Source organism: Galleria mellonella, unplaced genomic scaffold (assembly GCF_026898425.1).
Source record: "Galleria mellonella isolate WM207_F2 unplaced genomic scaffold, CSIRO_AGI_GalMel_v1 utg176, whole genome shotgun sequence".
Lineage (NCBI taxonomy): Eukaryota > Metazoa > Arthropoda > Insecta > Lepidoptera > Pyralidae > Galleria > Galleria mellonella.
This window is the reverse complement of record NW_026442019.1, coordinates 380,555-452,643: the sequence shown is the minus strand read 5'-3', so window position 1 is coordinate 452,643 and position 72,089 is coordinate 380,555. Positions and strand designations below refer to the sequence as shown.

General features: G+C 34.8%; 1 protein-coding gene across 1 annotated transcript; it reads right to left on the bottom strand.

The window, feature by feature from the left end:
* Positions 1-34,656: 34,656 nt before the first annotated feature.
* Positions 34,657-51,510, bottom strand: LOC113517134 (uncharacterized). The gene is made up of 10 exons (XM_052893510.1): positions 50,136-51,510; positions 49,597-49,693; positions 49,331-49,435; positions 48,491-48,652; positions 47,348-47,391; positions 44,139-44,948; positions 40,272-40,368; positions 38,978-39,082; positions 37,322-37,477; positions 34,657-35,539 (listed from the first exon to the last, which is right to left on the bottom strand). The coding sequence occupies exons 1-10, from the start codon at positions 50,930-50,932 to the stop codon at positions 35,462-35,464; spliced, it is 2,451 nt and encodes an 816-aa protein (XP_052749470.1). The 5' UTR covers positions 50,933-51,510; the 3' UTR covers positions 34,657-35,461.
* Between the last annotated feature and the right edge of the window lie 20,579 nt (positions 51,511-72,089).

Here is a 72,089-nt window from a genome sequence, read left to right as displayed (position 1 = left end):
CTGTCAGTGGTGCCCCACCAGCGTATATTGATAGCGCAGGCGGCATCCATACATACACCATACTGATTAATACGAACAGAAACATTGATATAAAAACCATTTCATTATAGTAAAATACTTTTTTGTTTATCTTTTGTTTCGTCAGTAATGTATTGTTTTGTTTCTCCACAATACATTTTTTTTACACAACTTAGAATGGCAAACGAGCTGACGGCTCACTTGATGGAAAGTGGTAACCGTCGCTTATAGACATGAGCAGTACCATGGACATAACAGAGTATACTGTTTCGCCCATGACACCCCCTATACGTTGCCACAGTAAATTCACCCTTCAAACCGAAACACAGCCATGTAAACACAACTGCTTTACGGTTGAAACACGAATGGGACAAAGGTACCCAAGCAATCGACTTTTGTACAAAGTCTCCCTCGGGTACATTAAAAGTTCCCGCACATTTATCAATAATAAAAACCAGCGACCAGCAAGGAGCTGAACAGAAGAGTTTGGTCCTTCGAGCCGGAATTGAATCAGTGACCTATCCGTTATAAAGTTATGTCAAAAGAAATCTTAAACTCGCACGCAACACATTTGGCTTCACAATAACTCTAGATGTTGTGTAAAACCGTAAGAGTGGTGTTTAAACCCTCATTTTATTATTGTTAAATTTGTCAAAGCGTCCGAGAGTAAAGCTCGGTGTTGTTTGTTTCACAAACATAAAACACACGCCGTCCCGGCCCAAGGGGACCGTAAAAAAATTACAGGGGCCTAAACAAACATTGGATTAATTACATATAAATATGGAAATTCGTTAGAACGCCCATGGGAGACAATAACATCTTGTTATTAATAATAAAGTTAACTACACATTATATTTTAATACAGTAACAATCGGTTTAGATCGTATAGGTCCTGGCATGGAATAGGCCAACCCTTCCTTTTCCTTGTGTGTCTTAAGAGGGAACTTATGGTGGAGGGAAAGGAAGCGGCGTCCTTTAAAAATTAGAAAAAGCCAAATTGCGATTACCAACCATGCATTGCGATTGCCAAGCATGGCAACTACTGGCAAAACTCCTCTTATGGGGAAGGTTTATGTCCAGCAGTGGACAGTTAACGGCTGAAATAATATAATAAAGTATTTATTGTTCTTTAATAAGTAAAAATATACAAGTATAAATAATGAATTAATGTTATTGGAGTAACAGTTATTATTTAGGTTTGTTTTATCTAAGTGTATTGAAATAAATATGTGAATTAATATTTATGTAAAAAATAGATTATAGCAATAATATGGTATGTCAAAAATGATTCTGTCCATTTGTGTAATCACATTTTTCAAAATACAACTCCACCAAATAAAATGTCCCATTGTCGTGAGGGTGAAAAAATATCATCCAAATATTAAGATAGAAGTCTTACCCTTGTATTGATTTTAGATTATATCTACACATGAACCAAAGATCCAGTGCAGCTTCCAAAAATACCTCAAAGCTTCTAACCACTATACACATAAAGTTCAAATTCGTTTCGCCTTCAACGTATTCAGCGATGACTTAAACCAGATGGAAGTATTTTCTTCATCCTAAAGGGATATTTTGAAGACAGTTTATGATCGTTTTAACGTAGATATCTTTCGTTCGGGACCCAAAATGATAGCTGGTCGTCCATTGAGCCGAATTTAGGTATTGGATAATATTTTTTAATATAAAAATGTTACGTGATTTTCACTCTTTATAGCTTGTACTGTTTTGACAGCGGTGACCTTTTTAAAATTATGACGTCTAAATAAAATTAACTTCTTTTTTTTAACGACGGATTTTTAAATAACTATTTCAGTTTTTTTTTTATACAACTTAGAATGCCAAACAAGCTGACGGTCCACCTGATGGAAAGTGGTAACCGTCGCCTAAATACATGAGCAGTACCATGGACATAACAGAGTATACTGTTTCGCCCATGATACCTCCCATGCGTTGCCATTCCTGAGGACTCAGGTGTTATTCCTCTGTACCCTGTAAATTCACGCCATATCCCACCCTTCAAACCGAAACACAGCCATGCAAACAACTGCTTCACGGTAGAAACACGAATGGGACAGAGGTACCCAATCAATCGACTTTTGTACAGTCTCCCTCTGGATATATGTATATCGTATAATTACCTTTTACAACGGGCTGTGATCAGAGGAATCGTTTAATATTCTACAAATCGTAAATCTGGCCCCATATGGAGTATTGCTGTCAGTTATGGGCGGGAGCACTTAGGTATCAGCTTGAACACAGTGCAACAACGAGCTATGAGAATTGTCGATGATCGCAGGCTTACAAGCGGTATCGATCCTTTAAGTCTTAGGAGAGATTTTGCCTCACGCTGCATATGGTAGAATATGTACCACAATTATACCTTGTACAACGGACTGTGCTCAGAGGAATTGTTCAATATGTTGCCTACGGGCACTTTCGACAGAGGTCGATGGCGAGCCGTACGTTGGTAGAGTTCACCTCTATACCTTAAAGCCCGGATAATCGAGTAAGGCGCGGTTTTAAAGATATTTTATAAAGGTTACGATGTCGTATTGATTCGAAAATACATGTTGACTGTAAGAGATCCCTCTATGGGATAAGTCCACCATTGTATATTACATCTTTTAATGTGTCCAATGCAAATTATGTACAATAACGATTTTACAATACAATACATGTTTGCATCCTTTTAGATTACAAGGCAAATATTTGTACTGGGAATGGACAATGTACCATATATTAAAGTAGTTTTTACCCGCGGCTTCGTTTGTACGACAGGGATATGTTTACTGACCGGAATAAAAAGTAGCCTACATTTTATAACCCATATAGTATGTGTATTTTTTTTACAACACATGGGGCAAACGAGCATGTGGCTCACCTGATGGTAAGTGACTACCGCAGCCCATGATCACCCACAATACCAACGTCATTGCAGGTGTGCTGCCGGCCTTTTAAAAAGGAATATGCTCTATACTAAGTTTCTATAGATAGATAAATATATATAGTTTATTTGCATTACTTACAGCATACAAATAATATCAGATATTGGTACATAACTAAAAAAAGAAATAAAAGAATAAACAAAAGCAAATTACAAAAAAGAGGTTACATCATTTTTTGTAAGTATATCATAGTAACTGCCGTGTGTACCCCGATATAGAATAGGCCACCCCTTCCTTTCCTATGGGTGTCATAAGAGGCGACTAAGGGAGCGACTCAAAAGAGCAAAACACTGTTTTTTTTTTGATGGGTGAAAATGGTTTGGCAACCCCGCCTGCGCTAACGGGATACGCTGGCGGAGCACCAGTGAAGGGTGATAGATGAGAATGAAAACAGGCCAGTTAGCCCATCATGATGAATTCATCAGGAATTAACCATGATAGTTTCCAGGGAGAACCGCGAGGAGATCGACATGGTTGGGTATATTGCTAGCAATGGGACTTTCAATCTCCATTACTAACAATCCCTTTCCCCCCACACTGATACTTTGTTGTGGTCAAAAACTAAAAGCTAACTGCGAGAATTCTTGACAAAAAAATAAATAAATAGTAATTAATTAAGCCGTTAAGACGTTATAAAGTAACAAATAAACAAACTCATTTTCACATTTATAATATTAGTAAGTATAGTTACAATATTTATATATTAGCCCAATAACGGACATATAAGGAACCCAATATCTAATATCGAAATGAAGAGCTTGACCGAAAGGAATATTAATAATATTCGAACTCTACAGGCGATATCGAAATAGGTAATGACCTTTTTTCTGCCAGCAATGTCCAGAGGAATCCAATATGTTTGTAAAATATGCTGGTTCTTGTTGTATATAGGTATTATTTATTATTTATATTAGTTGTAAAATAAAATTGCCGTCTGTTGACTTGAAGTATATTATGTATTTTTTTCTTTTTTCAATTGTTTAATCAATTTACTTTTTTATAAAAAACTATAATATATATATATAAAAAGGTTAATTTTGAACTTTGTTAAATTCTCTTATACCTTTTCCTAGGTGGAATATGTTCAAAATTAACCTTTTTATATATTGACAATTGTAGTTTTTTAAAAAAGAGAATAATATATATAAAAAGGTTAATTTTGAACACAATATATAGATATTAGATCGATAGCAGTATTATCCAAACCCAACTTGTACTTCATAGTAAATATAAGGCAATAATAAAGAAAAAACAGCCCCAAAATTAGCCGCGCAATTCCTGAATAGAATGAACTATCCCTTCCTTTCTCGTAGGAGTCGTAAGAGGTGACTGAGAGAACTTAATGATCGAGGGTAGCAGTCCCTCGCAACCAAACATCACCAAAGACTAACTTCAGTTGCCAGGTTGACAACTGAAGTTAGTCTTTGGTGAGCTAAGCGTGGCGACTAGTGGGAAAACCTCCAAAAAGGCAGGCCTATGTTCAGCAGTGGACATTTATTACATTACCAGAAGAAAACTTTGTACAAAAGTCGATTGCTTGGGTACCACTGTCCCATTCGTGTTTCAACCGTAAAGCAGTTGTGTTTGCATGGCTGTGGTTTCGGTTTGAAGGGTCGGATATGCCGTGAATTTACTGGGTACAGAGGAATAACACCTGAGTCCTCAGGAATGGCAACGCATGGGGATTATCATTGGCGAAACAGTATACTTTGCTATGTCCATGGGACCGCTCATGTCTATAGGCGACGGTTACCACTTTCCATCAGGTGGGCCATCAACTTGTTTGCCATTCTAAGTTGTATAAAAAAAATATCTGATGATGATTATGAATAAAAACAAATAATAAATTTTAAAATCCAATAATATCTAGGAACAATTTTCTATGTAGTAAGCATATCTATCTATCCGTTAAAGTAATTGCTCGATTACAAGTTTATATTAAGAACTACGTTAATTAAATGTAGGAGCCGTCCGCCATTATTTCAGTTCGTGGAAGCCATCGATCGTGTAACTACCGAACACTGACAATAGGAAACAAAGCCATCATACTATTACCTCGTCGTTCCATTTTATATTTTTAGCAAGAAGTCAAATTGGCTATTTTCAAGTGAATCAATTTGTAAAGTTTATTGGAAATCTTTTTTTTTTTTGATGGGTGAAAATGGTATGGTAAACCCGCCTGCGCTAACGGGATACGCTGGCGGAGCACCAGTGAAGAGTGATCGATGAGAATGAAAACAGGCCAGTTAGCCCATCATGATGAATTCATCTGGAATTAACTATGATAGTTTCCAGGGGGAACCGTGAGGAGGTTGACCTGGTTGGGTATATTGCTAGCAATGGGATTCTCAGTCTCCATTACTAATAATCCCTTTCCCCCCTGGAAATCATTATTAGGTGCATATAGAAATTACATAGAATAGAGGCATCATATAATGTCCCTGTCAGGGGGAGAAGGGATTGGTAATAATGAAGATTAGTATCCCAATTGCTAGCAATACACCCTGTCAGTTCGACCTCCTCGTGGTTCTCCCTGGAAACTATCGTGTCAAATTCCAAGTGATTTTGTCATGATGGGTTAACTGACCTGCCTTTTCATCCTCACTTATCATCCCTCACTAGTGCCCCGCCGGCGTATACCATTAGCACAAACAAGGTTACCATTCAATTATCATCCATTTAAAAATGAAAAATGTCTGTGTCAAGAAATAACGACGCATGAGTTATCCACTCTTGGCGTTTTTCAATTAAATCCAAAAAGAACATCCTCGATACGGTTGTATTTTGTTTTTATGCTTGCTTTATTCAACTCCATCAGTTGTGAACCGATTTAGGAAATTACTTTTTTATCTGAATGGGAAAGATGGGTCCCGTAGAAATTTTATCAAAATCGGTTCAGTAATATAGTTTTTAAATGTAAACAACTGATTTTGTCACAACAGTAGGCGGTTTTTTTTTTATGGAACGCTATTTCCATAACTATTACAAGCTTTTACGAGATTTGATTCGTAACATTTCATTGTTTAGGTCAAATCTTGAAAGCTGGATTAGATCCAGTTCCTTCTAATCAGTATGGTTGACATCTGTCACACGCCTTTAATTTTAATGACAATATAATATATTTCTACTATAATATACTCAATATTTTCAAAATGGCCGCTGCTACAAGATGAAGAACGATGGTTACCATTAGACCTCTTAATATGCATTTTAAATGAGAGTTTTTTTATTGTTAGTCATCGTTTTTTGGTATACGTCCTGACGAAATGCCCCTTCACAGGTGCATGGACATCCTCAACTATCAGTTTAAGGATGGTGTTTTTTATTTTCAAAGCAGACTTTGGGAGAAGCTATGTTCAGCAGTGGACAGCAGTTAATCGCTGATACCACAAATATAACTGCATTCTTTTTTTATACAACTTAGAATGGCAAACAAGCTGACGGCCCACCTGATGGAAAGTGGTAACCATCGCCTATAGACATGAGCAGTACCATGGACAAAACAGAGTATACTGTTTCGCCCATGATCCTCCCCCCCCCCCCTGCGTTGCCATTTCTGAGGACTCAAGTACAAAGTCTCCCTCTGGTTAAATATATTAAATCCGGTTCGTTATTTATTTTTAATAATCAAACTACACTATGTAATTCACGGGTAAAAGCTATTTAGATAGATATTTGATTCGAGCAGTGAAAAACGGACGAAAAGGGTTCGCATTATGTGAATATTATGTTAACATAATGAAACGGTCTGGGCTTTTTTCTTTGGCTTTTATTATGTTAAGCAAATAACTTGAGAGTCGAATTTATATCAAAGGAAAGGAAATAATCTGTTACCAAAAGAAATTTGTATTATGGCTGGCTTTTGAAAGTGGTTAATTTTTTTTTTCTTTTTAGAAAATTTGGTTATTTTACTAAATAGACAAACAATGGTTGGGATAGGTATAAAAATAAATATGCTCACGGCTACAATCTCTTATGGGGTACTCAGAGGCATTTATCGATTGCTTTTTCGATTATAACTAACAGTCGGTATATAACATATATTTCATGTTAAAATCTCGCTTAAGTGCGGTTTAGAAAATCATACTGATTAGTTAAGCTGTTAAGGCGTTATAAGGTTACAAACAAACAAATCACTTTCATATTTAAAATATTATTAAGAATGTTCCTTGCTGATAACGGTATCTTTCTAGAGGTGAAAGAGTTTTAGAATCGATTATATATTTTGAGTTTATCCAGTTTAGTTTCACCACCATATCATATCAGCCCTTACTGTCCACTGCTGTACGTAAGCCTCCTATATACATCGTATGTTTGTTACTCTTTCACGCAAAAACTACTGAATCGATTTCAAATTGACATATACATATGTAGGACATACTCGTATACTAACATTGTACATAAGATACTTTGCATGTTGATTCACGCGCGTGAAGCCGCGAGATGTAACTAGTAGAGAACAAGGAAATTTTGGTATGACGGAACAATAAATTGGTGTACCAATATTGAACTACGTCCAAATATAGTCCATTTGCATCCATTATGTAAACCAACCCCCATTAAAATTCCACCATGCGACCTCAATTTATGGAAACGAAAATATCTTCTCAAGTCCTATACAATATCTGTATATAATATTTGAATATTGGAATGAGTGGAAATAATTATAACAAACTCAATGAAAAATCATTACTTTTCATGTTTATATTAAGGTAAAAACAAAGTCGTCGTCCGCGTCTGTTTGTTTCTCCACTTACATCTTCTATACCATGCAATAAATTTAAATACAGGTCTGACTGCCATTTAGAGAATCTTTTTTACGGGTATTTTGTATATGCAATAAATCATAGAGAAAATTTTATGTAAATAATAAACTGGATTAAACTTGGAACTACGAACTATAAATCTAGAAAGATTGTATGCAAAGTGTTATGAACTAGTTCTGGGATAAAGTTCTTTTAACCAAAATAACTGTAATGTATTCAATACATTTCTTATGAACTGGATTAATCTTGGAACTATGAATTGCTAATCTAAAAAGTTTGTATATGAAGTGACATGAACTAGTTCTGGGATAAAGTTCTTTTAACCAAAATAACTGTCCTGTATTCAATACATTTCTTATGAACTGGATTAATCTTGGAACTATGAATTGCTAATCTAAAAAGTTTGTATATGAAGTGACATGAACTAGTTCTGGGATAAAGTTCTTTTAACCAAAATAACTGTCCTGTATTCAATACATTTCTTATGAACTGGATTAATCTTGGAACTATGAATTGCTAATCTAAAAAGTTTGTATATGAAGTGACATGAACTAGTTCCGGGATAAAGTTCATTTAACCAAAATAACTGTACTATGTTCGATACATTTATTATGAACTAGATGGAACTTGGAATTATGACCTGCAAATCTAGAAGGGTTGTATATGAAGTGATATGAACTAGTTCTGGGATATAGTTCATTTAACCAAAAAACTGTCCTGTATTCAATACATTTCCTATGAACTGGATTAAACTTGGAACTATGAACTGCAAATCTAGGAAGGTTGTATATGAAGTTATACGAACTAGTTCTGGGATATAGTTTTTATAACCAAAAAAATCTGTTCGTTTAACTGTTAGTTAGTTAAATATAAATATATAGACACATTTATTTGATGTTATTAAACCAGTAGATAATATACACGTAATAGAATAGATATTTACTTATTTCATTGATGGATACTAAACAGTCGTAAAAGTATTAGAGGCGGTCTTATTGCTAAGCAGTTACGTCCAGACAACCTTCAAGAATACTTGGTTATTATTTATTGTTTTGAATATATGAATTCGTAAGAAATATATGTATAACTATTATATATGTCAGTCTATTATATACTATTAATTATCAATAGAATAAAACTGATATATAATATAATGTAATATAATATATAACTATCAATGAGAACATATGTACCTTTTTTCGTAACATATGTAGATTACAGGACGGAGTATATAACAAAGCCAACGTAAGTCAAGAAGGTGAAAACCTACCTTGATATGTTTTGTTTTGTTTTATACAACTTAGAATGGCAAACAAGCTGACGGCCCACCTGATGGAAAGTGGTAACCGTCGCCTATAGACATGAGCAGTACCATGGACATAACAGACATACTGTTATACTGTTTCGCCCATGATACCTCCCATGCGTTGCCATTCCTGAGGACTCAGATGTTATTCCTCTGTATCCAGTAAATTCACGCTATACCCCACCCTTCAAACCGAAACACAGTCATGCAAACACAACTGCTTCACTGTTGAAACACAAATGGGACAGAGGTACCCAAGCAATCGACTTTTGTACAAAGATATGATATTATTTATTTTTTGCCATATCCTCCGTTAACTATGTCCATTACTGAACAAAGGCCTCCCCCATAAGGGGGAGTTTTTCTCACTAATTGCCACGCTTGGCAGGCAATTTTGCAACTACAGCTAGACTTTGGTAATGTTTTAAGAGTAATGTTACTACCCATTCCTCGTTCGCTAAGTTTTCCTAGTACCGTCCTACGACACCTACGGGAAAGGAACGGGTGGCCCATTTTATGCCAGGATTGGCACGACGATAATTATCATAGGCGCTGTTAAAGCTGTATTAATTAATAAATAATTTCTCTTAATAAATAAATAAATTAATATTTTATTTATTATTATAATAATATTTTTTTTTTGTTCAGGTATAAAACATAACAATATTAATGACAAATTTATACATTAAAATATAATACTGTAGTAACAACTATATTGGTCCCCACTCAGCTTAAGTTGCAGCGCTATTTTCAGTGGGACCACCACTGTATAGGTAGCACTTGAAAAACAGAATTAAATCTATAATATACTATTAACTGGACCTTATAGAAAATATCAGTATTATATATGAATATAATAATATATTATTTATTTTGAGATAACTTAGCATAGGTTTCAGTTACCGTATGGTCCGTAACAGAATGGGCCAGCCCTTCCTTCCCCGTGGTTATTGTAAGAGGCAACTAAGGGAACTTAATGGTCGAGAGATGGAGAGTAGCATCCCTCTTAAAACATCACCAAAGCCTAACTGTTTCCCAACTAGCCTGCCAAGCGCGACAACTACTGGCAAACTTCTCCTTCTAGGGAAAGCCTATGTTCAGCAAACGGCAGTAGACGGCGATATAATAAAGTATAGAATAAGTTTTAACGTTACCTAAGTAAACAAATTAATTTAACAAAAAATGCTTTTAAATTTAAAAATATATATTATATATTTTATGCCTAAACTTTAAAAGTCTTACAAAAGTAATATTTCTTTACCCCCAGACTTATTCAATGAAAAATCTAAAATTAGAAATGTGAATTTTACTTTTAAACACGAACATAAATGCGAATGAATTAATTAAAATTTTGATTAACAAACATGGTGAAATACTTGTTATAAAATAAGTTTCTGTGTGTATTCACGTCATGCTCTGTTATATTTTATATTAACACAGTTAATTAAAATAACTAAGGGTAAAATAATTTTTTGCCGACATCGGTTTCTTATTATGAAACAGCGTCTATTCGAGAATTGTCTTGTTTAATTAAGATTGCGTTCCACAAAAAAGCACCCCAATTTCAATTGAGACAAAACTTGTTCTTTTGATTTCAAAACTAAACAAATAAATAGATTTTTATGAAATTCTATAAGACCAATCTGTAAATAGGTATATCCTTTCAGATAAAAAAATAAATTTAAAAGTCGATTTACAAATGACAGAGTTATGTAGTAAAATTCAACCGTGAAGCAGTTGTGTTTGCATGGCTATGTTTCGGTTTGAAGGGTGGGATATGGCGTGAATTTACTGGGTACAGAGGAATAACACCTGAGTCCTCAGGAATGGCAACGCATGGGGGGTATCATGGGCGAAACAATATACTTTGTTATGTCCATGGTACTGCTCATGTCTATAGGCGACGGTTACCACTTTCCATCAGGTGGGCCGTCAGCTTGTTTGCCATTCTAAGTTGTATAAAAAAAAACATAAAAAAATAAAATTGAATAGAAAATGTCCTTCTATTTGAAGTCGGTTGCAAAGAAGATAGATATCTTTTTTTAACGGGTGAAAATGGAATGGTAATCCCGTCTGCGCTATCGGTATACATCGGCGGGGCACCAGTGAAAGATGATAGGTGAGGATGAAGCAGGTCAGTTAGCCCATTGTGACGAATTTAACAAGAATTGTTCACGATGGTTTCCAGGGGGAACCACGTGAAACCTAATAGGGCATATTGCTAGCAATGGGCTGTTAAACTTCATTGCTAACAATTCCATTCCCCAGAAGAAAAATATCTATCATTATAAATCTGTATGATTTATAGATACATTAAGTTTATAAGTACATTTTCAGTAATAAATCCGTGCAGTAGTTCAGGCCTAATCGAGTAAAACACATGTAAACATCTTTACAAACTCCCTTTTTTACTTTAAGTATTATATTATCTTATTAATATAATAAATTTTTGCCGTGTAGATAAAACTTTTTTACTGTACTGGGTTGACTGGAAGAGATCTCTGTCAGAGATAAGTCCACCCATGCTCATAACATTTATAAATACATTATTTTATATGTAACTTACAAGTGCAATAAAGAATATATATAAAATCCTAGCAAAATGGGCTACCCTTTCCTTTCCCGTAGGTGTCGTAAGAGGCGAATAAGGGACCTTATGGTGAAGGGATGGAGAGCAGCGTCCATCTTAAAACATTCCCAAAGCCTAACTGCGGTTGACAATCTGCCTGCCAAGCGTGGCAACTACTGGCAAACCCCACCTAGGAGGAGGCTTATGTTCATGAGTGAACAGTTAAAAGCTGTTATAATGATGATGAAAGACGACAGTTACCACTTTCCATCAGGTAGGCTGTCAGCTTGTTTGCCATAAAACAAATGTATGAAAGTCTCATCCATCGTAACCTTCAAGAAAAGAGCATATACCTTTTTAAAAGATCGACAACACGCCTGCAACTACTTTAGTGTTGCAGGCTCATGGGCAACGGTAGTCACTTACCATCAGATGAGCCATATGCTCGTTTATAAAAAAAACATTTATGTCATAAAAAAGTAAGATCCATCCGCCTAACAGCATTTTAATATAATTTATTCATTAGTAATATATTTTCCATTTTAGAATTGAGAAATGATACTGTGAGAATTTGAATTCATATCCATTCCAATGTCTGAATTAATCACAACGTAAAGCTACATCCTAGTGTATTAATTTCAAGGCTTCACAAATATTTTATACAAAAACATTGGATTGGTTAATTAAATTACTTGTTTCCATGTAATTAGCATGTGAATAACCGTCTTCGAAAACCGTATACCGTATTTTAACATTTATTTATACGAACGTACGCCTATTGCGTGTTATTTTTTTTTTGATGGGTGAAAATGGTATGGTAACCCCGCCTGCGCTAACGGGATACGCTGGTGGAGCACCAGTGAAGGGTCATCGATGAGGATGAAGTAGGTCAGTTAGCCCATCGTGACGAATTCAATAAGAATTGTTCACGATGGTTTCCAGGGGGACCCACGTGGAGGTCGACCTAATAGGGCATATTGCTAGCAATGGGGCTGTCAAACTCCATTGCTAACAACCCCTTTCCCCCCATTTGCATGTTATTGTCCCGGCATAGAATAGGGTACCTCTTCCTGTCCCGTGGGTGTTGTAAGAGCCGACTAAGAGAGGATGTGGTAGCAACGTCTGGCAGTAACGTCCCCCTTAAAACATTTCTAAAGCCTGCTTGCGGTTGGCAATCCGCCCGCCAAGCGTGGCAACTACGGGCCAAACCCCCCAAGGGGGAGGCTTATATTAAGCAGGGGACAGTTAAAAGCTGATATGATGGTGATGTCTTTTGCCGTATGAGCCTGGCATAGTATAAGCCGCCTTTGGATAAAGGAACAGCCTTTATCGTGGGTGTCATAAGAGATGACTATGAGAACTTAATGGTTGAGGGATGAGCAGCAGCGTCCCTCTTTAAACATCACTAAAGCCTGATTACAATTGCTATCCCACCTGCCAAGCATGGCAACTGCTGGACACCCTTCTTCTTATGAGGGAAGCGGTATTCAGCAGTGGACAGTTAACCGCTGGTATAATAAAGATATCTTTTCTATATAAGACTCTAACTCGGGATCCTAAAGCAATGGTTTTTTTTATACCACTGAGGTGGCAAACAAGCATACGGCCCACCTGATGGTAAGCGGTTATCGTAGCCTATGAACGCCTGCAATACCAGAGGTATTACGCGCGCGTTGCTGACCTCCTTTTTACTCCCCTTTTGAAGAACCCCATGCTGTGGTCTCTTGGGAAAACCGTGTGCTTACCTTTACGGTTTTTATTAACAACTAACTTTTACCTGTGACTTCGTCCGCATGACTAGTATGTTTACAGATCAGGAGAAAAAGTAGCCTATAACCTACTCCATCTCAAATAATATAGTAAGAAATATGCTCTATTCTTGAAGGTTACAATACACCAAATTTAATACTGAATGGGGATGCCATAAGGTAACGACTAATAAAGAATTATCATTTCCCATCAAAGGAACCATATTTATAGTGTCTACAAGGATAGTAGAAGACAGTTGGCTTGTTGTTATGAAGCTTATTATCCACAAGTACAAACCTATAGCACTAACATAACTACCCTTAGGAAACTAATTTTCGCTCTGAACCGATCTCTTAATACCGGCCGAAGGTAATTCCACGTTGAAGAAGGCAGGACATGGATGTGTTTATACCATAATGGAACAAACAATCAATCACGAAAATAAAAATTGTTATTTATGTCGCTCGTCAGTTTTTTTTTTTTTTATACAACTTAGAATGACAAACAAGCTGACGGCCCACCTGACGGAACGTGGTAACCGTCGTCTATAGACATGAGCAGTACCATGGACATAATAGAGTATACTGTTTCGCTCATGATACCCCCCATGCGTTGCCATTACTGAGGACTCAGGTGTTATTCCTCTGTACTCAGTAAATTCACGCCTTATCCCACCCTTCAAACCGAAACACAGCTATGCAAACACAATTGCTTCACGGTTGAAAGCCCATAGCCACCTTTTGTCATCGCACCATTCACCATCGGGAATTAACAGAGAATTCATCCTCGCACGCTTGAACTTTAATGGTCGCGTACAGTGCGGTTTCAAAGTATTCTGCAGAGGGAAAAGGATTGTTAGCAATGGAGTTTGACAGCCCCATTGCTAGTAATATACCTTATTAGGTCGACCTCCACATGGTTCCCCCTGGAAACCATTGTGAACAATTCTTGTTGAATTCGTCACGATGGGCTAACTGACCTACTTCATCCTCACCTATCATTCTTCACTGGTGCCCCGCCGGCGCCGATAGCGCGGGTGGGGTTACCATTCCATTATCATCCATTTCAAAAAAAAGTATTCTTCTGCGAACGTTCAGGCTGTAGAATGAGCTTACTGGCGAGATTTTCTCTAGAGACTACAGTATAAGATTCTTCAAAAAGAGTGTATTAGTATTTTAGTAGATCGACAATGCGTACCAAATACCCCTAGTGTTACAAGCGTTCATATCTTACAATGATTGTTTACCATCAGACAATCTGTCTGCTTGTTTGCCACATTCCCAGTATATAAAAAAGAGATAAAAAGATAATATGTAAGAAAGTGTGGTCGAACAGAGCCGAACGCAATCGAACGAAACACAATGGAGTCGCACGGCGCCGAGTGGCACCGAACGTCGGCGAATGAAACCGAACACAGTCAGACAAAGCTAAACTCAGACAAACAAAACCAATACAATAGAACAGAGCGTAACGGAGCTCACCAGAATCTTACGAAACCAAACAGGGCGGAACAAAGTCGAACGGAACAGTACGGAGCCCAGGGGGAAAGGGATTGTTAGCAATGGTGTTTGACAGCCCCATTGCTAGCAATATATATCATTAAGCTCTATTAGGTCGACCTTCACGCGGTTCCCCCTGGAAACCATCTTGAACAATTATTGTTGAATATGTCACGATGGGCTAACTGACATGCTTCATCCTCACCTATCATCCTTCACGGGTGCCCCGCTAGTGTATACCGGTAGCGCGGGTGAGGTTACCATTCCATTATTGCCCATTAAAAAAAAAGTACGGAACCCAACAAAGTCACAGTGTATTTAAGCTTAACGGAGCGAAACGGAACTGAACGCAGTCGAACAGAGCCGAACGGAACTGAAAGGATCTGAACCGAACAGAACAAAATACAATGAAATGTATTTACTATTTTATAAATTATGCAATAAAGAGTTAAAAAAAAATACAGAATACTGTTACCATGCCTATGCCAGGAATTAAAATATAAAAATTTATTTAAATGTGCATTCAAAAAACGTGATATGAAATATCCTTACAAGTATATGGACATATATGTTTCATAAATTGTCTAAATATATGCCGTGTAGTCCCGGCATAAAATAGGCTATCCCTTGTTTTCCCGTAGATGTCGTAAGAGACGACTAAGGGAATTTAATAACCAAGGAATGGGCAGCAGCGCCCTTCTTAAAACATCACCAAAAGTCTAACTGCGATTGCCAACCCGTCTGCCAATCTTGGCAACTACTGGCAAAACCTCCTTTATGGCAGAGATTCTCTCCTTATGTTCAACAGTGGACAGTCAACGACTGATATGGTGATGAAGAAATATATGTATAAAAATAATAGCACAAACTTTTTTTTTAAAAACTCCCTCAGCAAGATTTTCTTGGCTCATTAGGGCTTAAAGCGATCCGTAATATAACTTTTGCAGCCGTTAATAGACCCGGCCGACAGGTCACGCGTGACCTCCATCTTAGTGACGAGTCCGTTACGTTCCCGAGGATGACGAGGCGAACCCGTTCCATGACGGGAAGCAACCGTCCCGTTTGCATTTACATAAATCATTCTGTTTACGCACCAAGAGATTTCCACGTAAATATATGATGGGTACATGGGGTAATTTATGTATCTGTGTGGGGTAAAAGTGACTAGTTCGTTCTAATAAAACGTAATGTAAATGTAAATGAATCGACCATAACACAATCTGATAATTTTTTTACAAAACTTAAAATGGCAAACAAGCTAGCAGTCCACCTGTTGGTCAGTAATAACCGTCGCCTATAAACATACATAACATAACAGAGTATACTGTATCACCCATAATACCCTTTATGCATTGCCTTTTCTGACAATCAACATGTTATGCCTCTGTATCCTGTAAAATCATTGCTATATCCCTTCAAACCGAAACACAGCCATACAAATGCAACCGCTTTACGGCAGAAACACAAATAAGACAGAGGTACCCAAGCAGGTGACTTTTGTACAAAGTCTCCTTCTAGTAGAAAATAAATAGGTAACGCCCCTTAATAGTAAAAATATGCCATTTAGTCTTAAGTCAAGGTAACTGGCAGTAGAATTTTAATGGGCCATCCAAATATGCTAGCAGAGCACCAGTGAGTATGAAAGCAGGTCAGTTGGCCCATCGTGACGAACTCAACAAGAACTAACAAGGACTTTCAGGGGAAACCACGTGAAAAGCTACCTGATTGTATATATCATATATAAAAAATTATATATAGTAGTATATATAAAAAAAGAATATTCTTTTATTACGTCAGAAAAAAATGCATCTTGACCACACGGCTATGGAACTGTATAAAGACTTCAGACTCCTACTAGCAATATCATCTAATGATGTACCTCAGAACTCAAGACGAAAGTTCTGTAGGACTTAAATCTGTCTTTTGAAATCTATTATGACAAAAACGGTGAATGTTATGACAAAAAAAGATATCCAATCAGGGAGTGAATTTTATTGCTAAAAATGTGGTACAATAAGGTCATATGGTAATATTACAATGGTTTCACACGTGGAGACCTCCACGAGTTTCATTATATTCAGGCGCAGGCTACGAGCTTTGAGACCTCATTACCATCCCCTTTCCCTCCTGATAATAGAATTTTACCAGAGGGAGACTTTATACAAAAGTCGATTGCTTGAGTACCTCTGTCCCATTCGTGTTTCAACCGCGAAGCAGTTGTGTTTGCATGGCTGTGTTTCGGTTTGAAGGGTGGGATATGGCGTGAATTTACTGGGTACAGAATAATAACACCTGAGTCCTCAGGAGTAGCAACGCATGGGGAGTATCATGGGCGAAACAGTATACTCAGTTATGTCCATGGTACTGCTCATGTCTATAGGCGACGGTTACCACTTTCCATCAGGTGGGTCATCAGCTTGTTTGCCATTCTAAGTTGTATAAAAAAAAAAGAATTAGATGAAATATACCCATATATAAACGATGAGTAGTAGAAATAGCTGTAGATACATTCAGACGTTTTCGCATAAGCTCTTTCCAGTAATTTCGGATTGGCCACATTTTGAGAATCAATTTCGAATTCAACTGTGCTCCAGTGAGGTACAGTGACTTCCTGTGCAAGAATTTAATTAAAATTCCGTACGTACCGCTTAACGAGTTGGAGTGAATATACTAGATAGAAATTTGAGTATGCATGCCTAATTTAAATAATACTAACTTTTAGAACATTATTTCATACACGTGGATTTCAGAAGCAGGAAAACCATTGAAATGGTCTACTTTTTGATAGATAAATAGACAGATACTCTTTATTGCTTCCTTCGTAAACTTACAATAGTAAACTTATTATAAATACATACAAATACGAGAAAATATTATACTGAGAATTCAATGGGTGGTCTTTTTTTTATACAACTTAGAATGGCAAACAAGCTGACGGTTCACCTGATGGAAAGTGGTAACCGTCGCCTATAGACATGAGCAATACCATGAACATAACAGAGTATACTGTTTCGCCCATGATACCCCCCATGCGTTGCCATTCCTGAAGGCTCAGGTGTTATTCCTCCGTACCCAGTAAATTCACGCCATATCCCACCCTTCAAACTGAAACACAGCCATGCAAACAACTGCTTCACGGTAGAAACACGAATAGGACAGAGGTACCCAAGCAATCGACTTTTGTACAAAGTCTCCCTCTGGTAAGAGTGATCTCTTCCAGGCAACCTTTGGATGGAGAGGAGTAATTATAAACAATTTGACCGGAGGCACGAAACTCTATTCGTTGTTTAAATATGTTACATGTAAAGAAATGCACATGTACAATAATGTGAATAAATAGCGTAAAAAAAATTAATTTTTAAGTTAGACCTTCAGGGATACAACAATGTAAACCGTATCCAATTTAATGGAGCAGTTTTCCGGGATGTTTAACCCTAAACTTAATACGCCCTTTATGAAGAATCCCACGCTGTAGTCTTTAGAGGAAGCTATGGCAGGAAGATCGTTTTACAACCTGAGTACTCGCAAGAGGAATCTTCTCTGAAAGCGCACTGTGTGTGACTATTCTGGTTCTAAAATGTGATTACCATGAACGTGAACACAGCCATGCAAACAACTGCTTCACGGTAGAAACACGAATGGGACAGGGCCCAAGCATAAGACTTTTGTACAAAGTCTCCCTCTAGTTTGTCCTATCCTATCATATACTACTCTATCTTACTCTACTTCATTTTATTCCATCTTGATCCTATTCATCTTGGTTTCATAGCTTCACTAGTAACTATATAAACAATTTATATATTTGTTCCTTCTCAGGTAAGTGCCATAAGAACTTTACCTACAATATTTCGCGTAATATCCTTTACAAAGACCATATTATCCTTATAGCCATTTATCTCCAAGTCTCAATCTTATCTCTCGAAATCACTTTAGTTAACAAAGCTCTAAAGTTTACCAACTCCTAGGAGTCTACCCTCAATTATATTGACGTATAATAATAGTAGTTCCGAATAAGCCATCACTCCGCCGTAATTCCGCGGCGGGCTTACGTGGCGGACAAGTTTGTTTGGGGATCGTAACTCGTTAGGGGAACGATAGGCAGCCGGAAATATGACATACAGACAGAAGGAGTACGCTATACTATCAAAGATATATTTTAGACAAATATCGATTACTACTATTATAGGGAGAAAGATTCTTGAGTGGTGGAACAGTACAGGTTTTTTTATGGGATGATAATTAAATGGTAAGCCCGTCTACGCTAACGGTATACGCTAGTGGGGGATGATAGGTGAGGATGAAGCAGGTCAGTTAGCCCATCGTGACGAATTCTACAAAAATTGTTCACGATGGTTTCCAGAGGGAACCACGTGGAGTTCGACTTAATAGGGCATATTGCTAGCAATGGGACTGTCAAACTCCATTGCTAACAATCCCTTTCGCCCCAACAGCACGGAAAAACACAATGTAGGATAACCTTCCACTAGATGGAGTGGTGATGTCAAATGCATTTTAGTGTCAGCAGATGCAGGTGGCTTAGGACCACTCCTTTTCATAGTTTATGGTGAGGTCTATGTTCAGCAGTGGACAGATGATAGATGATATAATGATGATGACGATGATGACAGACTATTACAACTTGTATGAAAATAAAACCCTCTAGTGTTAATTTTTTTAATTTATTACATAAAAGTAAATACATACATAGGTGTATGGTAAGTATATATTTTTGTATATGTGTATTTATAGATTAAATATAATGTAATTAAATATGTATTTATTTAAGTTTGTTTAATTTCTTTGTTTGAAATTTTTTACAATATTGTACCCGCTGACATTGGTGCTCCTTTAGTCTAATTTAAAATTAGTCCATTACCTTAAGGTTTTCTTGAAAAGATTGCTCTCAGCAATAAGACCGCCTTACTGTACTTATACAATTGTATCGTTGTGTTTGTAAATTGTCTTGTTTATTTCCTATATTGTATAATGCAAATAAAGTATACTCATTTATTCATTCATTCATCCTTTCCGTCTTGGGTGTTGCTGGAAGAGAACTGTTTTACAGTTAAGCTCGCCTTTGTACATTTGATTGCCTCTGTCATATTTTTTATGTATAATTGGTGTGTACAATAAAGTATTAAATAAAAATAAAATAAAAGTCGCAACTGTATTTCACTGGTTAGTTATAAATTTGCAACTTTTTTTAACCACTTGTTAGCATCTGATTGTACTAAAATTTGACAGAAAATACAATGTTATGCCACCATTAAGCTAGTCTGATGATAAAGAGAAAGACGGCCATGGAAACTTGTAAAGGATGCATGATAAATCAGCCATGTTTTAGCTCGTTCAATTTGTCCTGACTCTTGACAAATACAATAATTCTGTAAGTTGAATAGACTCTATGTTTTTGAAGTCTAAATGTTTATAGCATTTTAAATAATTTATAATAATAAGCTTATTTTAAATAAGTAAAATTACAACAAAACTAGTTTTTTTTTATTTCAAATTAAACTACTGAATCGTTTTTGATCAAATATCCATTTGCCCAATCTATAAGTATATCCTTTTAAATAAAAATTAAATAAAAGTTCTCCAAATCGATTTACAAATGAATTTATGAGGTAATAATAAATATAAAAAGTACAAATGAATTAAGAATCCCCACGTTATTGAAGTTAGTTGGAAATGTTTTTTTAAATAGACTTTTTAGTACATAAGTATATTTAAACCAAACTTAATAACTGTATGTCACTTTACATCGGAGCGATTGAGCTGTAGATCCGCCATGACTCTAATTGGATTGATTTTTACACGTAATATTGTTTTTTCAAAACATCTACAACCATTTTTAAGTTCCAGAGTGCATTGTTCCGAGAAAAACATGGTATTTATGCCTGTATATGGTTATTTATGCATATGTATTCTTATTGAGTTACGAGATTTAAATCCCATAATATAACTAGAAGTGATACCAAACCCAAATGATGGGTCAGGCAGTGATGATTATGATGTACAGATAACGCCATATCCCACCCTTCAAACCGGGGGAAAGGGATTGTTAGCAATGGAGTTTGACAGCCCCATTGCTAGCAATATGCCCTATCAAGTTAACCTCCACGCGGTTCCCTCTGGAAACCATCGTGAACAATTCTCGTTGAATTTGTCACGATGGGCTAACTGACCTGTTTCATCCTCATCTACCATCCTTCACTAGTGCCCCGCCGGTGTAAACCGATAGCGTGGGTGGGGTTACTATTTCATTATCACCTTAAAAACCCTTCAAACCGAAACACAGCCATGCAAACACAGCTGCTTCACGGTTGAAACACGAATGGGACAGAGGTACCCAAGCAATCGACTTTTGTTAAAAGTCTCCCTCCTATTTACTTATTTCATGACACAAGGAACAAACGTATTATTTAGCTGACTTGACGGTAAGTGGGAACTACTGTCCATAAACACTTGCAACATTAGAGTAAATATAGATGCTTTTCAGGCTTTTTTTAAAGGAATACAATAATTCTTAAAAAGTGACGAAAATATTCATAATAAAATTATTAATATTTTTAAAACTTATATTTATAATCATCAATCATCATCATCTTCATCATCTTCCTACCCTTATCCCAATCATTTGGGGTCGGCGTAATATGATTTTATCCATATTACAAAAAGACTTGGTTTTTTAGTTTTACGACCGGCCACCTGCCTGACGTCAACCCTCTTTGGGAATGCATTTGTTGGTGGTTTCCGCCACCTACGGTATGGAGGAAAGGATTGAGGAAAAAAGACAGGGAACGTTGGAAAAGCGTAAAGGAAATTGGTGAATGAGGGGATTTATAATACATAACACATAAAAATATATATTATGTATTTTTGTGATCCATGCCGGGACAAGAATAGGCCACCCTTCCTTTCTCGTGGGTATCATAAGAAGCGACAAAGGTAACTTAATGGTCGAGGGTTGGGCAACAACGCCTCTCTTAAAACATTACCAAAGTCTATCTGCGGTCGCCAATCCGCCTGCCAAGCGTGGCAACTACTGGCTAAACCACCCCAAAGGGTCTATGTTCAGCATTGGACAGTTAACCGCTAATGTGATGAATTGTCAAGCATTCATATTGCATATTACATTGAAAATATGTCATTATTATATTTGCATATAAATTATTAAACGCGATTATTCAAATCCTAGTTACCGCAACCAAATTGTATTCGTGTTTCAAATTTCACAGTAACAGACCAGTTAATCTAACTGACGTACAATTAATTACGTGGGTTAATAACAACTGGGGAGAGTTTATACAAAAGCACAGGTGTTGGAAAGTGGGACAGAGTCGCCCACTTTGTTCCACTCGCATTTCTACCGCCATGCAGTTGAGTTTGCATAGTTGTTTTGGTTTAAAAGGAGTGGCAGTGAAATATTAGTGTATACCAGAGGGAGACTTTGTACAAAAGTCGATTGCTTAGGTACCTCTGTCCCGTTCATCTTTCAACCGTGAAACAGCTGTGTTTGCATGGCTGTGTTTCGGTTTGAAGGGTGGGATATGGCGTGAATTTACTGGGTACAGAGGAGTAACACCTGAGTCCTCAGGAATGGCAACGTATGGGGAGTATCATGGGCGAAACAGTATACTCTGTTATGTCCATAGTACTGATCATGTCTATAGGCGACGGTTATCACTTTCCACCAGGTGGACCGTCAGCTTGTTTGTCATTCTAAGTAGCATAAAAAAATATTTTAAACACACGGGGCAATCGAGCATAAGGCTCACCTAATGGTAAGTGACTACCGCTGCCCATGATCACCGACAACACCAAAGACATTGCAGGTATACTGCCGGCCTTTTAAAAAGGAATATGCTGTTTTCTTGAAGGTTATGATATCGTATCGGTTCCAAAATACTACTGTTGGAAGATGATTGCAAAGAGTGGTTGTGCGTGGAAGAAAGTGCCTTGAAACATAGTCTAATTTAAAAACTGATGCATGTTTTATCTTTATATGCCATCTAGGTGTAGTCTTTTTTATTATTTTTCCAATTTATAAATTCAATTCATAATATTCATCATCATCAGCTGTTATTTGAATACACCTTAGTTCTAGAAGTACCACGGAGATCATAGCATATATTTATAAACATATTTTAGTTATTAAACAGTTTTGACTCTTTATTTTAAGTCAAATTCCCAGTTTGAAAGAGACAAAGCAATTAATAGAGAATTGTTAGAGCTAAGTTCGCGTGTGTGTGAGTCGCAGAAATAGTTTAACCTACATTTCATGTATTCTGGTGATACGAGATTAGTGAGAAGAGAGAAAATATTGCAAAGCAACATTGACTGTCTACGTTGGCGTATAGGGAGCCATTTTAACTGGGATCTGTACGAAGATATGTGGTCGTATTTACGCAGACAGAAGATAAAACGAATAGAACTATTAATTAGACGATTTAATTTATTAAAAAGATCTCTTTACCACCATTGTGTCCAGAGGGGACCACGTGGAGGTTGACAGGGTTTTTTTTAATGGATGACAATGGAATGGTGATCCCATTGCGCTAATGGTATACGCTGGCGAAGCACCAGTGGAGGATGATAGGTGAGATGAAAAGACAGGTCAATTAGCCCATCGTGATGAATATACTTGGAATTCAGTACGATGGTTTCCAGGGGGTACCACGTGAAGGTCGACCTGGTTGGGTATATTGCTAGCAATGGAGCCCTTAATCTCCATTATTAACAACCCCCCCCCCCCACGATGAAGGATCAAGGGAAAGTGAAATAAATATTTCACTTCGTTTCATATAAATTTGTTCACCCGTTTTAGTGCTATTAAATTAATTATATTTTAACATTTACACAGCCTTTAACATTTTTAATATCCATATTATTTATATAAGAAACATTTGCTCAGAGGAAATCGTCTAATATGATATCTATTTATTTGGTGAAATAATATTTCTAGATTATTTTACAGCTATATATAAATCCGCCCACTGACGTTCAACGTTAAAAGTTATAGTAATATTGTATCAAAATATCAATTTATTTTGTACATGAATGAAAATGTGGAGGTTGATTACACAATCGTACAGAACGTTCCGAAATAATTATATAAAGTGATTGTAATTTTTTGATAAATGAAAATAAAAAAATGAATGTGTTCATATATATATATATATGGCATTCATATATGGCAGTGAATTTACAGGATACAGAGGAATAATGGAGGAGACCACACATGAAACCTTAGGAATGGCAACGCATGGTGACTATCTTGGGCGAAACAGTATATATATTTCAATATCGCCCATATCGTACGAATATTATTTTTTTTTTAATTTCGAAATATATATCGTCTGTTATCCAACATTAAATAAATTTCTGTGTACTTAACACAGTTTCTGACATTGACTATTTTTAAAAATGTACGTGTGACATTTTGTTATTATACTGATGCATTTAGTATTTTTTAAAAAGAGTATTTGAAATAAAGTTATTGAATTAATTATATAAATAACATTTCAATTTTGTAAATGGTGAATAAACTATTTGTCACATTCAATTTGCAAACTACCCGCAAAACTTGAATGAACAGAATGGCTGTCGGTAATTGATGGTTAACATAAAAAAATTCTAGAACTTCTACTAATCAACTAACCAGTGATATGGACTTCCTTAAAGTAAGACATATTTCAGTAAAATATAATATTGTTGCATATTTTGATGGTAAAATATGAGATTCAATAATAAATAATGTAAATAAATTATTAGTAATAAAAACAAGACATTAGAACAATATCGTTCATATAAAGTACTTCACAGATTACGTTGAAGTGAAATGCGTTGTAGCAGAATGGCCGGTCTCGCCGAGCCATTTAGCACATTATTGTTATAATTATAATCCGTTTTAATAATTTTTGTTTCCAAAATGGCGTGCGAATGTCGCGAATGTTGTGTGACTTTAAAATTAATTTTAATTTAAAAAAAGAAGTATTTAGAAGTATAGTATTTAGAAGTGTATTAACACGTTATAACAACATGGCCTATTTGATCGAGCCATTTAGCACATTTTTTTATACAACTTAGAATGGCAAACAAGCTGACGGCCCACCTGATGGAAAGTGGTAACCGTCGCTCTATAGACATAAGCAGTACCATGGATATAACAGAGTATACTGTTTCGCCCATGATACCCCCCATGCGTTGCCATTCTTGAGGACTTAGATGTTATTTCTCTGTACCCTGTAAATTCACACCATATCCCACCCTTCAAACCAATGACACTGTTTTAGCTATTTTTGTTTCCTAAAATGGCTTATTTACAATGTAAGTTCATATATAATTTTAATAGTTAAAGAGTGCATGTAGAAGCTAAAACGTCAAACTATAAATTAATCAAAAGATAGAAAGTCATAGAGCGGCAAATCTTCGTTAGATTCATTCACAAAATGAGTAAAATTACCTGCTTTATGTATCACAACATTACGTTATTATATTTATAATACATATAAACAGAATGATATTGATTATATATATGTAATATGTAGTAACAATAGTAATTTATACATATTTTAGTGGTAAATGCACCGCCTTCTTAATTTTCTGCTCGCCTCATGGTTGACTGGTAGAGAACACCATTGAGTGTTAAATCCGCGATATTTATACTTACTTATATAATTGTGCATTGAAGTTTAAATAAATAATGTAAGTAAACGAATAATGAAATGGAGAAGCACATAAGTTACATTTAAACAAGTAAATGAACAATATTTTCGTCATGCGGATGAAGTCGCGGTTAAAAGCTAGTAGTAGTATAACATTCAAAACCAATCATTCTATTGAATGTTTTGATTTACTACGAATTTCATTCAAAATATGTTGCGTTAATAATTTTATCAAATCTTAATTAACGTTCCATTAAGTTGAAACTGACTGTGTTTTCTGTTATTATTTGGCTTAAAACAAAAGCTTTAATGTGATGCTTGCCTTTCATATCCATGGTACTGTTTGCTATCGGCAGGAAATTGCTTTAGAACCAGAATGGTCACGCACAGTGCAGTTTCAGAGGAGCTTCCTCCCGCGAACACTCAAGTTGTAGAATAATCTTCCTGCCGAGGCTTTCCTTAAAGATATGGGGTTCTTCAAAAAGGGTGTATTAAAATTTTTTAAGGGTTGACACCGCGTGCGTAACATCCCTGGTGTTACAGATCCATAGGCTAGGATAACTCCATTTACCATCAGACAAGCCAAATGCTTGTTTGCCACCATAATTGTATAAAAAAAAATTACTTTTTACAAGATACCGAATCAAGTATTCAGATAGACACAGATAGAAATTTCTAAAAAATACTGGATTGATTTCTAGCAAATCTCATTAGGACCCCTCATATTATTTTTTCTTAAATATCTCCCCTGCATAGATATTGTCTAGTTACAGACATTAGAAAAACCTCTCATCATAATTATTGATCCATTTCATCTACCTCACACTCTTATAGTTTGAAAATCACTAACATCGTCTTCCTACCCTTATCCCAATCATTTGGGTTCGATGTAATATGTCTTCCTCTCCCTTTCATCTCTATCTGCAGTCATTTCAGCATTCACTCCCATTCTGGTTATATCATCCTTTACACAGTTTATCCATCTCTTTTTAGGTCTTTCCTTACCCTTATAGCCATCTGCATTAACACTTAATACTTTGAAGCCCGCTGTATGATACTTAATTATGAATGCAATAGAGCATTGTTGAGCCAAATACCGTAAAAATGCGATAAAGGTCACAATAAAGTGCTATAGCGATCTATCGGCGAAGCCATAACACATATGGGGCGACACTGACATGAATACTTAAAATATATTAATTCTACCCGCACCATGTAATGCGACGACATGAATTTTTATGGCCCGTGATTACAACGACAAACGTGTGTGGGTATTTTTATTAAATTTCCCTTTTCTACAGAGTTATGGCTAAAATTATATGTGAAAATTACATTTGGAGACAGTGTATTAGACAATTCGGGAATTCATTAATTCGATTTCAGTCAGAAGGATGTACTAAATTAAATAATAAAAATTTATTCATCAATGAAGATTTGTTCGGATTGATATTTGCTGCTGATTTTTACCACTATACAACCAGCCACAAACTAAAGTTCCATCCCAACCATCTGGATGAGTGGCGGTCCTCCACCGTTTTTCAAGTGCGTTTTTCAAGGCACTTTCTTCCATGCACAACCAGTCTGTGGAATTAACTTCCAGCAGCAGTATTTCCGAACTAATACGACTTCATAACCTTTAAGAAAAGAGCATATTCCTTTTTAAAAGGCACATCTGCATTGCTTCTGGTATTGCGGGTGGTCATGGGTGGCAGTAGTCACTTACCATCAGGTGAGCCGCATGCTCGTTTGCCCCCTGTGTTGTAAAAAAAAGAATACGTTTTACTGCGAAGGTAGCAACAAGGAAACGGCTCATCTGATGGTAGACGGTTACTGTAGCCTACGATGCCGGCGCTGCTTTACGCTTGCAACATTAGAGGTGTTATGTGCACATTACCGACTTCGAAGAAACCTTGATATACCTTTTTTGAAGAACCCCATACTGTAGTCTCTAGAAAAAACCTCGGCAGGGAATTCATTCAACGGCCTGATCGTTCCTAGTGGAAAATTTCTTTGAAACCGCTTTGTACGTGATCATTTCAAGATTCAAGCGTGAGAGGATCAATTCCCTGTCGATGGCGAGCGATTAATTATAAACAATGAAAAAAAAAGAAACCTAAAATAGATCCTTGTGGTACACCCATTTTATTATTCTTTTAGACTTGTTGCTAATCATAATCCTCTTATAGATTTGCCGTCATTGTTCAGTTGTAAAAAATGATAATTCCTACTACAAAAGAAAATTTAATTAAAAGAAATCCAGTCCAATTTTCTGTAGATACTTACTTTTAGAAATAGTTAATAAAAATCTTTAGAAACGTAATAGCTAATAACATCAAGTGCTTTAACAAGCCGCGTCATCGAAAAATTTCAAACATTAATTACAGTTAGAAAATACTAGTGAAGCGAAACTTTTACCTTAGCCGATGGAAACTTCCACTTACATGGACGGATAATTAGTATCCTAGTACCGAGAAAATGTTTCGAGAAACTTCCTTCGTACACATGTACTCTTATTTGTAGAGTTAAGATCAATTCAAACGAACAGGATTTTTTTTAATAAATTCTTACCAATATTGACGTGTGGTCTCGACAATTCTATAATTGGCCATCTCTTACTTTCCTGTGCGTGTCGTAAAAGGCGTAAGGGAACATAATGGTCGAAAGATGGACAGCAGCGTCCTGCTTGAAACATCACCAAAAGTCAAACTACAAATGCTAATTTACCTGCCAAGCTTGGCGATTACTGGCAAAGTCTCCCCAGTGGCAAACTGTGTTGTTAGTCAGTCTATGAGAGAGGCCTATGTTCAGCGATGAACAAATAACAGCTGATGATGATGAATATTATGAATGGAATTTATAAATTGCAAAAATAATAAAAAAGACTACACCTAGATGGCATATAAAGATAAAACATGCATCAGTTTTTAAATTAGACTATGTTTCAAGGCACTTTCTTCCACGCACAACCACTCTTTGGAATCAACTTCCAGCAGCACTATTTCCGAACCGATACGACAACATAACCTTCAAGAAAAGAGCATATTCCTTTTTAAAAGGCCGGCAGCACACCTGCAATGCCATTGGTATTGTGGATGGTCATGGGCAGCGGTAACCACTTACCATCAGACGAGCCACATGCTCGTTTGCCCCCTGTGTTGTAAAAAAAAATGTCCAGCAGTGGACAGTTAATGGTTGATATAATAAAAAAAAAACAATATTTTTAGCACGAACGTATACTTACTTGTACTCACATACTTGTATGTGATTTACAACAAACAATTTATAGAATAGATTTACTGGATACAGAGGAATAACACCTGAGTCATCAGGTGTGGCAACGTATGGGGGTATCATTGGCGAAACAGTATACTCTGTTATGTCCATGGTACTGCTCATGTCTATGGACGACGGTTACCACTTTCCATCAGGTGGGCCGTCAGCTTGTTTGCCATTCTAAGTTGTATAAAAAAAAAATATTTAAAATTACATAACGTAAAAATGAATACAATCTATGTATATCTATAAATGTTTCTATAAATGGGTAAAATTATAATGTAATACCGATGACACAGGGGTGTCATCGATATATGCTGACGAAGTACCAGTAAGAGATGATAGACGAATATGAACGCAGGTCAGGCTTACCAAGGCGATTTCAACAAGAATTAACTACGATGGTGAATCCCGTGAATATCGATCTGATAGGGTACATTGCTGGTAATGGGGCAGTTAGACCCCATTACTAACAATCCCTTGTTCCCCCAATAAAAATCAATTGCCGAATAAACGTAAGCGCATTGTTTCATAACGGCTGCACCTATTTGGTTAATATTTTTTTTGTGTTGTGTAAATGTAAATTTATTGTCAGGTTTGCTTTTTTTTAATAATTCTGAGTCCCGAGCTAGCTTCCTAAGCATGTTTCAAGTTACAATTTAGTTATAATTCCATGCCTTACGTTAATTAAATAACAATATATAAAAGCAATAATTATCTAGTATGTAATGTGCATGTGTGCGTGCGTGCATGCGTGCGTGCGTGCGTGCTTGCGTGCGAGCACGCGTGCGTGCGGGTGGGCGGGCGTGCATGTATGCGTGCGTGAGTGCATTCGTGCGTGTGTGTGTATATTTTGCTTCGCAAGAAACAGCAATTTGGTAAAATTACTTCCAATTTTTGTAACTTAAAAATTTGCTGAGATTTAACACCGAAATCAATTTTGGCAAAATAAGTTGTTTTGATTTAAAAAGTAAACTACTAACTAAATCGACTTAGATAAAATTTTTATGACACCAATTTGAGTGTATATCCTTTCAGATAGAAAAGAATTTTGAAATCGGTTTATATATATTGTTGTTATGAGGTAACAAGCATAAAAACTACAACTGAATTAATTACCTCCTTCTATTTCGAAGTCAGTTAAAAATGAATAAAACACACCAAAAAAATGACGTAGTTTCGTAAATACACAATATTTAAATTTAGAACGCGAATTTAGAATAAAAATCAAAATATTGCGTAACATAAAAAACAAACAAATAAATTAAGAATTTCCTTCTTTTATAGCTTAAACATGTAGGTAGGTACAGTCACTACCAGACTTAGGGAGGTTGTGTTGCGTTCGGGTGGCACCTGAGGGCATTGAGATCTAAGGGGGGCGGCGAGATCCAAAAGGAGCATCAACATGCAAAAAAGGCAATAAGATTAATAAATTAAAAATTAATTAATTCAAATTTGGAGTAAACAACATGAACTCAGTTGACCTTTTCATCGCCATCGTTCAGAAGATTTGCCAGACATGTTCCCTTGTAATACTAATTTGTAATTTTCTTATAAAAACTATTGCCAATTGATTATAATTGTAATCTAATTTCTAATTGTTATTTCATAAATGCAGTACAGAATAATCATTGGCAATAAATTTATCAATCCAATCTATTGCCAGTGATATTAAATTCAAGAGTAGACCTATGCTGTTTATTTTAAAATTTAGACTTTGATTGAGTAAACGACGGTTTTTATTTTGTATTCTATTTTTTTTTTAATTGTTTTATTCTTGTTTTGTAATCACATGATTCTTTGAAAAAATTATTTCTTTCTTTTATTTAGTAAAAATTGGTGATTTTATTCCTTGTCAATTAGGATATTTTGCTCAAGGACACTTCAGTGCAAGCTGATGATTATTATTTTTATTGTGAGGGAAGCGCCGTCAAAAACTTGCCCACGCCTGCGCTAACGGTATACGCTGGCAGGAAACTAGTGAAATGTAATTCTTAAGAATGAAAACAAGCCAGTTAAGCCATCATGATGAATTCATCAGGAATTAACCATGACAGTTTTCCAGCGCCAACGGTATACGCTAGCAGGGCACCAGTGAGGGATGATAGGTGAAAATGAAAACGCAGGTCAGTTAGCCCATCGTGATGAAAACGCCTGGTATGCAGTACCAGGGGGAACCGCGTGGAGGTCGACCTGGTTAGGTATATTGCTAGCAATAGTATTCTTAATCTACATTTACTACCATTCCCTTTCCCCCACCCACAGCTGCTAACTACATTAAAGCCGGCCCTGTCTACATTTATGGAATTTTAATTCTTGTAAATACCTTTTACTCGACGTGGATACAAAGTTAAAAAACACACTTCAAAGTATCAAATTCTTTAATTTAAACTACTAGAACAAAGGATGTTAGACGTAATTAGGTCATAGTGATAAAGTTTCTGTACAAAATATCTCTTTAATCCAATTTTATAGGTTACAGACAATCTAATTAATGAGTTTAGAGCCTACAAAATGAGTTTACAAGTATCAAGAATTTTCAGGATTTTTTTCTACTAATTTATCTTATTTTTTTTATATACAACTTAGAATGCTGACGGCCGACCTGGTGGACATGGACATAACGGAGTATACTGTTTCGCCCATGATACTCCCCTTACGTTGCCATTCCTTAGGGATCAGGTATTATTCCTGTAAATTCACTGCCATATCCCACCCTTCAAACCGAAACACAGTCATGCAAACACAACTGCTTCACGGTAGAAACACGAATGGGACAGAGGTGCCCAAGCAAACGACTTTTGTACAAAGTCTCCCTCTGGTAAATAAATATAGCCAGTATTTTGATCAGTTTATTTTTACATCACATTTTGGGTCATTTTCAAAGTCGATTCTTTAATATAAACGCCTGTGGAGGATCAAAGTTAATCTATTCTATAAATTGTTTGTTGTAAATCACATACAAGTATGTGAGTACAAAGTAAAACTTATTTACATATTCAATTTATAGTTATTAAATCTTATTTCCAGCCATAACCAGAATGTGTATACCAAATTTCATAGCAACTAGTTAAGACATTAAGGCAACATAAAATAATAAAAAACATAGTCACTTTTACATTTATAATATCAGTAAAAATACAACATTTCTGTTCTATTATAAAATACTTGTTATAAAACAAGTCTTACTTACAAATAATCAAAGTAACCGACATAGCCCGAAAGACAAGCGAGCTGAAGTGGCAATGGGCCGGTCACGTAATTCGAAGAATCGACAACCGATGGGGATAAAAGGTTCTTGAGTGGCGACCCTTTACAGGCAAACGCAGTGTAGGACGACCCCCCCCCCACTCCTCCCCATTAGATTGAGCGACGACCTCAAATGCATTACAGATAATCAGTGGGCGCAGATGACTCAGGACCGTTCCCTATGGCAGTCTATGGGAAAGACCTATGTCCAACAGTGGACAGATAATGGCTTAAAATGATGATGTTTATGATGACATTACAATAATAATTATTGTACAAAACACCCACATTGTATATAATTTCACGCTTGACTAGTTTTTATAATCTTTAATAAACTTGACGGCCAATTAACTTAAAACTGCTTTTGCTGGATAGACATCAAAGATTTAGTTTCAAATAAAAATTTTACATTCATTTTCAATGATCGCCGATAAACGAGAATTTCTTGTGATAAAGCTGGTAAATTAACTAGTTTTTTTTTGCTAGTAAAACAAGAACATCATTAAATTAAATTTATTAGAGTTTTTTTTTTATTACTTTGTCAAAAAACTATTAACTATTGGTATTGAGATTTTGTTGATTAAAATCCCTACATAACTTTACTGGAATTATAGCCAGCCAGCTTCAGCCAAAGATTTTTCTCTTATCTTGCCCCCTTTCTGTATAATAAATTGCATAATCTAATTTCTATATATGCTCTAACTTATTACAAGTGCAAAACTTCAGTTAAAAATTGGCTCCAAAAACAAAATTATGATAAAACAGAAGATCTTTTAAAACAGATAATCTAAGATACATGAATATAAAACCACTTACATACACGCACACGCACACAATCACACATGCGCACATACACATATACATACATTGACTCACACACCGAACAAACTCATATATAGTCACAAGTTCAGATACAAAACACATACATAACATACACTCTATAACATAAACTCGTGTCACACTTTTTTACTTATATTTTAATGCATTCTTATTTTCCCTAGCATATAATTTGTTTTTGTTTTAATGTTATACATATCGAAAACTATTTATTTTGTATACGCGCTGTATCTGAATTCTTTATGTACTCACCATCACCTTTTTTTTTGTGAAAGTTTTTATTTGTATAATTTGTACTGTTCGAGGTAAAGGTCCTGGTGACTTGTAATACAGGTTTAATACCTAGTACAGGCACGAGCTCCCACAAATAATATTGTTAAAATGTTTTGCAAGTTATAGATATTACGTCCTAAATTGTTTGTGGTGAGAAATATAATAATAATAAATAAATATTAGATTCAAGAGGCCTGAATTATAAATGTGAAAGTGAGTTTATTTGTTAACTCATGGCTCAAGCAATTATCATAAAATTTAGTATTTATTCATGTAGTGTTTTGGATGTTTTTTTTTCTGATTGTGTTTGCTGTTGGCCGTGGATGGCCTTTACAGCTTCACCAATGCAGTATGCAGGAGCGAGTGCAGATGGCACTGCAAGCCCGCGAGAGGGGAGCAACAGAGGTGTCGGCTCTTACTTATGGACTGCGGCGTGTGCCCAAGGGCGCCAGAGTGGCTCGGGCCTCGGCTTAGGCCACTGCACTTCGATCACCATCTAGGGACAGCGAAGAGTCGGAACTCGCTGTCGTAGGGTATTTTGGATGGTGTATATAGGCAACTATTTATCCCGGTCAATCAGTGTATCCCGGTGACGCGTGGGGGGGGGAGATAAGTAATACACTCTATCAGCAGGTCTACTATTGTATCTAATATCTATATTAATAGAGGGAAGGGATTGTTAGTAATGCGGACTACCATTGCTAGCAATATCCCCATGGCAAAAGATCTGTACGTGGTTCCCCTTGGAAATCATCGTGCTGGATTCCAGGTGTATTCAACACAATGGGCTAACTGATCTGCTTTTTCATTCTCAGCTATCATCCCTCACTGGTGCCCCGTCAGCGTATACCGTTAGTGCAGGCGGGGTTACAATTACATTATGTTAATCCAATCTATTGCCAATGACAATTTTGTACTGCGCTCATGAAACAACAGTTAGGAATTAGGTTAGAACTGTAATCGGTTTGCAATAGTTTGCATTGGCAAGTTGCACTAATATGTATTTATTGAAACAATATGGAACCGTTTATGTTACTAGTATTACGATTTAAACCTAAATGATCAAGGTTCAGTTCTAATAACTACACATCTATTTGAATTTGAACCAGAGGGAGACTTTGTACAAATATCGTTTGCTTGAGCACCTCTGTCCCATTTGTGTTTCTACTGTGAAGTAGTTGTGTTTGCATGGCTGTGTTTCGGTTTGAAGGGTGGGATGTAGCAGTCAATTTACAGGGTAGAGAGGAATAACACCTGAGTCCTCACGAATGGGCAACGCATCTGTTATGTTCATGGTACTGCTCATGTCTATAGGCGATAGGTTACCACTTTCCATCAGGTGAACCGTCAGCTTGTTTGCCATTCTAAGTTGCATAATTTTTTTTTTGATAAAAGCAAATAAGACTCCCATAGAAATAATGATTACGTCCAGATATATAATATACCTTTTATAGGAACTGAAAGTGTGCTATATATATATATATATATATATATATATATATATATATATATATCAAAACAACAGAAAGGATTATAAGATATAGTAACTACTGAGTAAACTGTAACTAGAGCTGGTTTTGTTGACTCAACAAATAATTAAAGAGTCTTCTTTTAAAAATATGCTTACTGAGTGCTTTGTAGATCTACAGGGATTTATTCCATTATCCTCGTTAAAATAAATGTACCTTTAAATATATTCTCAAAGAAATAATTATATAGTAATTTGTATATTTTAAATGCAGCAAGTATCCTAGGTACCCTACCAGCTGGCAGTGATCTCAAAGAATCTTTTTATCTTTAAATATTTTTTTAAGTACTTGCTCTTGATGTTTGTAGCACGTAGATATATTTTTTTTAATGGATGCTAATAGAACGGTAACCCCACCCGCGCTATCGGTATACACCGGCGGGGCACCAGTGAGGCATGATAGGTGAGGATGAATCAGGTCAGTTAGCCCATCGTGACGAATTCAACAATAAACCAATCAAGATGGTTTTCAAGGGGAACCGGGAGAAGGTCGACCTGATAGAGTTTATTGCTAGCAATGGGATTGGTAATCCCCATTACTAACAACCCCTTCACCCCCTGCACGTAGATATTAGGTGTGTATATAATAAAAAAGATAAACTATATTTTTTACATATTTGTATATGATATATATAAAAAAAATTATAATAATATATATTAATAATTAATGTACTATATTCAAATGTCAAAATGCATATATTAATTGTAATAAGTGAAAAATAAATACACTATAGTAATTTTAAAAATATAGCTACAATTACATATTTCAATCTGTCAATCTACGTTTGTGCTGAATCCGAAATAACGTTTTGCGATTGACTCAGTAGCGTGTAATAACTGTAGGCTCCTTTCAAGATCTGGAAAAATATAATAATATTGTATAATCAAACCATTGATATATAAAATAATCCTAGATACATTATCAGATCTTAATCTATCAAATTTTACCAGAGCTAGACTTTGTACAAATGTCGTTTGCTTGGACAATTATCTCATTCGTGTTTCTACCGTGAAGCAATTACGTTTGCATGGCTGTGTTTCGATTTGAAGCATGGGATATGGTAGTAAATTTACAGGCTACAGAGGAATAACACCTGAATCCTCATGAATGGCAACTCGTGGGAAGTATCATGGGCGAAACAGTATACTCTATTATATCTATGCTACTGCTCATGTCTATAGGCGACGGTTACTACTTTCCATCAGGTGGCCCGTCAGCTTGATAGCCATTCTAAGGTGCATAAAAAAATCAACTAGAAACTATACGAAAATAGAGCGCATTCCTTAATATCTAGTGGCAATTGTTTTTTGTTCGCAGATTCCTTCTAACTACCCTTTAACTGTCCACTACTGAACATAAACTTCCCCCTTGGGGGTCTTGCCAGTAGTTGCCACGCTTGGCAGGCGAATTGGCAACTACAGTCAGGTTTTAGAGATGTTTTAAAAGGTACATTGCTGCCTATCCCTCTCCCTCCCTTAATCAGCTCTTACGACACTCACGGGAAAGGAAGGGGTAGCCTATTCTATGCCGGGACCACACGGCCATTCATATCATTTCATTATTATCTATAAAACAAACCTGCCAACATGTATGCATTCGCTGGCAATATCATCATTTCAGCCCTTAACTGTCCACTGCTGGACATAAGCCTTCCCCATAAGGGAAGTTTTACATGCAGTTGCCACGCTTAGCAGGCGGGTTAGCAACCGTAGTTAAGCTTTTACAGATGTTTAAAAGGGATGCTGCTGCCCATCCCTCCACCATAAGCTCCCTAAGTCGCCTCTTACGACACCCATGGGAAAGGAAGAAATGGCCCATTTTATGGTGGGGCTAACACGGCAAACGCTGGCAATATAAAATAACCTTAACAACAAATTTAATAATATAATATGGAATTGTGAATCTTGGGACTCTTTACATATCAATGAGCCAAAAATAAATATATTTCCTATTAAATTAGTACTTGAATGGAAATAACATTCAATTTGAAGAGATATCTTTAGCAATAAATAGGATTTACTGATGTTACTTGGTGAGTTTCAATAGAGTATCTTTGGATCACATTCTATTGAATCTAGACTTGGTTTGAAAGTATTCGCAGAAAAGTTAAATTGCATTTAAACATTTTTATCGGTTATTTATTTTTATTAACTGCAAACTGCTACTGTAACTAACGCAGTTTCTATAAACATTAATAAGGAGGAGATTCCCGATTCATCTGTCTAATAACACTACCAATTTTGTAACAATTACAAGATAAGATCACACTGGGAAAATAAAGGGCGGCCTTATCTCTGAAAGCCATCTCTTCCAGGCAACCTCTCTGTCCTCAACCTCTGTCCCATTCGTGTTTCAACCGTGAAGCAGTTGTGTTTGCATGGCTGTGTTTGGGTTTGTAGGGTGGAATGTGGCGTGAATTTACTGGGTACAGAGGAATAACACCTAAGTCCTTAGGAATGACAATGCATGGGGGGTATCATGGATGAAACAGTATCCTCTGTTTTGTCCATGGTACTGCTCATGTCTCTAGGCGACGGTTACCAATTTCCATCAGGTGGGTCGTTAGCTTGTTTGCCATTCTAAAAAGTTGTATAAAAAAAATATACATAAAATAATACAGATAATAAGGAGATCTTACACTTATGAAAGTGGCAACAGTGAGCTGTGTGAATGGTCCAGCAGAAAAGGCAACGATTCTGTTGTATTGGGCAATTAGTATGAATAGATCTTTACGGTATGATACGTCTTTTGTCCACCAAACACTCTCATACGGACCCCATCTCAGATTTTGGCTCTGAAAACAAAATAATAGAGAAAATATTAACTTAATTTGGTAAGGGCGCTCGAGTTAAGTACGGGTCTCGATTGAAGAGTTCTTTTTGTTTCTTGGATCTTGGATAGTGTATCTGTTTGTCATTATATTCAGACGTCAATGCAATTCCAGTGTTGACCTAATTAGTACTGCTCAGTAGATGTCGCCACTGGTGTTTCTTTGTTTTCAAACAGCTATGCATGAAAGCTTTTGATATGCATTATCGGACAATAGCTGTACATACTCTCTGATGCATAATGATAATTATTTTTCTACTGACTTCAAAAGGAAGGAAGTCCTCAAACCAGTTGTATTTTTTTATGTCATTCCGTCTGCCAAGTGTGGCAAATGCTGGCATAACCCCCTTATGGGAGAAGCTTATGTTCAGTATTAGATTAACAGTTGATACGATACGATTCGTTCGAAATGATGCCCACAGACACCTTTTATGATCGTACTGTTCGCCATCGACAGGCAATCCTCACACGCTAGAACTTAAATGGTCGCGTACAATGTGATTTCAAAATTTTCCCTCACAAACGTAAAGGTTGTAGAATAAGCTCTCTGCCAAGGTTTTCCCTAGAGATTACAGTATAAGGTTTTTCAAAAAGTGCCCTTTTTGAAGAATCTTATTTAAAGATATCTTAATACACCTATTAAGATATCTTCAGGGTCAGCAACGCGCATGTGACACTAGTGTTGCAAGCGCCATAGGCCACAGTAACTATTTATCATCAGACGGACCGTATGCTTTATTGCCACCGTCATGATATAAATAAATTTTATGAAAATAAAGGATAATAATGTTATTTAAAGAAATCCAATTGTAAATTTGAATAAAGATAAGCAAGCTAAAGTGGCAATGGGATGGTCACATAGCTCGAAGAACCGACAACCGATGGGAAAGAAAGGTTCTTGAGTGGCGACCGCGTTCCGACAAACGCAGTGACGGGCAAACAGACAATTTAAAATGCATTGCAAATACTCAGTGAACGCAGGTGTCTCAGGACCGTTCTTTATGGCAGTCTATGGGGGAGGCTTATGCCAGCACTGGACGGATAATGGCTGAAATGTAATGATGAAATTGTAAACTTTAGTTACACTTTATAATATTAATTTATACAACATGTATTTATATAATATGTGATTTATCTATCATCACGGCACATATCTATTATCGTACGGCTCGCCATCAACAGGGAGTTCACCCTCATACCTTACAGCCTAAATGGGCGCGTACAACGCTGTTTCAGAGATGCTTTCTCCCACGAACACTCAGGTTATGAAATGAGCTCCCTGCCGAGGTTTTCCCAAGAGACTACAGCATGGGTTTCTTCAAAAGGGGGGTAAAGAGGTTTCAGGGTCGGTAACGCGCGCGTAATACCTCTGGTATTGCAGGCGTTCATAGGCTACGGTAACCGCTTACCATTAGGTCGGCAGTATGCTTGTTTGCCACCTCAGTGATATAAAAAAAAAGCTAACCGCGTATAATACTTCGTTGCTGTGCCAACAGTAAATGAAGAGTTGTGCCACTCCAAACACTAAATATTCTGTTGTTAAGAATCTTTGCATTGCACTCGTTTCTATCTGAAAACAAAAGGCACAAAAGCATAATAGGGTATACTAATTATTTACTAATATACTAGCTGACTCAGCAAACGTTGTTTTACCATATACATTATTTCTAGAACTATACATGAAAATTGATCGTACTACAATTACTATATTGGATTGCCATCTTGCAAATCTATTGCAGCATATAAAAATCGCGATTCTAAAATAGGGGTCGATCGTAAAAGGGTGAAAATTTGGAGTTTTATGTATTTTTCTATGCTAAATCATAATAAAATAAAAGTCAAAAAATTTGAAAAAAAAATTTAGGGGTATCCCTATTATTACCCTTTTTCATTGAGGGGTATGAAAAATAGATGTTGGCCGATTCTCAGACCTACCCAATATGCACACAAAATTTCATAAAAATCGGTAAAGCCGTTTCGGAGGAGTTTGGTAACAAACACCGTGACACAAGAATTTTATATATAAGATGTACCCTACCTACCCTAGTTTTTAATACATGTTGATAAATTAATTATTTAATTTATCAATGGATGATAATGAAATCACAATCCCGCCTGCATTATTAGTAAACACTGACGGGTCATCAGTAAAGAATGATAGGGGAAGATGAAACAGGCCAATTAGCTTATCGTGACTAAATAGTCAACGAATGAATCATGATGGTTTCTAGGGGACCCGCGTGGAGGTCGACCTGATATGGTATATTGCTGGTAATAGGGTTGTTAATCCCCATTACTAATATTTTTCATTTTCCTCCCAAAGGTAGGTAAAGGTAACCATTAGATTTGCTATATTTTACTATTATCTCTAACTATCGACGACGATGACGACAGATCTTCTGACCCTCCTGATGGAAGGGTTAGGTGGAGAATTCCTGGAGGAGGATTGGGCTGACCCCTTTACTCTAGCTTCAACTCTGGAGGCGACTAACCTCGGATCTCTGGATTGGAGCTCTTTCCAAATGAGTGAGGCGTGGGCTTCTAACTGTTGCTGCCCTCCATCATGGTGGGAAGGACCTCTTCTCACTTCATAATATAAATAACCTCTTTTTTGTGGCAGTTGGTTTGGCGATCTTTGCTGATGTTTTACGAGAGACGTTACTGCCCATCCCTCGGTTCCCTTAGTTGCCTTTTATGACACCCACAGGAAAGTGGGGCCCATTCTATACCGGTATATTTGATATATTAGTATTACTTACAGTAATCTGATAGGCTGTGACGCACAGCATAACTGAACAAACGAACATATATAGTAGCATTATTGGCGAGAGACACTCGTCGAACATTCGAGAATATCTGAAAAATATAATAGTTTAATATATGAAATGTTACTATAAAATTATGACGAAGTGCTATAGATTTTTTTTTGATAGGTGAAAATGGTACGACCGCCTGCGATAACGGGATACGCTGGCGGAGCACCAGTGAATGGTGATAGGTGCGAATGAAAACAGGCCAGTTAGTCCATCATGATGAATTCATCAGGAATTAACCATGATAGTTTCCAGGGAGAACCGCGAGGAGGTCGACCTGGTTGGGTATATTGCTAGCAATGGGATTCTCATCATCATTAACATTTCAGCCGTTAACTATTTGATATACGTTGCTAAATACAGGCCTCCCGAACAAGGAGGCCTATGTTTAGCAATGAACAAGAGAAGGTGTTACGCTTGGCAGGCGGGTTGGCAACCGCAGTTAGGCAGTCAGAGATGTTTTAAGAGGGACGCTGTTGCACATCTCTCGCCTTCCCTCAGTCGACTCCTACGACACCCACGGGAAAAAAGGGGTGGCCTATTTTATGCCGGGACCACACGGAAATTTAAGTTTATTTACTCAAAATAAAAAAAAAATAGACAATAATAAGGGATTGATATAGCCACTACTTTGTAGTGATAAAATCGCCTTGTGTAATTTTCTTTGTATTATTCTTTAACTTGTACAAGAAATAATTTCTTTTTTCCGTAATCAAACAAGTTCTATCACTTCACTTATCACACACACACACACACACACACACACACACAACCAGAGGGAGACTTTGTACAAAAGTCGATTGCTTGGGTACCTCTGTCCCATTCGTGTTTCAACCGTATGCATGGCTGTGTTTCGGTTTGAAGGATATGGCGAATTTACTGGGTACAGAGGATTCTCCGATAATGCGACAAAATAAATTCTTAAATCTTATTAATATTACAGCTGAGTCCTCAGGAATGGCAACGCATGGGGGGTATCATGGGCGAAACAGTGTACTCTGTTATGTCCATGGTACTGCTCATGTCTATAGGCGACGGTTACCATTTTCCATCAGGTGGGCCGTCAGCCTGTTTGCCATTCTAAGTTCATCCATATAAAAAAAAAAACTTCATACTACTAATACTAAATACTAAAGTACTCTAAACTTGTCAAAAAGTTAAACATCACGGTAGAGTTATCAAAGATGTGTACTAAATGAAAGCCTACAATTTACTTCGCAACTTAGTTAATATGCAAAATTCTAACTCAACAACCTGTATTCGTTTCAAGTTTTATCATTTCAATTGTATAGTAAGCGCTTCCGTACATTGAGCGATGAAAATATTCTCCGAAATTTCATTGAGCGACAAAATAAATTCTTAAATCTTATTAATATTACCTACCGACTAAACCGTCTTTAAAAAAAAAAAACGTTCATGCTCACTTTTTTACTTTATCCGAGCAGCAAGTGCTTTATATTATTCTCAATTTCGTGTATAATATAGTATATGTCATATATGTGTAAGTATATTTGTTATTTATATATATTTATTCGTTTATATATGTAATTTTAGTATGTATCTATATTAATAATTACTAGTACCGCATTCGAGTATTCTGACACTTCCCTATGGTTGACTGGGAGAGAATGTTTTTAGCATTAAGTCCGCCATGTACACATATTTGTACATAAGAAAATTTATTTTAGGGGTTCTAAGATTTATATAAAATGCTAAATTTTAACATTATTTTAGAAATTTTGCTCTTGCTGAAACTACTTCATCAAATTTACATGTATACTCGTATATTTTTGAAGGTCTAACATAAAATTTGTTGTATCTTTAAAATTGACACACTAACTAGAATTAATTTATTTCATTAAAATCTATGCAGTACAAAATTGCAGGCAAGAAGCTAGTAAAACAAATGTTATTTCTTATTAGTTTTAATTCTCCACTAGATGGCGTAAAATATAAACGGTATTTAACAAAACAAAACTGTCTAAGTGATTATAATATTATTTAGTCAGTGTAAAAATATATATTTGTAATTTTAATGAATTTATTAAACGAAACTTATTATAAGAAGGGCCAAATTAAAAGTGCCCGTAACCGGCGAGCGCGTATGAAAAGATTGATGAATGTGGAAGAAGCGAAAGAGGTTTGTTTGAATCGAAGCATTTGGCGTTCCGTTGTTTCTGCCTACCCTAATGGGAGACAGGCGTGACGGATATGTATGTTATTATAAATTATTGTAATATTATTTTTTTAACAAAAGCACCTACTTATTTTAACATTCTCTCACAGAGACAACTATCTCGTTAACAGTTTCAAGTAAAATAAAAAAATAAACTAAAACGTATCCTCAGGTAGCGTAATGTGTGAAAGTGCTTATGTTTTCAATCAAGTTTGTAACGAGTTCCCATAACGAAGACAGTGCCGAATCAATTCAAGCCTGAAGTGTTCAAAGACATTGTCAATAAAACAAAGTTTTTAAGAGACGTCCAAATGAAAGGTGTTGTCAATTCATTTACTTTTTGTGTGATTTACTACGTTGCCGTGTGGTCCCGGTACAGAATGGGTTACCCCATCCTTTCCTGTTAGTATCGTAAAAGACGACTGACACTGAGGAAACTTAATAGTTGAAGAATAGGCAGCAGCGTCCCTCTTAAAATATCACCAAAGCCAAAGCAAAATAACTACTGGCTAAATCCACCCAATGGTAAATTTCAACAGGAACGACCCCATTCCTTATGACGGTCTATGATGGGGGCCTATGTTCAGCCTGGCCTATGGACAGATAATGGCTGATATAATGATGATGATGATAGATACCACGTGATAATTCAATTGCTAATAACGTATTATACAATTTGCCAATTCGAAACTGATTAATATTTTTTTTCGCAGTCAATAATTTTAATTCAAGAATTGATTCCTTATCAATCATTTCTCATTTAGGGTTTTGCTGAAAGAAATCTCTTTTACAGATAAGCTCTTCCTTGTGCTCTATTATGTATTACTATTTTTCTTATATATCTATAATTCTTATATATAGAGACCAAGAATTAGTCGAAGGAAAGCGGAGATGAAACTCCTATATTGGGCCAATAATATTAGTAAAATAGTCCAAGACTTAGACGCGCATGGCGAAATCGGGTCATTTAGTGGAATCATGCCTATACTCAGCAATGGGTGAAATTGATTATTTTAATATAATGTTTTTTGTGTACAATAAAGAATAATCTGTACTTGTAAAAACAAATGCACTAACTGGACGCACAATCGAAAACAAATTCAGCAAGTTGAAATTTAAAATTTAAAAGGCTAAAACAGGATTTTTGAGACATGTTAATTTAAAGAGGGAAATACAAGAATACACATGTAAAGCCGCAGGTAACAGATAGTTAAGTATATGTGCAAGTAAAACATAGATAAGTTTAGTACTATACTTAAAACTAAGTGATCACATTGAAAATTAGGGAAATAAATTTGCAAAGATTCAGTAGTGGTCGTAAAATAAATGCAAAAAAAAAACACTAGAAACCAAAATAATATTTTTTAGAAACTTTGTCTATCTGGATGTCTATATATTTGTTCTGATATTACAGAACAGAAAATACTACACCAAATTGGATGTGTGTTTCATAGTTAAAGGTCTGACTTAAAATCTGATCTGCATTTTATTTTGACACGCTACCTAGAAGTAGTCTATTTCGTTGAGCTTCCTATACGGAGTAGCGGACAAAAAGCTTATAACATATACAATCCTTATTATATTAATAAAACATTTCTTTTAAGAATAATAATCAATAATATTAGAAATATACTTACTTTACTAATTCCACGTGTCGTTTATGGCATTCTCTTAGTCTTTCATTACAAACTTTATCAGAAACAATACGACCTTCTTCACTGAATATATTAGCACAATCAATTCTCAATAACTCGAGTTCAGCTCGAAAAGACACCATAATCACCATTGCGTTAGTGTCAAAAGAAGTTATCCATCCACCACCGTATATGGCTGCATACGATTGAAAAGCAGATGCTGCTAAATATCCAACAAGCGTATTTTTATCAAATGGTACCCATGAGCTTACAACTTGTAGATACTTTTCTGTACCATCATCAAGGTTACTTCTATATGCAGAAGAGAATAAATACTTGAAAATTGGTGTAACCATGACTATAATGACTGTTGTATACATCAAAGACCAATAAAAGTATGTGATTTTACGACAATATTTTGTATAATTGTCAATCATGTTTTTCTTGGTCATGTCATTTGTTTTTCTTCTGTTCAAATCAGATTTAGTGATGTATTCTATAATGCTTCTCCAACGTTTTTGCCAATACAAGAATGTGGTAACTTTACATACACTCATTGTTGCTAGCATTGTGATTTTTAAATTGTTCAACAAATGGCTCATATCGGACTTCACAAACCAAACGTCTACGTACTCAGTAGCTGTAAATATTGTAACTAAAACGTGCATAGTTAAGTAAAAATATCTCTTAAACATGTTCTCTGGTAATAATAACCCCCAAAACTCTAAAGCGTATACATTTGGACCTAATAAGGGTCGTTTCGGATTTTCTAATTTCATTAGGATAGATCTAAACATTTTAAACGCCGTGATTTAGCTATGGAATAAAGTCGCGAATTGTGATTACAAAGCCGTGCAAAAGTGAATATATTCTTGAAATGTAATGTCTAATTAAATTTGATTTATTCAGTAGTGCCGGATAATATTCGATAGACTATTATCGAAGCAATATCTGCATGATATTTTTTGTGCAACTTAGAATGGCAAACAAGCTGACGGCCCACCTGATGGAAAGTAGTAACCATCGCCTATAGACATGAGCACTACCATGGACATAACGGAGTATACTGTTTCGCCCATGATAACCCCCATGCGTTGCCATTCCCTAGGACTCAAGTGTTATTCCTCTGTACCCTGTTAATTCACGCATTTCAAACCGAAACACAGCCATGCAAACACAACTGCTTGACAGTTAAAACACGAATGGGACAGAGGTAATCAAGCAAACAACTTTTATAAAAAGTCTCCCTCTAGTATATGTAAAAAAATCATATATTTATTTACTAAAACATGAAAATAATTTGATGAAACTTTATTTTAAAAGGAATAAAATGCACCCATAAATGACGAAATATTTTATAGATAAATTAGAGTTAATAGCCGTGTGGTCCCAACACACAACGGGCTATCCCTTCCTTTCCCTTGAGTGTCGTAAGAAGCGAAAAAAGGAAAATAATGATTGAAAGATTGGCAGCAACAAAACATCACCAAAAGTCCAAATACGATTGCCAATCCTAAGCATGGCAGCTGCTGGCAAAACCCCCATAAGCCTATGTTCAGATATGATGAATAAACTTAATAAACATTTTGAGTTCAATGTGAACTCATATGTCTACATAGACCTATATACAACTACAGCTGTGTTTCGGTTTACAGGGTACAAAGGAATAACACCTGAGTCCTCAGGAATGGCAACGCGTGTGGGTATCTTGGCTGAAACAGTATACTTTGTTATGTCTATGGTACTGCTCATGTCTATAAGCGACGGTTACCACTTTCCATCAGGTGGGCCGTCAGCTTGTTTGCCATTCTAAGTTGTATAAATAATAATAATAAAGTATACGTGAAACCTGTGCTCAAATTTAATGTTGTAAAAGTTATTTTATTTTTAACATAAAAACCATATTTTGGCCGAGATATTAAACTTAGTTATATGGTATCGAGGACTTTTCTGTAAACCTATAAGTATAATATTTTTCCTCTTTTATTTTTTATTATATATTTTTTCATTTTATTCCTTTATTCCAAATCAAACAAAAAAGTAGCGCATGCATAGAATTTTTGCCTACTTCAATTATATTTAATGCGATTAATTATTGAATATATATATGTATCAAAATAGGAAGTAGTCTATATACACATGGATAATATACTTTTGCAATAATGAAATATTTTTCAAATAATTTACTTTTGCAATAATGAAATATTTTTCAACTAATTTACTTTTGCAATAATGAAATATTTTTCAAATAATATACTTTTGCAATAATGAAATATTTTTCAAAATTAGATCAGTAGTACCGGAGATTATCCAAACATCCAAACTCACAAATGTTAGCTCTTTTATTTATTTATTTATTTATTTATGTTTAGATATCTTGGATCCTTTTATGTTAGTAAGTGTACTTAAAAACTATGTTAATACTTAATCACTAATAATGATCTAGTCCTCTTGGCGAGCATTCTCACGAGAGGACTATCCAATTTATTAACAAACATGTTCAGGATACTCTTTATAATATTGATACAAATATTGCGTAAAATACAAAAAAATATTACCAGATTACGATTATTTCTTTATGGAAAACATTTAAAAATGAAATAGTTGAGTACTAGTTATCGGATATATAAAAAATATTGTTAGATTTTTATTTAGCATCAATGTTTATTGTCGGCTAACGAAGTCAAGAATAAAACTAGATTTGTACTCATGCAGTGCTATATTGATACATTTATTTTTAAAGACGCTTCAATAAAGTGAATACAATTTTTATTAAATGAATAAAATTTTTCAAATTCATTATAATTATAATGATGAATGTTTTTATTGAAATTGGAATTTGGTTCTTCTGTCCGTCTGTCCTTCAGACATCGTGTGACGCTTTGACGTTTGATCTTGATACGTAACAAACTTTGTAACTGAGATTTGATTCGTTACTCCTGTTATAATAAACTCAAAATTATATTAAATGTTATTGAAAATGAGAGTGGAAAGTGGAAAGAGTGTGGAAAAAAAAATGCATTAATTATACTACACTTAATGCTTAACGTGAATCTAATTTAAAAAGTTTGATGTTAAAAAGTAATAATCATTACAAGATTGTTAATATTTAAACCAAACCGATTGTTTATATCTTATACAATAATGTCACTAGATTTATTTTAATGATACAAATTAAATTTATATTGAAATTTCAGATTTTTTATTTCTGCGAATTCGTAAGTAACGCATAATAACTGTAGGCTCCTTTCAAGATCTGAAAAGAAATAATACTAGTATAGTCAAACTTGTATTTAATAGAAATCTGCATATTGAAAACTTATCATCATTATCATTTTATATTTAATTCATTAATAATTCATTAATAATTCATTAATAATTCATTAATAATTCATTAATAATTCATTAATAATTCATTAATAATTATACTTTCTTAATAATTTCTCACAAAGTACAGTGTCGATCTCATCTACAATTGGTTATAACTTTGATCATTAAGTACAGCCTACCAGAGGGAGACTTTGTACAAAAGTCGACTGCTTGGGTACCTCTGTCCCATTCGCGTTTCTACTGTGAAGCAGTCGTGTTTGCATAGCTGTGTTTCGGTTTGAAGGGTGGGATATGGCGTGAATTTACAGGGTACAGAGGAATAACATCTTAGTTCTCAGGAATGGCAACGCATGGGGGGTATCATGGGCGTAACATGGACATAACTCTGTTATGTCCATGGTACTGTTCATGTCTATAGGCGACGGTTACCACTTTCCATCAAGTGGGCCGTCAGCTAGTTTGCCATTCTAAGATGTATAAAAAAAAAAAACAGCAATATTTGAGACCTTGAACATGCCAGCTTACGCTTTTTTATCCATTGTGCTGTCCATGTTTATAGGCGATATGGTTGCCACCTTAACAGTGCACAGTCAACTATTTTGCCATTGTTAGTTGTTGTTGTTGTTGTTGTTCCATAAAAAAATACTTTTAGTGTTTTGTCTAAGTTTTGTTTTTTAAGGTATTTTTAAAGGTTTAGTTACATTCATTTTCGCCTTCTGCGCAATGGCTGCATTGTCAGAAGTGACATCCACTGAAATCATTCCAATCGTCCTTTCGGCGAACGGTCTTATCCCAACTAGTCTGGAACGAGACCTCAGACGATTGAAATTCTGAAGCAACTCACTTTTGGGAAAGATGCAGAAGGCGGTGCTCTTGGATATTGCTCGCATAGTACATTCGTTTCTCATTCTGAGCTTTGGACTTCTACCGACTATGCTTCTAACGTGGATTAGATTGTCATCTACTCTCCTTAAGAAAAGTGATATAAATTTTTCAAAAATAATTATAATTTAAAAACGTCTTACATTAATAAAAGTAGCCATATTAAGATCCGTGAACGGTCCCGCAGTGAAGACGACTATTTTGTTAAATTGGGCTGTCAATATGAACAGGTCTTTGCGAAATGAACGAGACACATGCTTTTTCCACCAAAAACTCTCATATGGACCTCTCGTTAGATCATAACTCTGAAAGAAGAGAATGATACAGTTATTACTACTAGTAATCGTGGTGATGGTACTAATAAGGATGATGCCTTTGCTAGTAAATCTCTAAGACCCTCTTCATTCTGCATAGATCAGACAAAATTTACTAAAGGGATTATTATGAAGTCTAAAGGTCCCGTTGCTAGCAATATACCCTGTTAGACTTACCTCTACGCGGTTCCCCCTGGAAATAATCATAGCTAATTCTTGTTGAATTAGTCTCAATACGATGAGCCCATTGATCTCTTGTCGCTTATACCTATTATCACCCACTGGTACTTTGCCAGAGTATGTTAAGAAAACTGACGAGGATATCATTTCAGTACTGCCCATTTAAAAAAGTTATTTATGTGCTAAGAACGAAACAATTGACAACAATGAAAATGGAGCGGTTTTTTTAAAGCGTAATTTTACTCATGTGTGTATATATTGGGGGGGTATTAACAGTAGTTGTCGCGTTTGATAGGCGGATTGGTAACCGCAATCAGACTTTAGAGATGTTTTAAGAGGGACGCTGCTGTACATCCCTTGCTTTCCCCTAATCGGCTCTTACGACACCCATGGATAAAGAAGAAGTAGCCTATTCTATGCCGAGACCACACGCTCAATTTATTCTCTAAAAATCTATTTATTTTACATAAAAATATGACATAAACAAACCGCATATAAGACATTGTTACTGTGCCAACAATAAAAGAACAGTTGTGCCACGCCAAACACTAAATATTCTATCGAGAAAAATCTTTCCATTGCGCTCGTTTGCACCTGAAAGTAAAAGATAGAATTACATTTCTGCAAACATATGTTTAAAGTTAATATGATAAAAAATATGATGCCTTAAGTGAGTCATCAAATTTTTATTATTATATTTTATTTATATTATAAGCCGGTATAAAATAAGCCACCTTTGTATATTATATACTTACAGTAATTTGATATGCTGTTACACAAAGCATTATAGCACACACCAACAGATACAGAAGCATTATTGGCGAAAGACAAGAATTTAATAATTGAATATATCTGAAAGTATAAAAAAAGAGAGTTAAATTCTTGAAAACTGTTGATTTTTTAGTAAATACTTAAAATGTTAATTCGAATAAAATGATAAAATTGAATGCCGTAGTAACCAGTAATTAAGCTAACATCTGAACTATTTGCTTGAGATAAAAACTGTAATCATAGTGTAAATCTTGATGTTTGCTATTTTTTTAATGTAATGAAAAAACATAATACTAGCTAATACTTCTTGCATTCTTCGAAAAAATAGTAATAATGAAACAAACTTTTGCATTTTTGTTCATGGCCTGTTCGTTATATCTATCATACAAGAACTAAAGGTAGTACTAACAGGACAGTAACTATACTATCCTGAGCGAACACAGAGAAAACATTGTCACTGAATGAGATCAATCGAAAAGAGAAACTCTCAACATACTTCTCTAAATGATAGAAATATACTTACTTCATCAATTCTACGTGTTTCTTATGACATTCCCTCAATCTTTCTCTAGCAACTTCAATTGAAACAGGATTGTCCTCTTCGCCAAATATATTAGCAGAATCAATTCTCAACAATTCAAGTTCTGCTCGAAAATACACCATAATGACCAATGCATTAGTATCATAAGAAGAAATCCATCCGCCGCCATATGTCGCCATAAATCCCTGAACAATACCCACTGGTATAACAGCAACGGGAGCATTTTTATCAAACGGCATCCAAGAGCTTACAACTTGCAAATATTCTTCATTACCATTTTTGACATTATATCTATAGGTTGAAGAGAAAATGTACTTAAAAACTGGTGTTACGATCAACACAAGAATTGTGAAGTACATTAACGTCCAGTAGGAGTATGTGAAAATGCGACAGTATTTTGTATAATTTTCTATTATTCTTTTCTTATTCACATCCTCAGTTTTTCTCCTGTTGATATCAGATTCAGTGACATAATCAATGACGTTCCACCAACGTTTTTGCCAATACAAGAAACTAAGTACTTTGATTGTACTCATTGTTGCTAATATTGTGGTTTTTAAGTTGTTCAACAAATTATTTAAATCAGACTTTATATACCAAACGTCCATAATTTCGGTGACAACAAATAATGTAACTATAGTATGGATGGTCATGTAAAAATATTTCATACAAATATTAGTCTTTGGAAGCAACACACCCCAGAATTGTAATGAGTATATATTTGGACCTAAGAGCGGACGTTTTGGATTTTCTAACTTCATTAGAATAGACTTCAACATTTTCAAAGTCAAGTTTCACCTGTGGCTTGCAACTGAATTGTAATCACAAAAAAATCGTGCAAGATTTAAAGTACCTTCTGTCGAATTCGTTTTTTTTTATCAGTAGTGTTGGTTATCACTCGATAAATTGTCTTCAGATATTAATAGCAGCTTTGTTGATGATAAAGATTTTAGGAAATCCAAATTCTGTCTTTACGAGCAACAAAACATAATTTCCAGAAGTCTTTTGACTTTTGACACAATTTACAGGCAATTCATCCTTATACGATAATACCCAAATTATTGAGTACAGTGCGGCTTCAGAAGAAGTTCTTCTCACTAACGCGCAAACTGTGGAATGAGTTCCTTGCCAAGTTTTTCCTTAGAGACTATAGAATAGAGTTCTCCAAAAAATTTGTATTAATGTTATACAAAGTTGCCAACGTAACACCCTTAGATTTGCAGGCATCTATAGGCTACAGAGACTGTTTACCATCAGACGGGCTGTATGCTTGTTCCCTAATCAGAATGGCAAACAAATTGAAGGCTCAAATATCAGAAAGTATGGTTGTCATCTATAGACTTGAACAAGACCACGAATACCACAGAATGCACCATGATATCTATGGTACACATCAAGTGTTGCTAATTCTAAGGACTATGTTATTATGCCTCTATACCCTGTAATTACATCTGTAGAAATAGTACAAGTATTTTATAGCATGTAAAAATTTATATTTATCTCTACCTACTCCATAAGACTAACAGAGGGAGACTTTGTACAAAAGTCGTTTGCTTGGCCACCTTTTTTTTATACAACTTAAAATGGCAAAGAAGCTGACAATCCACCTGATAGAAAGTGGTAACCGTCGCCTATAGACATGAACAGTACCGTGGACATAACAGAGTATACTGTTTTGCCCATGATACCCCCCATGCGTTGCCATTCCTGAGGATTCAGGTGTTATTCCTCTGTACCTTGTAAATTCACGCTATATCCCACCCTTCAAACCGAAACACAGCCATGCAAACACAACTGCTTCACGTTTCAACCGTTCTAAGTTGTATGAAAAAAAAACCATAAAACTAGCAGTAGACGTAGTTTCCTTTTAGTTATTTAAATAGCATAAAATTATGAATGATAAAAAAATTACAGTAAATTCATTTTATTTATCGATAAAGTTTCTCTCATCACTAGCGATGTCAGGAATTTTCATATATACCTAATTATTACTTGTAATTACACAATCTGAATGCTGAGGTGTCATTTCGGACTAATTACGTGTATTATAAAATATCGTATGTAAATTATAGTACTGTTATTATTATATATCTAATTATATGGTGTGATTTAATTACTTTATATAGATAGATAGATAGATTTTTTATTTATTTCTTCTTTATTGTTCCTTCCAAAAGAATACAATAGTAAACTTATTATAAATATAAACAATTACAAGAAACAATCACAATGAGAAAACAATGGGCGACCTTATCGCTAAAAGCGATGTCTTCCAGGCAACCTTTGGATGGCGAGGAGTAGTTATAAACAGTTTTATCGGAGGCACGATGAAAATTTTGTTATTTTAAATACATATAGAGATGAAATATACTCAATAACGTGAATGGATATTTCTACTTTATATTAAATGTATATAATTCTGTATTCAGTAAATATTTTTTGTACAGATGTATTAGGTAATTCATAGAATTAGTTAAAGTAATATTTACCCAACATCTTGAATTATTCAGCCTCGTATTCTTCACTGCAGAATCCAGCGAAAATCTACTTTAAAAATATTATATCTCCTAATATATAAAATTCTCATGTTAGTTGCCATACTTCTCCGAAACGGTTTAACCGACTTTGATGAAATTTTATATTTTGACCTTTTATTTCTCGGAGTCGGACTCGGGGAATAGGCTCTTATCTATTTTCATACCCCTATTATATAACCACCTTACCCCAAAATTTTAAGTAAGCACTTACAATAATTTATAGTTATTTTTTCTACTAAAATAATTGATATGGCAAAACAACCTTTGCCGGATCAGCTAATATGATATTATTGTTTTTAGTATTAAAATTATTTTTATTTATTAATTTAATTAAATTGAAAAATATTTAGATTACTTATTCTTAATTGACAATTAATTAAATGAATTAAATATTCTTTAATTTATTTATTCTTAATTTGATATGCTTTCTTTCACGGAAACATTATCGAATCGAATTGAATAAAATTTAGTACACAGATAGGTACACCATAAAAGCCTAATGCAGTTGCCAAGCAGCTTGCCAAGTTTGGCAACTACTGGCAAAACCCCTCTTATGAAAGTTTATATTTAGCAATGGACAAATAACAGCTTTTGTGACATGTATGACATAGACAAAAAATATAACATTACATAATGATACTTCGTATACTGAATCATGTAGGCAAATCCGCGATATACATATTGTATACAACATACGATATAATTCACAATATACATAGATATACATATATATAATACATATAATAAATCAGGATAATTTTTCAACAACATTCAAAGCTATCGAGTCACGAATTAAATTCGAGGCAAATAAGATACATTTTCCCCAAGTATTGTCAAGAAATTTTCCACGTGTTGGCGAGATTTTTATTTAATAACGTTTCTGGGATAAACGCTCCGAGGGACACGCCGTGTAAGAACCATTTATATCTTAACCTGTGTAATCTCAAGTTTAAAGCCTTCTCACTGACCCGGCTGTAGCTTAAGAAGTCTTCTTATAATTTTTGACTCGAAAACTTTCAATTTATATTTCTATTACATTTTCATGACACCGTAAAATTGATTTAAACCGAAAAGAACAAGTCACCCTAAACTTGTCTAGGTGTAATCTGTAGATTGTATTAAAGAAAGATTCCAAATAAAAAAAAAAAAGGTTTTCGAAAGATTCGAGATCTTCGCTCCATTTCTAATTTATTATAGTACACTCCACCCACCGATCAAACTTCTCCTCTCAATCTTTTACCATCTCAGCCATCTTTTCTAATGCACTACCTATCAATACAAAAAAGGCAATTCAAAAAGTCCTTTAAAAAAATCTCTTCGTGAACATTATTTCAAATTATTACACTAATGAACAGCTTCAATTTGTACTATCGTATGATTTTTTTTATGCAACTTAGAATGGCAAACAAGCTAACGTTTTCACAAAACAACCTTTACTATTATGTCACAAAGGGCTTTACATTACACGCATATATATTTTTTTATATATATATAATTACATAATTAACACTAGGATCATTTTTCATGCTGTAGTTATGTTTGTTACTCGCAGACAATGTAGATATCTCTTCGTTTGGATGAACTTGTATTGTTAAACCCGTGCTAACTAATTGAGTCGTTAACATGTCCCGACCTAGCTTCACTTGACCTCTATAACTATTGCGTAGTAATATAATGAATATAGATAGTAAGTACAGAATTATACTGGACAGTTACATTTATCTATTAATCAATGAATCACAGTGTTTCTTTTTATGCAACTTAGAATGGCAAACATGCAGACGGTCCACCTGATGGAAAATGGTAACCGTCGCCTATAGACATGAGCAGTACTATGGACACAGCAGAGTATACTGTTTCGCCCATGATACCCCCCATGCGTTGCCATTCCTGAGCTCTCAGGTGTTATTACTCTGTACCTTGTAAATTCACTGCTGATTAGCTATGACTTATATATTTATTATATTAATATATATTATTTATTATATGCATTGTTTTGTATGTGATTTATGTATGTATGTGTTTTGTAAGTATATTATTCTATATATGTATATACATTAATTTTAAAATGCATTCCTGTTGTTTTCTATAATATTTATTTCATATACAAATTTATTTTGTTAGACTACTACACTGCAGTTACGGTTGATAAGTAAAAAATATCATCAGTCCGCCCTGTACATATATTTTAATGTGTGTAAAATTATAAATCAATATACGGTATGGAAGTATAATACCATAGTCCTTAGAGATGGCGACGCAAAATTGGCAACCCGCACGCATGCTAAAGGTAAAAAGAGTTAAGGGGCCGCCTGAAAATCAGCGCTATATAGGTATTTCTCGCTGGAGCTGTACATATATAGCAACAGCTGAAGTGGCTCCTATACCAGCAAAATTGTTTTTTTTCTTCTTTTCATTGTTGATTTTTTTTTATTTTAATTACTGGTAATAAAGATTAGCTATCTATCTATCTAAATATATGTACTATTCATGTTTAAATAGACAGATATCATTTTCCATCAGATGGATCTACAGTCCACCTAATGGAAAATGCTTGTTTTCCATTCTAAGTGTCGTAAGAAGAAATTATAAACGAATAATAATAATCACCATTTATTGTCATACATTCGCCACAAAACGCCTTAATCGTTTAACGTAGATATCAGATCCTTCACAGAGCGCTTGTTAATAAGCCTTATAGAAATCTGATAGCAACGTTAAGGGAGTCATTTATCAAAGTAATGATTGATTTTGACATATCGATGGTACTGGCCATTTTCATGGATAGAATGAATTGACCTTTCATCTATTGAGTAATGGGTTATTTTGTAGTAACGATGCAGAACATATATTTATCTATCGTCACGCCAAATTCCTTGTGAAGTAGGTAGAGAGAACCGAACAGACAGTGCCAAAGACCTCTACTGGTATCTTTATTTATAGCTCTTGATTTTTGCATTCTTATTTGCTCTTATACAAGCACGCCTGTTTTGGAGATTATTGATTCCTCCTTTAAATAGGCATGACCTATCTAATCATAATAGGTTAGTTTAGGTTTTTTTATACCACAAAAGTGGCAAACAAGCATACAGTCCGTCTGATGGTAAACGAGCACTGTAGCCTATGGACGCCTGCACGCATGAATCACGTGCACGTTGCTGTCTCTGAAGAAATTTTAATATGCTATTTTTGAAGAGCCCCATACTGTAGTCTCTGGGTCTTCCTCTCTATTTACATTCATAAGCATTCATATTGTTTTGTCAATGCTTTATCTGGATTTAAATGAGGCAGAACATAACATCATAATGACATTAATGAATACTATGCAATGAGCTCCCTGCCGAAATTTTTCATAGAGACTTACTGTATGGGGTTTTTTAATGTCAAAAAGTTTGTATTAAGATTTCTTCAAGATAGACAACGTGAACTTGACAACTCTGGTGTTGCAGAAATTCTTAGACTACAGTGACCATTTACCATCAGATGGGCTATATGCTTGGATGCCACTTTTGTAGTATAAATAAATTAAGATCGTGTTTTTTTTTTTTAAATAGATTTCAATTCTAGCAAAATCACTTATTTTAATTTAAAAACTAAATTACTGAACCGATTTTGATGAAATCTATTTGGAGCCAATCTACAATCTTTCTAGATACAAAAACACCAAAAAGACGTATAAATGGCAGAGTTCTGTAATAACAAATAACAAACTTAAAAAAGAACAAAAATATAAAATCACCTTGTTTTTTGAAGTCAATTGAAAACGGTGAATGAATGAACACAAATTATATACCGATGCTTACAAAAAACGTATTACGATATCCAAAGTATCTAAGTAGGAGACATAAAATCTTATTATTAGATAATGCTAATTTAGCTGAACGCCATGGCTATAACCATCGCCTAATGCTTAAGCACCTATCAGATTAACCATAAGCTGGGCCTCCCTGACGATTATCTTCAATCAAATAAATTTTATAGCCTGAAAAACCTTTTCCCGCTTTTAGCATTAAGACAGATTTATGTTTAATACCTACAGAGGAATTATTTAAAATATAAAGTCTTTGATTATTTTTCCTTTTAATAAATTAGGCAGTTAAATAAATTTTAAAACGTACAGGACTTAATAAAAAGGTAATTAAAATAAAACAGATTTCTATGAAACAGAATGGTAAACTAGCTAAAGAAACGCGCAATGGAAAGTAATAAAAAGACATTCATCACAGAACTCACTCATCATACATCATCATCATCTTTCTGCCCTTATATCAATTATTTGGGGTCGGCATAATACGATGTTATACTTATTAAACAAGGTTTTGGCTTTTGGTTGTTCGACCAACCACCAACTTAATGATAATCCTCCTTATCAAAAATGATTGTATACAGAAAAGGATCAAGGAAAAATTCGGGGAATTTTGAGTACAGGAAATTGGTTAAAAATTAAGGATTTATAGGAAAAAAATTAAAAAGGAGTAAAAAAATGCGATAAAGGAATGTAGTTTCCATAAGGTACATTTCCGTAAGGCGGATTGACTACCGCAGTTTGGCTTTTGGTGATATTTTAAAAGTGATGTAAATTTAAAAGAGCTACCCATACCTCGATCATTAAGTTACCTTAATCGCCTCTAACGAGACCCACCAAAATGGAAAGAAAGGCCCGTTCTATACTAAAATTACACGAGCAGTAGAATTCTTCTTCGACCATTGTTAGTTATATTCATTAAAAGTTTATTTCCAGTTATCTGACATCCGTAGAATGAATCCTTTAATTTGAACAGTTAAAATCTAGCTCATGTAATGAATGTTCTTGTACACCTTAAAATATGAATGGGTCAGTGCTTAGTACGATATATGATAGAAAACAACAAATTTACATATTCCATCCACGGCAATTTGAACTTTAAACCGTGTATGTTACATAGCATGTCAATTTGCACGTACCCGTGATATATTACCTTTTGCTTCAACGAACCCTTTGGAAAGGCGCCAGCATCTAAAATCTGGAACTAAGCCGTGCATTTTAATCTAAATAATTTGAGCCTAAAATAATTTTGCTCATAAAGTTTACGGGGTGGAAACTAGTAAATAAAATAGGTTGGGTGCTTCGAATTATTACTTGGGCTTGACTCATAAGATTTAATTTGTTTTGTTAACATTAATATGATGCTTTTCTCATTAACTGCGTATATTATATATAAAGTATTTAGGGTTATTGACATTTTTTAATAGACCTCCAAGAGATTTTTAATACTATTTCTACACAATTTTATTCTATATAATCGAAACGAAAGAATGTAATATTTTGACAAGAGATGGCCAAAGAAAAGTTGGATGGACTATGTGAAAAATGATATACTTTATGTATATATATATATATAGAGGAGAGAGTCCAGAAATGACAGTTGACAAAGATTTGTGAAAGAAGAAGACGTACTGTGCCAATCACAAATAAATGAGAAAAGGCAAGGCAACGAAGATAATGTAGGTATATATGTGAGTATTTTATTCTACCATAACTTCAAATTACCCGAACAAATTTAGATATATATGGCAGGGTTAAAATTACATTATCGTGAGTTATATGTATAGATTATAAGTGTACAAATCTTTCAAATCCAAAGTATTACTGTAGTCTAACTATTTATTGTATAACTAGTATTGTAGTTTTTATAAATTTTCATACTAATAAAAATATTATGTATACGCTTGTCGTGGCGGCCTTTAATTAAGGCAGCATTTTATAATGTAACCTTATTATAATGTATTTTAAGTAGATATAAATGTATGCTTTGTTGGTTGTCCTTAAATAAATAAATAAATAAATTATCGTGAGTTAATATATTATATTTAAGCTAATATATATTTGAAAATATTTTGTTTTTGGTAGGACAATCTTGTTTTTTAATTTACGAGGCGAAATATACTTGTTTATTACAGTACATTAAATCTACCTCTAGTCTAACATCTGTATATTAAATGTACAGATGATTAGATTGCTAATTGTGTTCCGAATTTGTTTATATATATATATATATATATATATATATATATATATATATATATATATATATATATTTACCAGAGGGAGACTTTGTACAAAAGTCGATTGCTTGGGCACCTCTGTCCCATTCGTGTTTCTACCGTGAAGCAGTTGTGTTTGCATAGCTGTGTTTCGGTTTGAAGGGTGGGGTATAGCAGTGAATTTACAGGGCACTGAGGAATAATACCTGAGTCCTCAGGAATGGTAACGCATGGAGAGTATCATGGGTGAAACAGTATGCTCTGTTATGTCCATGGTATTGCTCACGTCTATAGGCGACGGTTACCACTTTCCATCAGGTGGGCCGTCAGCTTGTTTACCATTCTAAGTTGCATAAAAAGAAACACTGTGATTCATTGATTAATAAATAAATGTAAGTGTACAGTATAACTCTGTACTCACTATCTATATTCATTATATTACTACGCAATAGTTATAGAGGTCAAGTGAAGCTAGGTTGGGACATGTTAACGACTCAATTAGTTAGCACGGGTTTAACAATACAAGTTCATCCAAACGAAGAGATATCTACATTGTCTGCGAGTAACAAACATAACTATAACATGGAAAATGATCCTAGTGTTAATTACGTAATTATATATATAAAAAAATATATATGCCCTTTGTGACGTAAGAGTAAAGGTTGCTTTGTGAAAACGAGATCCCGAATTCGATTCTCGGTCGGGCCAATTTAGGAAAGGAACTTTTCTAAATTGGCTCAGCTCTGGGTGTCCTGGCTTAGTGAATTATGCCTTCAGGTTTTGACGTCTTCAACACGGCAAAACAAGTTTCTTTTTTTTTTTAATTAAACTACTCATCTGATTTTTTATACACTTTTTACTGAACTACTCATAATCTGCAAGTTTAGCCTTCCAGATAAAAAAAAAAAATCCAAATCGGCTTACAACTAAAGGAGTTATGAGGTGACAAACATACAAAATATACTATCGAACTGAGAATCCCCTTGTTTTTGAAGTCAGTTCAAAATAATTAAATTATGTTCGACAAAAAGCCGACTTCAATTGTGATATTTTGATTTAAAAATTAAATTACTGAATCCATTTTGAAAAATAAAAAAAATCTATCAAAACAATCTGGACGCATACCCTTTCAGATAAAAAAGAACATGCCCATATCGGTTTACAACTAATGGAGTTATGGAGTAACTAACAATAAAGCACAACTGAACTAAGAACTTCCTTCTTTTTGAAGTTGGTTGAAAATGTAGATGAATTAAGAAATATTGCCATTTGGAATTCGCTTAAAAAATAATCCATAACTCAAACCGTCCCAATTATTTAACGATCAAATATTGAAACAAATAAAACGCAAACTTTATAAATCGTTGCGTGAGAATTTGCAATACCCCCATGGAGTTTATGGGGGCTGTCGTTTTCTATAAAAATTTACGTCTTTTATACGCAGAAGCTCTTACAAGTAAGGCTATAACAATATTGTCTATGACATATTTATAGGACTTGAAATGGTAAACAAACTGATGGTCCACATTGTGGAAAACACTGACAATACCTTAAGACGTATTTTTTTATCATCTTCATCATATCAGCCTTCCACTGCTGAACATAAGCCTCCCCCTTGGGGGTTTGCCAGTAGTTGCCACGCTTAGCAGGCGGGTTGGCAACCGCAGTTAGGTTTCAAAGGTGTTTTAAGAGGGACGCTGCTGCCTATCCCTTGCCCTCCCTTAGTCGATCCTTACGACACCCACGGGAAAGGAAGAGGTGGCCTATTCTACACTGGATCCATACGGCACATTTTTTTATATATATAACATAAGGGGAAACGAGCATGTAACCCATTTGACGGTAAGTGACTACCGCCACCCATAGGCATCCGCAATAGTGGAGGAAATTCAGCTTCGCTGCCGGCCCTTTAAAAAGTAATGTTCTTTTCTTAAAGGTAACGATGTCGTGTCGATTAAGATATATCCTGTATGTGTCAGTATAGACCTTGATACTCATGATATTCGTCATGAAAACTATGTTTTAACGGTTGAAAATAGAATAGGCTGATGGTATATACCGGCGGAGTACCAGGAAGAGATGACAGGTGAAGATGTAAGCAGGTCGTTGGGCTCACCGTGACGAATTTGATAAGTTTCATAAGAATTAGGATGGAGGATGTATTGCTTGTAAAGGGGATGTTAGACCTAATTACTAACAACCGGACTATGATGTTATCCCTCCATAGCGTGTAAAATTACTGTCTTATTATTTAAACTAGATACAACTACTTTACAATAAAATAATGAACAGAAGTGTGTGTGTGTGTGTGTGTGTGTGTGTGTGTGTGTGTGTGTGTGTGTGTGTGTGTGTGTGTGTGTGTGTGTGTGTGTGTGTGTGTGTGTGTGTGTGTGTGTGTGTGTGTGTGTGTGTGTGTGTGTGTGTGTGTGTGTGTGTGTGTGTGTGTGTGTGTGTGTGTGTGTGTGTAATGTAGGTAATATGAGCATTATATTTATATTATTTTTAAATTATTGTATGTAATAATTTAATTTAATATTGTTTATTACATTGCACCGTCAATTATAGTTTCAGTTATTCCAGTCTACGGTCAACTGGTAAATAACGCCCCATGGTGTTAAGTCCACCATTTACACTATCTAGGTGTATTAAAGTTTAATAAATAAATAAAATTCTCTTTTACAGTAACCAATCCAAAAATTTGTCACAGCTTGACATTACTTACTTTCATTGATTCACACAACTTACTTCGAGTTTTACATTCTATTAATAAATCAAGCCAAACAAACTCACGCCGGGCGTCTCAATTCGGGTATATTTATTAACATTTTTCAAGTAACGGCTTTCTCTTACAAAAATAATGGAGGCAATATAAAATTGGTAGCAATTTTAATAAATGCCTTCAAGGAAAACTTGAAGACATAATTTTTAAGAGACAATATAATTTATTCGAAGAGGAAGATGTAATTTCATACACGTTTCGCGAATGGCCCAGCAATTTCCCCCAATTGCGTTGTATCGCGTTATTGTTTATTGTAATAATTATTGATCCATTGGGTTGAAAATTTAACAGAAAATATATAGATACGTGTTGATGCGGCTCACCTTGTGGTAAGTGACTACCGCCGCCTACTAATAGGGTGGAATATGGCAGTGTAAATTCACTGCCATATCCCACCCTTCAAACCGAAACACAGCTATGCAAATTGTATAAAAAATTTAATATTAATTGTTGTACAAGTAGGCATGATAGTATTGTACAATTAAGAAAGTCTGAAATAACAACATTAAACATTATTTGTTCCAATATTAGGATAGAATATTTGAAAATTCCCTTTAAAAATCTAGGTATTTTGCAGTCGACGGATAGCTCATTTCAAAAACTCACAACGGTTCTATAACGTACTATCGCCTCAATAACTTCTATAACAAAGGAGAATGCCACGTGATCTAACGACGAAACTGAGAAATAAAGGGGATATCTTTGTTCGTCACTTTAGTAATCCTTTATAGCTCCCAGAAGATGAATCTTGCAACACTAGCGGTGGCTTGGTTACCATAATATTATATTTCAAATACAGTGTTTTCACAAACGCCTGGCTATAAATAAGTTTCTAAATATCAGCCATTCACCGTCCACTGCTGAACATAAGCGCTTCCCTATAAGTGGAAGTTTTACTAGACGTTACCACGCTTGACAGGCGGGTTGACAATCGTAGTTAAGTTTTGCTGATTTTTAAAGAGAGGCAGTTCTGCCCATCTTTTGGCCGTTAAATTTTCTTAAAGGCCTTTTATGACATTTTTTTTATACAACTTAGAGTGGCAAACAAGCTGACAGTCCACCTGATGGAAAGTGGTAACCGTCGTCTATAGTCATGAGCAGTACGATGGACATAACAGAGTATACTGTTTCGCCTATGATACCTACCATGCGTTGCCATTCCTGAGGACTCAGGTGTTATTCCTCTGTACCCAGTAAATTCATGCCATATCCCAACCTTCAAACCGAAACACAGCCATGCAAATACAGCTGTTTCACGGTTGAAACACGAATGGGACAGAGGTACTTAAGCAATCGACTTTTGTACAAAGTCTCCCTCTGGTAAAACTGACGTCCTCGGGAAAAGAAGTGGTGGTTTATTCTATGAAGGAGCCACACGGCAAATTATCCTTGGTAAAGTAAATTGTTACGACCTGCATTGCAGGAAGTCAATAGTTGCAGGACCTGGACTATTCCTTATGGCAGTCTATGTGGAGGACTATGCCCAGCAGTGGACGAATAATGGCTGAAATGATGATGATGATTAAAGTAAATTGGCCTTCGTTTTTTCTAATTGGCTTTTCCCAGTTTAGATCTGGGTGTTTTAAATTGTGCTTCCTGACATTCGTTGCCTGGTTCCTCATAACAAACCCTGTATTAGCCTAGTTTGAGGACCAGGCAATTGGTGTAATTGTGCAGCTTTTTTTATTACTATCATTGAAATAAAAAAAAAGCAAACAAAACTACCCGAAATCAACACACAGTAAAGCATATTAAACAATTATAATTGGAAAAATATATTCTTTTTTTTAATTCACGATTTCTATATTTCTTTTATATAATTTACTGAACTAGGTGTTATCTTGTAAAAGTCCGTATCACTGGTTATTTGATTCAAATTATTTTGTTTAATTTAGCTACCATTAGTATGTATGTGACTGGCAACACTCGAAGATTGACCACTACCATTACTACCAAAAGTTCTACAACCTTCCATATTAGCCATTAATCTTCGACTGCCATTTTGTTCGCGCACGTTTTGCAACATATGTTTCATCTCTAAACGAGGCATCTTCAGGCAAATTATTAGATCGCTTCTCAGAGTCTAGTGTTAACCATTCGGCGCCCAAACTGCAAAAATATCTATTATTATAATTTCTATTATTCAAATACGATTTCCTTCACACAATTCAAGAACAACTAGCAAATAGTTCTTTCCTTACCAAAAAAAACCCCAATAAATTGCTCTAGTTATCCTGTAAATAAATAAGACTAAGGCGGTTTAAGCTTGGCTCGTTGGCCGTTCTCGAAAATTTAAGGCAAATTATTTCTCAGGATCAAGCCGTGAACGTTACTTGTTTATCTTTTCTCTTGGCGTACAAATCCCACTTTTTCCAGGCCTGTATCGGATTAGCGAATAGCGAGCCATATTCTTGGTTGGACCGTAAAGTTTGGTATGAAATACACTGATTTATGTTGTAAATATAAGAGATAAGCTTAGGAGTTTTTCAGAGTTCTGTACTTTATAAGGAAAAAAAAACGAATTCCTTGTAGGATCACTCGCGTGTCCGCCTGTCTGTCTATTACAGCCAATTGATTCCGAAACTATCGGGCTGATTGAGTCTAAATTTAGTACATATATGTAAATCGGTGACCCAAAGACGGACGTGTAATGTAAATGAATGAGTTTAAAACAGCCCCACTTTTGGGGTTAGATTAGAAAATAAAAAAAAATAGCTTTGCAAACTATATAGTGTGACATATAAAAGACAGATCTTATTATAAGAACATCAAATATATATACTTCTTATAATTTTAAGATAAATCGTTCTGAAGTTATTCATTCTATGCATATCTAAATACGACGTTTACCACTTTCCATCACGTGAGTCATCTGATTTTCCATTCCAAGTACCATAAAAATTAAAAAAAAAATACTTGAAATGGGGAATAAACTGACAAGTCACTGGGAAATGTCACAATCAAATTATTATATAAACAAATAAATATAGTTGCATAAAAAATTTAATAAATGGATAAATAAATAAAATTATAAGTTTTTCTTAAGTAAAAAAACCTTGTGTACAGACATCCTTTAGTTACAGTTTTATTAGAAGTTAAATAAAATCAATAAATAAACGTAGTTTCTAGAAACTAACAGACACTGTGATTAAACATCATTAAATAACCAGATGCTGCCAATATCTGCTTTAGATCAGATATCTTGGGTTTAATACATCGAATCGATTGTCAAGTCAAAACAAGGATCTGTGTAAATTTTTAATGACGAACATCATGTTCAACATTCCCTTATTGAACATCTTGTATCTATTATACAATAAGACAAATAAAATTACTAGATCCATGAAAACTAGATTTTAAGACAAAAACAAACTTAGATTTTTTTTTTAATAATGATTATGAAAATAATAGTTTTTACTGTATATATTAATTGAGTTATGAATATTTTTTTTAATGTGTGATACCTAATGGTATGGCAACCCCGCCTGTGCTATCGTTATACACTGGCTGGGTACCAGTGAAAGATGACAGATGAGGATGAAAGCAGGTCAGTTAGCCCATCCAATTAACTAGAATTGAACACGATGATTTCCAGAAGAAACCACGTGGAGGTCGACCTGGCAGGGTATATTGCTAGTAATAGGGCTATTTGACCCCATTACTAACAATCCCCTTCCCCCAGTTATGGATATTAAATAATTATATAGTATACTATAGTATCTTAAAGCATAAAGACGCATGATGTTGATTAATATTGTTTTAGGTTAATTAGTTTACTTTTTTAAATAATGCTATAATCATTTAATTAAAATAATTATGTTAAGAAAAAAATTAAGGCGTTTACCCAGAATTTCAAATTGTTAAACTTTATACAAAATAATGGTCATCCTATTTCGCGGAACCAAGGCATCGACTAACAAAATGGTCGCCACAAAATGGCGCGCGTTCAACGCCATCTTGGAATTGCAAATCTTCATCAACTTTATGCAGTATAGTGCTAATAAAAATAATTAATGAACATCTAGATTAGACTGAGGCGAAACTAGTTAGCAGTAAATTTAATTAATTACACTCATAACTTTGATTATTTATTTTGTACACTGCTACTTTGATGTTTTAATTTTATGCAGTCATAAAATGCTTATCTAAGTCATTTGCAATATTTTAAATGTTGCAATATTTTATCATTATGTTAAATATGAATTTAACATTTAAAATTTTAGAAATTTTAAATGTAAAATTTAGAAGACTTTAGTAAATTTTAATTCGTAAATTAACAGATTTAATAAAAAAAGGCGGCAGTTACTTTAAAGTTTCGACTATATTAGTATTTCAAAGTTTATAGCCTACTCAGGAACAAGATCAGAAGTTAAGTCCACCATGTACACATATTTGTACTAATGAATAAATAAATAAATAAGATCAGGAATTGGGAAAGGGTATCTTTTCTGTGATGACCATGGTGCTGGCTCTTTCCATTTGCAGTTTGGCTGCTGAACGGTTAACACTTGACTCCGAACAGTGATCTAATAATTTGCCCATACATGCCTCGTTAAGAGGTGAAACACGTATCGCAAGACGTGCACGAACAGAATGACAGTCGGAGATTGATCGCTAATATAGAAAGTTGTGGAAATTTTGGTAGTAATAATAGTGGTAAATCTTCGATTTCGAATGGTAGCAAAATTAAACAAAATCATTATATTCAAATAAAACAGTATACTCTGTTATGTCAATGGTACTGCTCATGTCTATAGGCGACGGTTACCACTTTCCATGAGGTGTGCCGTCAGCTTGTTTGCCATTCTAAGTTGTATAAAAAAAAAATATTCAAAAAACCAGTGACATTACTTTCCATCAAGTCAGGTCGTTTGACAATTCTAGTTGGTAAAAAAATCTTGTTTAACCGAATTTTCTATTCTGCGACCTTACGAATTTCATAATAAGCACTACTTTAATAAAAAATGTGTCGATTTCAATTCTTCAACAACCTTTCTTGTGCATTATTCAGATATAATTTACAAGGTTAAAAAAAAATATAGAAAAGGAGAAAAAAATCGGAAAAAGGAGCAAGCCTTTTAACACATGGATTTATTGTTCCGAAAATTTACACACTGCGAACTAACCCTCCAAGCAGTTTAAAAATATTGAGTTAAGTGTCCAATTAACCCCTCAGTCGTCCACCCTATTGAGGCAGGAACACCGCGGCGACGGGGCAGAAAATCTAACCCTTGTTAGTGTCATCCCCCAAATTCGGATAATCCTGATATCGACAAGCGTTGAACCGGTTAGATGTGTGTTTTTTTCGAAATCCGGACGATGTCTTATCTAAGCTTTTAATGACGTTAAATATCAGGGTTCATCATGAAAATACAAACATTATATATCTAAATTCATTAGATTAAATTTATATAAATTATATAAATTTAATAGAAATAAGAAGAATAATGAGAAATGATAAAATAAATAGGATATGGGGGACGTGTTTACTAGAATATTTAGTAATACCGATATTTGTACATTTTTAATATTCATATTTTTATTAGCCATGAAAAAAGAAAGAAGAAAAGAAATAAAAAAGAAAAAAGTAAGAAATTAATTAAAAAAATAATTAAAAATAAGAAATAAGGATTGATCTCATACTAACTTAAGGAGATGACTAAAGAAAACTCATACACGGGTTTTGTGAAAAATAACATACATAAAAAAGGAGTGAGTTCAGGTATGACGACACTAAACGATTACTTCAATGACAAATATGCATGGTGTTACTCAATCATGCACGCGCTTTTAACGACCATATAAATTTAGACATAATACATTAAAATAAATACACATAATGTTAACAGAAATTTAAAAGAGTAACTGTTGAGTTTCATATGGGCTCTTGTCAGCAAATCATAACTTTACAAACCATGCCAATTATTAATTAAACAAATTACGATTAAAAATGCTAGGATAAAAGTGATTGTAAACAAAACTGCTTGAATAAAAATTATTTTTGGAGGATTTGTGGAAAAAGAATACTTACGGCAATGCAATGATAACTAATTTTGCGATTGTTAAATTCGTCGTTATGTCTTTAAAAACAAATCTCTTAGTAGCAAAGAAGCTCACTTTTACATTTATAATATTTGTCAGTTAATTTTTTTATATATGTACTTCTCAGTTCATATATTTCTTCTACGCACAAGCTTTATTCGTACTTTAACCCTTCTTTGCATAATAGTGGAAATCTCCATCATAACATTGAATGCCCAAAAATTATTTAAAAGAACAAGTTCACTTTATATTGATCGTGTCTGGACACCTTTTTAATATCCATTGCAGAAAAAAAAAACATGGCTGTCAAATTTATTTTTTTAACCATGTTTCCTTTAATTGTGAACATTAATTATATTATCTTGATTTATTTCACCAATGAAAAAAACATACAAAGAAGGCTTAATTTCTTCACTTGCCCTCTTCTACTTGCTAACAGTACTCTCGCATCTAAATTTATCTGCTCTTCAATATTGAAGTCAAATAGTCGCTTCAATGATGAGTGACCATTACACTGACAATCTGAATTGGCTGATTTCTTGCGTAGATTAAACGATCTCCTTTGCTTTAGTTGAATTACAGTCAAAAGCTTTTAACGTGCTTGAAAAGTTTCAGTGTACAGTTGATTGAATACCGACCTCGATCCATTAATCTGTATTAAGCCAGTGTATTGGATTAAAAGTTAGGATTCAGTAAATTTTGAACGACATCACATGCTGTCCATTCATTCTTGGTATCTCTAATTTCTCGCCGTCTCGACTTCGGCATAGAGTGAGCCATCCCTTACTTTCCCGTAAGTGTCGTAAAAGGCAACTAAGGGAGCTTATAATGAAGGGATGGGCAGTAGCATCCCTCTTAAAACAGCTGTGAAAGCCTAACTGCGGTTGCCAACCCGCATGCCAAGCGTGGCAACTATTGGCAAAACTTCTCTTATGGGGAAGGCGTATGTTCAGCAGAGGACAGTTAATTTCTGAAATATAAAATATAGTTATATAATATCTCCAATTTCTAGCAAAGGAATATTTTTTTTTGTAAAATAATTTATATTTTGTATGACCGTTATGGGCTGGTCACATAGCTCAAAGAACCGACAACCGATGGGGAATAAAAATTCTTGAGTGGTGACCCCTTACGGATAAACGTGTGTAAGACAACACCCCAATAAATGGGGGAAAGGAATTGCTAGTAATGGTAATTAGCAACCCTATTGTTAGCAATATACTCTCACAGGTCGACCTCCTAGAATTTCCCCCTTAGTTTTCAGGGGGAGTGATCCATTGGCGAATTTATCACGATATGCTAACTGGACTGCTTTATCTTCACATTTTACTTACTGGTGTCCCGCCAGTGTATACTGATAGCGCAGGCGGGGTTAACATTCAAGTATCATCTATTAAAAAAACACCACTAGATGGAGTGACAACCTCAATGCACTGCAGGGAGTCAGTGGATGCGGATGCTGGTGGCTTAAGAGCACTCCTTATGGCAGTTTACAGAGGAAGGCCTGTGTTTGGCAGTGTGCAAATAAGAACTGTGATGATAATGTTGATGCCCCTTATGGTAAAACTAGAGAATTAAACACTTAAGTAAACGAGATTTACAAATTTTAAAACTGTTTATAGAAACCCATGTGAACAAGCCGCTGAAAAGGTGACAAACATAAAATAATCAAAATATATTTATATATCAGCCTTCAGTTATCTAGTTACGAAAGGTTTATGAGGGAAATTCATAAAATGCGGAATCGGCCCGAGTGTTCTCGTATTCGGGACGCAGCCGGTTGTATTTGATTAAAACTAGTTTGTGCCGGCCAAAGCTGGTTTGTGATACCCACTGTATCTAACGAACGGGCCTTGAAAACTGGCTAGCTGAATAGTTAACAAATGAAGTGGTTTTGAGGTTATGTAAATTTTGTTAATGATTAGTTTGCAATCTACATTGTTACAGGTGAAAATGCATTGATTTTATCCATAAAAGTATTTATTTTATTTATTTATTTACACTTCATTGCACCAAGTAAAAAGAGAAATAACAAATACAGTAAATATTAATGAGAAGTGATACAAAAAGCGACCTTATCGCTAAGGAATCTCTTCCAGACAACCTTTGGGTAGAGGGCATTGAGAAAAAGACAAAGAGTAGGTGGCGCACTATTATGTAAATATTATCATATACAAACATATATACATACATACATACATACATACACATACATATATAATATATACACAATTAAATATTTACATAGCATACACATACTTAATAGCACACATACAACAGAAAAAAATTACGAAGGAAAATTTACTTAGATCTTTTTGTCTAACTTTTTTTTCCATACTTGCACGACACATTTGCATCACAGTTATTGGGTGACAAGCGACTATGATATCTATCCATTTACATTGTATTTCTTGGGGTAGACTATACTTTGTATTTTAATTCGAGGAATGCTCAAGTCACTAGCAGCACATTATTGGTCCTTTCATTGGAAAGTTTACAGCCATAAGTCACTACACTGTGCAAATAAATAAAAATAAATAAACTTACCAGAGGGAGACTTTGTACAAAAGTCGTTTGCTTGGGTACCTCTGTCCCATTCATGTTTCAACCGTAAAGCAGTTGTGTTTGCATAACTGTGTTTCGGTTTGAAGGATGGGATATGGTGGAATTTACAAGATACAGAGGAATAACCTGATTCCTGAGGAATGGCAACGCATGGGGGTATCATGGGCGAAACAGTATACTCCGTTATGTCCATAGTACTGCTCATGTCTATAGGCGGCGATTACCGCTTTCCATCAGGTGGGCCATCAGCTTGTTTGCCATTCTAAGTTGTATACAAAAAAAAAGTTAAAGAATAGAATTTTTGGAAAGATTCTTAAAGAAATTTATCGTACAATATCGCAATTTATTTTTTCTTGTAAATCATATTAGATGTTAAGTTAATTATTAATTATTGTTAATTATTGACTTATATTTGAATATAGATATAGCTTGTCTACGATAACATGGCACGCCCCTCCAAAATCCAAAGAATTAAAAACGTGTAAGAGAAGACATTTGCAAGGTCTCGACCGAGAAGTATAATATTCCTCTGGCCAGATCGCTACCGAAGACGTTTCCTCACAACAAAGAGAGCACTACATCTGTATAAAAAATGTAGGAAAATGTTGGGACACTTGATACGACACGACGAACTTATAAACATTATAATAGAAGGTAAGATAGAAGGAAGGAGGGGAAGGAGACCGAGACATAGTTACATCAGGCAGATCAAGGAAGGAGGTCGTGTCGTATCAAGAGGTGAGGAGACTCGCTGGAAATCGTAGTGAGTGGCAAGAGCTCCACCGACAAGAGAGCAGCTCTTAAATAGGATAGATAGACATCGTATATGGTCACACACATTTAAGTAAAAAGTTGAAGAGGCATGCCGTGTTAAAGTTGATAATCTATACTAAGCTACTAATTTTAAACCAATTTACATGTTTAGGAGCAACGAAATATTGGACTAGAAGATGTACCGACAATTTCCTTTTATACGGATTCTCTACGAGTCTACAAATTGAGGATTATTTGAGGTATGGCTTAAGTTATCAGATCTTTAAATGTGTAGAAAGTTAAATATTACCGAAGATAGACAATTATATAAATTTATTTTCTTTATAGTTTATTTTAATGAAAGAATGGAAGAAGAATGGTATAGATTTCTGTATTTATGGAAAAAAGAGTGCTAAGATTGTATTTATTTCATGAAAGAAATAGACTTCAATTGTTGCAAAACCAGTTTTTAATTTTTTCTATTTAAAAATTAAACTAATAAATCGATTTTGATAAAATCTCTACAAGAATATTCCGTGAGTATTTCCTTTCAGATAAAAAAAGAGTTTTCCAAATTGGTTTACAACTGACGGAGTCATGAGGTAACAAACGTGAATATTGATAAGCAGTGTATTAAAATTTAAAATAATAAATATTTTAATATAATAAATAGAAAAAATAAAGTAATACAAAGTTAGAAGTTAATTATGAAAGACCTAAAGAGTTTTATCGCCTGAATAAACTGTGCGAGCGAACAAAAACTAAGCTTCATTATTTATGACTGTAAATTAAATATTGTTGAAAGAATTCTAAAAGATAATATTCAAATATAAAATCCTATTTAAAAGTTATAATTTTTTTTACAAATATCTAATAAGTAAACACACAGCGTGGCAAATATGCCAATTTAACGTATATGTATTTAATATTTTAGGTTATTTTACAAAAAGTTCAAGTTATTATCAAGTTGCTGAAGTATGTTAAGCTTATATTAACTAAGCTTATATTAACTTTGCTATTTGACTCCTATTAAGATAAAACGACTTAATCTTCAGGTACTAAAGAAAAAGCTTAAGGGAATAATGTTACACTCATCCAATGAACTTTAAATCTTTTACAATATGATAGTTTTTGTCGTATATGTTAAAGTTTGCTGAGAATTTATTAATATTTATTATTTTATATATTTTATATATATATATATATATATATATATATAAACTGACAAATAATAAT

Coding starts and splice junctions, on each gene's coding strand:
- LOC113517134 (XM_052893510.1), bottom strand. CDS start 50,932: ATGTTGAAGTCTATTCTAATGAAGTTAGAAAATCCAAAACGTCCGCTC. Junction 49,694..50,135: donor AAACACGTAGAATTGATGAA/GTAAGTATATTT, acceptor TTATACTTTCAG/ATATATTCAATTATTAAATT. Junction 47,392..48,490: donor ATATGGCTACTTTTATTAAT/GTAAGACGTTTT, acceptor ATTTCTTTTCAG/ATCTTGAAAGGAGCCTACAG.